The sequence below is a fragment of the Ambystoma mexicanum genome, chromosome 6q (assembly GCF_040938575.1).
Source record: "Ambystoma mexicanum isolate Mex_15411 chromosome 6q, UKY_AmexF1_1, whole genome shotgun sequence".
In the NCBI taxonomy this organism is placed as follows: Eukaryota; Metazoa; Chordata; class Amphibia; order Caudata; family Ambystomatidae; genus Ambystoma; species Ambystoma mexicanum.
In genome coordinates, this window is record NC_090937.1 from 914,914,952 (window position 1) to 914,987,040 (window position 72,089).

Genomic DNA, 72,089 nt, shown 5'->3' on the forward strand with positions numbered 1-72,089 from the left:
GTAGAAAACATCAAATGGGAGAAGAAACAGAGTTTAGAAGTTACTCCCATTAGACTGCTCTCTTCATTAATAAACTCCATGAGTACGAAGGGGAGGGTTTAGTGTGATCACTTTTGGAACACTGTCCAATCACATAGCCTGACCAATCAACATAGAGAAATGATGCTCACCTCTAAAGGGAGTGGTTCAAATCTACAGACGTCCAAACTCTGAGATTCAAGGGGGCTCACTGACAAACTCACACATTCACTCACTAATGGACTGACTGTCAGACTGACTGCAAGAAGGAAATAGAAAAAAAAATGAAAACAGCGGGAAGGAGAGAATACAATAACCTGCTTTTCCTTTGACTCATTTTAGATTACTGGCGGACCACTGTAAGAGAGGCTCATACAGAATTAAATCCAAGGCCTTTCTCAGTGGAAAAAGGAAAAAGACAGGCCTAATACAGAAGGAGAGAATCCAGGCTGTGGAGGAAGCTGAACCATCTTGCTGACTAATGCCCACCCGTTAGCAGAGAGGGAGAATTGAAGCAGTCCTTAAGAGGGAACCCTTCCATTATGTGATAAATCCAAAAGGAATTCCTATGTAAGTATAATACCAAGGGAAATATAATTCTAATGGGGGGTGTATTTGAGGAATAGATTAAATCCCAGACACTCTTATTTGTGAAAGTAATGAGGGTGGTATATAAATTGATTGTACATCCTTGAAACATTTGGAAATACATCAGAAGTGTAAGTGCTTCTGGAAACTTTGGATTTGACATAGTAGGTCCAAATAGTGTGTATATTGGGTGAACCTTGACTCTTTGCTTTGTAATGGCCATCTACAGAATGGGAGCCATATAATAGTTCACTTTTCACATGCCTAGAAAGATAATCTAATTGAGGTAATTCCCTGGCTATATCACAAAGCAGCGTCCTTTCTTAACTCTGAACCACACAGGAAAAAGGGTGAGTTTTTTTACTGCGACTCAACTTTCCCATTTAAATTGACAATTGAAAAATGATAAATGTGCATTTCTACACATTGATGCAATAGAAATACCATTGAAGAGAAACTAGCAAACATACTTGTTAAATAAAGCATGGTGCGGGATTGAGCAGCGTTCAACATGCAAGTCAGTGGATTGAAGGGTGGGTGAGTGCCAAAGGCAGCTCCAGTAGATCCTGCTGGTTCGATGTGGTTGAACAAGCTCGAATCACAGTTTGAATTGGCTCAAAAGCGCAAACACAAGGATCCTGGATGCCTTTGCACTCCGGTTGCTCTGATTCCCAATTCAGGAATTCAAGCATAGGTTTAGTCCTTATTCACTGGCTCTCCCAAACACAGGGGAAGGCTGGCAAGTAACCGCACGTGTCCTTCATCATGGTGAAGTCCTGGGTATCATTGTGGCTGGCAAATAGGCAGATCTTGTTCCAGCAGCAGTTCATCCCAATGTGACCTGAGAATTCAAGAAGGTGTCATAAGAATGCGAATATGTTTGGATACAGCTGATAAGTGAAAATTTAAACCCATTAACCTGAATCAAATGAAGCAGCAGTTATTGAGATATCCCCCCGAAACCCCTGCTTCTCTTGCCTGATATAAAAGGTACAGAGAGTAACAGAGGCCGCAGGGAAACCCTCTGGGGTCAAAAACCCTGGACACTGGATTTCAGTGCGCAGTCTTCTGATCTTCAGCAGATAGAAAACATCATGAAGTCGCTGGCAGAATCCCTGCACCTTGATGGAAGGTGTCTGGAATAGCCTTTAAGTCACTGGTTCACTAAATGATATGGAGACAGTAGATTAGTATAAAGAACTGGGTAGAGGCTGGATAGAGGGAGCTGGGAAAGGTAATCCTAACCTGTATTGATGCTAGTGTCTGCCTTGATATGGTCTACTGGAATTAGTGTCTGTATCACGTTCGGTTCGTGAAAGTGGAGGTTTCTGCAGGAAGTCTGAACGGCGGAGGGAGACAAAAAGTGGATGTCTGTAGCAGCCGTTTGATCTCGCTGAGTAATGGAATTAAGATTCTTCGAAGCGTCAATTGCTGGCGTAGCGATGCACTGCTTCACAGCTCCCCACTGTTGATAAACTGGAAGCGGTGAACATCGAGAACGTACCTCTCTAACAGCTAGCATGCATATAGTACTAGCAAAGGGAGGTAAAGTGTTGGCCATCTTGAGAGGGAAGCTTGGAAGATAGTAAATGTGGTGCATCCTCATACGGCACAACCAAGACCAGCGCCTGTATGGGGTCATGACAGAAGGAGTGGGAGAACCCTTATTTTAAAGGCCAAAGTCCACAGGTGATTGGACTAAAGCTAGCCTGCATTAGGGTTTGCATCTCTGTTATTAGGACAAGTCTACTTTGCCCTCTGTCATCACAGTCAAAGTGCTTTGTGCTACAATAATTCGAGGGACATGTGGCAAAAGATAGAGATAGAGAGAAACAAGATGATGGAACCTTCCTCCAGCTGTAAAGAGCCCCACCTCTCTACAGTAAACCTGCCCCTTCTCAATAGGCTCAAAGGCTCTTTTGCAATGCAGCACTCTGGTGTGAGGCTGCTCCTTTTGTGAATGGGTGTGCCCCTTTGATTCATGTTCCCAGAACAGATTCCTGTGGAGTGTCTGTCTCTCTGGGGAGGGTGTCACCTGCCCTCACAACAGAACCAAGAGAGGTAACCCCAGGGACACCATTTCACCAAAATGCCAGGGGTGGTGAAAGTGACATCACATGGCCCTTGACCTCTGATGACATCACAGGAAGTGATGTCATTTGACCCCACCCTCAAGTGACTTCACAGGAAGTGATGGCCCATGACATTTCACCCCTTGACAAAACAGGAAGTGGCATCACATAGTATTGTTCCCCAGTACACTAAGAAAAATATGGTTACGATATCACTGTAATATGATATATATTTCATACAAGAATGGATCACCATGTATAGCATTAATATCAGTGTGTATAGGCCTATACTACCAGATTACTGTGAATGTAAGCAGATGTACAACACAACAACCTGGACTATTGTACATCACTCGGGCTAAACTGTAAACGTACAGAGAATTTCAGAGAGGCCTAAACCCCAAAGCACAGACATTCCGGGGTTGACAATAGTCTGACCACAGACTGGAAACAGCAATTTACCAACACAAGTCCCATCAGAAAAACGATGGTCTGGAAGGTTGTCCAGAGCTGTGCCTGTGGTTTGGTTATGAATGATTTGAAACCTTCCAGCCATCACCTTTTTGTTTTGCTTATAGGGTAAGTAACCCAGTTTTGTTTTGTTATATGGGAGACAGAAGGGAAGGATGTGCTGCAGGTCACAGTAACGGCCATTTTCTAAACAATTTTTGAAATGTTAATACTACAGCAGCAACAGCTCCATGACATCACCCTCTAAAGAAGCCTGCTGGGCCTACAGTTCTAGGCTACTCCTCACTGATGATGCTCAGTGAGACTGAAACATGCCTGGTGTTGCTTGTGGTCTCATGCAGAAGGGATCGGATCTAGCGGTTCAGGCAGCATTGCCCCTTTTGGGGTGGCCCAAGCTTGATTTGCATATGGTTTTTCCACTCCTGTAGTGGTCTGGCAGGCAGAAAAACGATGTTCTGGAGGGTTGCCCAGAGCTGTGCCAGTGGTTTGGTTATGAATGATTTGAAACATTCCAGCCATCACCTTTTCATTTTGCTTATATGGTAAGTAACCCAGTTTTTTTGTTAGATGGGCAAGAGACAGACGGGAGATGTTCTAGGATGTGTTGCAGGTCACAGTAATTGCAGGATTTTTTGTTTTAAAATGTAAGCATCAGCTCCACGACATCACCCCTAGAAAAGCCTCCTGGGCCTACAAACCGAGGACACTCCTCAATCATGACAGCAAATCAGCCTGGAACATGTCTGGGGATGCTTGTGGTCTCATGCAGAAGGGATGTGATCTAGTGGTTTGGGCTGCACTGCCCCTTTTGGTGTGGGACCAAGCATGATTTGCATATGCGGCCTCATTACAAGTCAGACGGTCCGGAAAGAACGGTGGTGGTAAATCCGCAACCACTGTTCTTTCCGGACCAGCTGATCTCGAGTTCTGCAGGCAGGAGGTGTCACTACCGCCAGGTCTGACCTGGTGGGTTTAACACCACCCCCCTGCAGGCGGACGTGGAAACACCTGCACCATTACAGAATGGTGCCGGTGTTTCCACTTCCCCATTCCCATGGAGTCCCATGGAGTCCTGTCGGACTCCATGGGCATGGGGATTTACCGAATTCTGCTCTCGGAATTACCGGTTCACCAGGGTTGTAATGCCCCAGTGATTCAGGGAATCACAGAGGCGGAATGGTAATACGAGTCCGGCTGTAACCTGACAGTTTTACCGGCTCGGTTACCGCCGGACTTGTAATGAGGCCCATGGTCTTTCCCCTTCTGTCGTGGCTTGGCAGGCTGAAAAACGATGGTCTGGAGTGTTGTCCAGATTTGTGTCAGTGGTTATTAATGATTTGAAACCGTCCAGCCATCACCTTTCTGTTCTGCTTTTTTGGTAAGTAACCCACTGTTTTTTGTTTTGTTAGATGCGAGATAGAGGGGAAGGATGTGTTGCAGCTCACAGTAATTTTATTTTCAAATGTATACTGTAGCAGCAGCTCAATGACAACACCCCTAGAAAAGGCCCATTTTATTATTTTCTTTGGTCCTTTATATCTTGCTTCATGCCAGCCTCCTACAGCTTCTAAGCACTGGAACAGGAACTGAACCCATGTTGCACTGAATCATCTTATTCCTAAAGCAAGTGTGTTGCCCCTGAGCTATCCTTCCAAATACATACCCGTAGACCCCCGTGGACCCCTTGCATTTCTGTTGAATAAAAGCTTAAAGATAGTCTAAATAAAGTGACATACATTATTCTTTCCTGGTCAGCCAAAGACATTTTTCAGGTGGCTGTTTATCAGCATTTCTTGAAAAATGCCTCAAATGTGCCTGAAGGCTCCTAGTGCCAAAAGAGGATCAGGAATATCATGCCACCACCTGATGAGAAATAGCCAAGCATTTTAAACAATAGGAAGGAGAATCTGAAGTTGAAAATCCCTTGAAGGTCTTGAGACCATGGATAGTTCCAATAACCATATTTATACATCCAGCCGAAAGCCCAGTGTCACAGAGGGCATGGGTTTTGAAAAGATCTATGGAAATGTTGAGTAAATTCGACATTCTGGTTCAAAACCCCATTTGAATACACATTAAAAGGAACAACATAATGAAACTTTTCAAACTAAGAGGGAGGTGGGATCCCAAACCTATACATCCAATAAGTTAGCACATGTTTTAGGGTGTTATCTCTCAGCATTCTACTATAAAAAAGACCTTAAATTGCTCAATACAACTAGTAGATGTGATGTGGAGGATGGAGAGAGATGGAAATGGGAGGGCTGTGATGCTGCAAAAGCATTTGAGAGACAGGGCAGCTCTTCATTTTGTTCTTGGTGGACAAAGACCCATGGGATACCCTTAGTGCACCCATGGGTAGGGGAACAACTCTCTACCCGTAGTGCATGTTTTTGGGCACATGTGTGTTGCCCACAGAGCAGGGTAGGTGCTTGTTGCCACTACATGCTGATGTGACAGTGGCTCTAGGTATCGTCCATTTATGGGATACCCAGGCCCTGTCACAGGAATCAATGGATTCCTACAGAAAGGGAAGATGGCCACTGGTGGCTCTTTGGTTACCTTTGACTTGCCCCCTTGTTTCAGGAAGTCCTAAGAAGTAGTGATTATGTCCCCTTTACCTGATTGGTTGTTGGGTGCAAGAACCATATATGGCTCTGGGGCTGTCTACTGCCAGACTGACTGGATATGCGTTCTGTGTTGTGGGTGTCTGGTTTTGGTTGTGTGACACAATGTCTGAGCCAGCCCTGACTGAGTGAATGGGGAGTGTTAAGTATAACATGGGGCCTCACACTCACCTCCTTGTCAGAAGCTGTAACAAGAAACCTGAAGCTGAAGTTATCTTAAGCTTGCATCCTGGAGTTCCGCTGGTGGAAGAGGTGTGCGGCTGCAAATTTTCAAGCAATCCGAAAGCTGCTGTGCTGACTCGATGACTAAACCAGAGAGGACCTGGAAAGACAACCTCTTCCCGAGCTACGAGGGAATATCGAGCAACTGTTGCTCCTCACCGAAAGTGTCCTAGAAGCCAGTCCTCTGTGCCTGCCATCCGGAGAGGTGATCTTCGTGGGTGTAGAAGAGGAGTGTCTGAACATCTTGAAACCAAGAAGTTCATCTGTGTTGCCCAGGGTCGGAGGAGGGTTTGAGATTGTTGGAAGCCAGGTTGCTGACAATTATCCAGAAGTGGGAGTACCCTGGCATAGTGCTGCTTGGCATGCGGAGCAGAAAATGTTCCACTTCTTTGAAGAATCCTTCAATGGGCATCCGTCCCATGACATCTGTACACTTCTCCATGCCAGAGAAGGTCCAGGAATGTCTTCCAGTAGGGTTCCCTCTGCCAAAATCCAAAGAAGACATCCCAGGTGTCCATATTTGGTAGGAGTCTGCAGTCTAATCCAGTGGTCGTGTTCAGTTACCAGACCCCATCCTGAAGTCTGTGTTGTTGTTGCAGCACCAAAGAACCGAAAGGCGGTAAACTGTGAAATCCTGAAACCTGACACCTACTTTCTGCTACTGCGCCTGTCACCACCACAAGTCATCCTAGGATCTTATCTTCTTCAGCCAGGCCTTGATGGGGTCCAGAGAAAGTTTCTCCTTCCTGGGACTTCCACAGCCAGAGTAACGACCCACCAACGAAGACCACCACGAAGACCGAAAGTGCTGCCTTTCTGACACTACATGGTTCCTTTCTTTTTCTCCACATCGCTATCCGAGTGACTTCTTCTTCCATGAGGGGGTCCATCATCAAGGGGTATCAGTGTGTAAAGCCAAGACACTCCACCACTATGCCTGCCAAGGCACCCAGGTACTGTGATGATGAAGAGCATCTTCCAGCCTCAGGAATCATCCAGAGGTCCCGGATTCATCTTGGATCCTGTTTTCTTGTGACTTCCCAGGTACTTTAGGGTACTGGGTACGGTAGAAAAAGAAGCATAGCATTATTGAACATTTTTGACTGGGATGTAATATACAAGATAAACGTACCTTTTCTCTTACAGGTTTCCCAGGTGGGGGGATCCGCACAGAGTATTGCCTATCTACTTTAAAGAAAGCAGTCTGCCAATGTTCCTAATGTACCTGCCTTTTTACAATAATGTCTATGCCATCATCCAATACTTTATGATTCCCATGCTTTTTAATAACTGTCAGCAGTTTGGGCATTCTAAACTGAATCGAGGTTTTGTTGCACCACATACATGTGTATATTTACACTATTATTGGGATGGTGTTGCCTGAGTACAAAGTGTGTTATTTATTAATGTATATATGTATCTGAACCTTATTTTATATAAAACATCTGAGGTAGAATATGAGAAGTATGTGGACATTCCTTTGTTGTGGCTTGCCAATTCAATGTACCTAAGAATCAGCAAGCAATTACCTCCTGAGAGACTCAGCCTGGCTGCTTATCCAATGTTATCAATAGAGAGCCTTGGCTGGGGTACTCTGTGCCTCTACCCCAACTGTATAGGGGGGCAGAAATACAGATACCGCCTCCAGTCTTTACACTGATGGAAGTAGGGGGATCACTGGTCTTAAGACTCAGTGTTTAACCTTTCTAGCACAAAATATCCACACTTTTGGTAATTTATGGTTTAGTGGTTTATATACTAGAAAAACATCACTACAAAAAATGAAACCTATTTCAAATGGTAAATTGACTAGGATGAGCTTAGACCCTCTACATAGTGCTTGTGGTTTCAAGAATTAGACTTTGAGGATAAGTCTAGGCCAGAGTTTATAGCTGCCCTTTTGGATTACCAGACTGATTGTGATTCTCTCGATGAAGTAGGGAGGGATTCCAATAGGGCCCCTGCCTCTGGGGGGATCACTGAATCTGATGCTGGGATTGCCACCTCTCCTGCCACTTCAATTCCAAATCCCAGCATTGTTTCTCATGAGAATACCCTGGACCTGGAACTATTAAGGATGACATTAGCCTTTGAATACAACAAGTTTGAGACTGCATCTGAGTTGAAGATAGAGGAATTGGCACAGCAAGTTATACTCAAAGATAGAGACCTGGAACTCGAAAACAGAGACCTCGAGCTCAAAGATAGAGACACTGAATGTCAAAGAATCAGCTGCAGAAGACTAAGGTTGAAACTTCAGCTAGACCAGTTGAGAGTGTCAGGTCTCCTGCTACCAAGTTTATGAAATATCTGGTTGGTGTGTATGTGGAAGGTTCTGATATTCTTCAATGAATAGAGGCATTTCAGATGGGTTGTGGTATTCATGATGTTGACCATAGGGATTGGCTAAGTGTTTATTGAGAAGAGTACCTCAGACTGAATATGGCTGTTTTCTGAACTGAGTGTTGAGGTAAGAGGCCGGTATGAGGTTATGAAAGCTGCTTTGATTGCCAAGTTTGGCAAGACACCTACCCAGTACCTTAAAAGGTTCAGGCAGCATAAGAGGAGAGTGTGTCTTCAGTCGACTGGGTGAGTTCTGCCCATATGAACATGATGGGGTGGATTGATAACAAGGTGGAAACTTTTGTTGAATTGCCTCACCTCTTGTTTTGTGACCATTTTACTGAAGCTTGTTCACCAGAGCTGCATCAGTACATTGCTGACCAGAACATTTTAGATCCCTTTCAGTGGGCCAAGCTGGATGATAAGTGGGTCTATCACAGGGTGTCCCCTAAGTAGCCCAGTGGGAAATACAAGTACAAAGAAAGGAGGACCTCTCAGAAACCTGAGGAGTCCTAATAGCATCCCGATTCATATAAACCAAATCCTCTCTCCCCTAAATTCCAAGAATCTAGTGGGGATAGGTCTAATTGGGGTAGGAGTAAGAGTAGTGGTCCTACTGCTGTAAAGCAGACTCCCAGTGATCCTAATTCAGTTCCTCAAACTCCTGGCACTTATTATGGATGTGGGGCAGAGGATCACAGGAAGGGTGACTCCAATGGTAATGGTAAGGCACTTGGTGTCCAGGCTGTCAGCCTGACTTGCCCTTACCCTATGCCTGAGAAGGAGGCCACTTCCTCACCTTCTCTCGAGGAATCACCTTTGGTGCTCCTGCAGAGATTTCCTTAGTAGGTCCTGGGATCAGTACTCAGAAGTACTGAATACTATCCCACTGAATACTCAGAGATTTTTTAGAAGTCTCCTCATTAATGGCCAGCCTTCCACTGGTTTGAGAGACACTCGGGCTATCATGACAGTGGTGGACAGGACCTTGCTTAGGCCAGAAGAATTATGTACAAGGCATAAAATAAGCAGTGTTGCATAGCAATTTGCTACACAATTCAGTAGGTTTGCTAATTAAATTGACACTTTTGTAGCAAAACTGGCTATTTAGGTTACCCTGTTCAATGAATGCACAGCTCACCCTGCATTTGTCTCTTGTCCTCAGAGCTCTCTCTGCACCCTTTTTCTTTCATCTCCTCCACTCATACATTTGGGAGTGGTAGGCCAGATTTCCTGTTCTTTTTCTATTTATTGCAAATGAGAAGTAAATTGGGAGGATACGTTTACTAAGCTAACTCTGTCTGGAAAAAAAAGTATACGTTAACTTTATTTCTTTTTAAAAGACAGTCAAGCACTGCATTGTTTCCATGCAACACTCGCCTCCCACAGTCATTATCCCTTGACAGATACCCAACGGACTCTGAGAACACTTCTCCCCCATCCTGAAGAAGGCCACACCAACTACCAGCTTTAAGAAATAGCTACATTTGGCCAAAACACTACAGTGTCAACCTTTCTGTCACAACGTATTGTTCTATTTGGTTTTATATGTTTGTTATGTTTGATATTTCAGAGTTACATCTGGCTCTGGAAAGCACATGCTCGTTTGTTAAAACTGTATCGTGAATGATAGAGAATGTGCACAGTTATGAGTTAATTTCCTCTGCATTCAAGAGGATGGTACACAGCGCTACTACCTCTTTGTCAAAGTGAAAAAGTTGTCGTTTTGTTTTGGGTCTGTCTTGCAAAAAAATGTACAAGAACCAAACTGTTTTGTGGAATTAAACGACCAATGGTAAGAATTTCCTGTTGCACTAATTACAGCTCCATTGGTCAGTCACTCGATATATAAGTGTGTAGTTATACAATCAAGAACTTTATATGTGATCTCTCCCCCTAATTATTTGCATAATACTACGATGTACCCACCTGGGCATATCAGGGCCTAGCCAGGCGCCCTTTTGTTACTTATGTCTCCATGCTTTACAGTAAAGTTTAGGTTAGTGTATCTAAATCTCTGTGTCAACTATGTTTCATTTTGTTGGGGAAGATGCATCTTATTGACAAGTGAAAATGTACATGATCACACAGCCAAATGCCTTTAATAGCAAGCCTAGTTCTGTGACTTGCTGGTTGCATGCATCTGTGCAACTGGTGCTCAACCCATGAGCTGATCCCATACTTCTTGACATTCAATCTAATCACCCTGTTCCTTTATACCAGCTACCCTGAAAGTGAGATGGCCGCAAACTACAATATTCCACCTAGTTTGACCAGTTCCCTGACTGTTACACCATCCAAACTGCTTAGTTCCTTACTTTCTTTCCTCTTACATAATGAATACACAAAGCTAATTAGATATTTACACAAAGTAGTGATTAATAGTTCCATCCAGTCTGTACATCTACAAATCTACTGCAATATACCATGCACTGTAGTAAGCCTCAAGAGCTTAGCTCTGGGATTGTGATTGCATTATATATTAAGACCAGCGGCAGACAGCTGGCCAAGCTGGTTTCAGATCCTTTTTTACAATATCTTTTTATTTGTGTCCATTCATGTAGCTAAACTTTTACATTTTACAGACACTCATCCAGGGCTCACAAAGTCAAGTAGATTTTTGGAAAGGGTACCATTTGGAGAGGATGTTTGAAAAATGTTTTTTAACATTTACTCTGTTTGCATTAAAAGCCAAATAAAAGTACCACTGTGCATGGCTGGCCTCTGGGTGGCAGCAGTGTGCCAAAGATAGTGGGTTTGTGGTGACATGCACCATTTTACAGAAAGTGCATTTACATTGTTGTCATCCGTTGCCATGGGTCGAGTGCATTTCGCTTAGATCGAGTAGGTAAACAAATTTACTCGACCTGCAGGTTTAGCAGAATTTTAAAGAATTTGCAAGGCCTGACTCATTTCACAAATGTCTTACTTCAGTGGTACACAAACATGCTGCATTTTATGTTTTGGGTACAAATAGCTTCTGGTGACATTAAAAATATTAGAACAACATTGCTAATCAAGTGGATTTGTTTGCTAATAAAGAACATTTTAATTAGCAATCTCTGCTAATCAATTTTTTAATACGAATTTGCCTTGATGTAGATGCTCCTCAGAGAACCACCAGGTTAGCTGATGGGCTTCCCAAACTTGCCCATGTAGCCTTAATCCCTGTTCAGATTGATGGCAAGACCGCTAAACTGCCTGTAATTGTGCCTGCCAATATGCTGTTGGCAAATGACCTAGCTGATCTGGAGTTAGTTTCTGATGGGCCACCTCTGGCTGCTGCTGCAGTCACTAGGTCACAGGCTAAACAGGGTCTGACTGATAGTCAGTTACCCATGCCAAAGGGGAACCCCAATGCAAGAAGGCAGAGCAAGAAGGTGGGCCCTTCTCTACCTGCTACTTCAGCAGTGCCCAGTGTGGACCACGCTCCTGTGGGACTGGACCCAGTGGTAAACCCTAGACTCAACTCCTAATAAGGAAAAGCCCAAGGACCCTCTTCAGGTACAGGTACTCAACCTAGAGTATCACCCTGACCTTCAAAGCCTGCTGGCTGATGGTGGGCCCTCTAGAGGGGTTATGTAAGGGTCAAATAGAGTGCCACTCTCTTGAGGGTCTGTGAATACAGGCCCATGTACAAGGTGAAATTCCTAGGTCTTTCAGGATTTATTGGGAGGGTGAGATCCTTTATAGTGAACCTACTGAGCCAGTACCTGATGCAGCTAATAGGTTGGTTGTACCGCGGGTCTACAGGCCCTTTCTTCTGCAGTAAGCACATAAGGGGCCCTTATCTGGTCATCTTGGCACTAGGAAGACTATGCAAATGCTTTCAGCCTGCTTTTACTGGCTCAGGATGGGAGTAGAAGTGGAAAGCCACTGCAGGATCTTCCCCACTTGTCTATTGTCTGGCAATATGGGAGGCAGTGTCATTGCCCCCACTGCAGCCTTTGCCTGTGTTGGCACATCATTTGAGAGGGTAGGCTTTGACATTGTCGGTCCCTTAGACCCTCCTACATCAGGTGGACACAGGCTCATCCTGATACTGGTTGGTCATGCCACCAAATATCCTGAGGTTATACCGGTTTCGGACCATAACTGCCAAGGTGGCTGCCAGGGCACCCCTGGGCATTTTTACCAGAGGGGGTGTCTCTAAAGAAGTAGTCTCTTACAGGGGATCCAACTTCATGTCTAGTTACATGCAAACAATGTGGAAGGAGTGTGGCGTAACTTACACATTATCTCCATCCTACCACCCCCAGACCAATGGTCTTGTTGAGAGATTTAAAAAAACCTCAAATGCAGGTTGGGTGCTTTGGAAGAACCCCTGAGAATGAAATGCGACGTTCTATTGCCATGCCTGTTGTTTGCCTATAGAGAGGTGCCTCAAGAGGGTGTTGGTTTCAGCCCCTTTGAGTTCCTCTTTCGACAGCCAGTGAGAGGGCCCTTTGACTTGGTAAGAGGAGGTTTGGAAGCGCACCTCCAGCTCCTGCCAAGCAAATGGGGGACTATGTGTTAGGCCTCAGAAGGAGGATGGCACCAATGATTGGGCAGGTAACAGCAAATCTCAAGGCTAGCCAAGAACTGAGCAAGTACTTGCATGACCTTAAAGCCTCACAAGTGGGCTGGACTCTAGCCCAAGAGATCCTTGTGTGGAGCCCACCAAGCCTCAAGCTTTTGCAGATAGGTGGAATGGACTCTTCAGAATAATCTCCAAGATGTGTGAAGTCAACTATCTGGTTGACATGGGTATCCCTGGAGTAACCCCTCAGGTCTTCCATTTTAACAGGTTCAAGCCATACCACAGAAGAGAGAAAGTCTCATGACTTTTGCTAGCCTCAGGGCAAGAGTATGAGAGTGAGCCATTTCCAGACTTGCTGCATGGCAACCCTCAGGATGGCTCAGTGGAGGGAGTGTATCTCTCTCCAGATCTGACGCCAGAGCATCAGAGAGCCTGCAGGGCTTTGCTCCAGCAATATGCCCCTCTGTTTTCACTGTCACCCGGCCTCACCCCATGGTGCAGGCATGACATTGACACTGGTGACCGTGTGCCTGTCAAAAGCAGATGCTACAGGATATTCAGACACTGTAAAGAACCACATCTAGGCAGAGGTTACTAGAGTGTAATTGAACCCTGAACCAGTCCATGGTACAGCCCAGTGGTCCGTGTCCCAAAGGCAGGTTCCCAGACAGGTACCAAAGATTGTAGGTTCTGTGTGGACTACATAGGAGTCAATGCAGTCACAAGGATGGTTGCTTACTCATTGCAAGGGCTGATGAGATTGTGGACACCAAAGGTGTTGCCAAGTTTGTAAGCACCTTTGACCTCACATCAGGCTATAGGCAAATAGATCTGACTGATCAGGCCAAGAGGAAGACGGCTTTCTCAACACCTTAGGGGCTCTACCAGTTTAGAATCATGCCTTTTGGGTTGAAGAATGCTCTTGCCACCTTCCAAAGGCTAGTCAATCATGCCCTCAGTGGACTAGAGGTCTTCTGTGTAGCCTATCTAGATGACATTGCTGTCTACATTTCCACCTGGGAAGAGCATTTGACTCATTTGGATAAGGTTTTGCAAGCCATGAAAAGGGTCAACCTCACTATCAGAGCCACTAAGTGCCAGAGAGCCCAGGGGCAAGTCACTTAACCTTGGTCATAAGGTAGGAGGGGGTCTAATTCAACCTCTCCCAAGTAAGGTACAAGATGTACAAGACTGGGAGACTCTCACTACTCAAACCGAGGTGAGAGCTTGTTTGGGCCTCACTGGGTACTACAGAAACATCATGGTAGACAATCGCAACATAGCTGGCCCTCCGACAGCTCTGAAATCACCCAAACAACCTAAGAAGGTTCATTGGACTGAAGACTGTCAGAGGGCCTTTGATGGCTTGAAGGAAACTCTGTGTTGGGCACCTGTGTTGTGTGCTCCGGTATCATGTAATAGAATTGCGGCAAAAATGTTACTGGTAAAAATAATCATGGCAAAAATGCAGTGGTCTGAACCAGTAAAGGTGTGCCCCATTATACCATTTAAGGGGAGCCGGGGTTGTGGGGGTGTCCCCTACTCCCCTCAAATGGTATAATGGGTTGGGGGGTTTCGTGGGTGTCCCCCACATCCTTTACATGATTGTGGCAGCAAAACCATAGCATTTTTGCTGCAATATTTTGTATCCACTGCCATTTTTTTGCCATGATTTTAAGACATGGGACCGTGTGCTCCTGACTTCAACAAACCCTTTATTGTACAAACTGATGCCAGTGACAGCGGAATTGGAGCTGTCTTGTCCCAGTTGGATGACAAAGGGAGAGAGAGCATACCATTATATTCATCAGTAGGCAACTAAAAGATAGAGAACTTAGGTGGGCCACTGTTGAAAAGGAATGTTTTAGTATAGTTTAGAGCTATAGGTGTTTTAGACCTTACCTTACAGGATCTACATTCAAGGTCCAAACTGACCATACGCCCTTAAAGTGGCTTATGCAGATGAAGGGTGAAACCCTCAAACTGCTTAGGCTGTCCATTAGCAAGGGCTAGACTTCACTATTAAGCATAGATCAGAGAAGAGTCATGATAATGCAGATGACCTTCCCAGGAGGTATGTTGACCATCTGGATGATGGTGGCCACCTTGTGGTCCCCCTAACCTCAGCCTGGAGGGGGGTTAACTGTGATGCTAGAAATACATTGGAGGGACAGGGCCTACTTGTCCTTGTCCTCTACCTCCTTAAACTGTGTGTTTTGCTTATTTTCTGCAAAGCAGTCCATATTGAACCCCTTGTAATGCAGCTCTTCATGTTGTTCTTGTTGGCCAAAGATCCATGGGATACCCTTAGGGCTCCCATAGGTAGGAGTACAACGTGTGCCCCTAGTGTATGTGTTTAGGAGCATGGTAGGGGCCAGTGGCAGCTACATGCTGATGTGACAGTGGTTCTAGGTATCCTCCATTTTTGGGATACCCATGCCCTGCCCTAGGAATCAATGGATATGGAATCCTACACAAAGCCAAGATGGCCACTGGTGGCCTCTTGGTTTCCCTTGCCTTACCCCCTTGTTTCTCAGAGTACTAAGAAGCCCTGACTCTGTCCCCTTTCTCTGAATGGTTGTTGGGTGGAAGGACCATATATGGCTCTGGGGATGCCTCCTGACAGACTAGCGTGAGCCTTCCCAGGAGCTGTTTGTTGTGGGTACACCCTTTGGGTGGAGCCTAGCTGAATGGAGTGATAGTCAATATGCATTCTGTGTTGTGGGTGTCTCCTTTTGGTTGTGTGACACAATGCCTGAGCCAACCCTGACTGCAACTGGAATGAATGCAGTGCGGTGCATTGAAAGGCTGGGGAGCAGCCCCCAATCCACATTCTGTGTTTTTCAGGTGTCTGGGTTTTGGTGGATAGCCTGAATGCCTGTAAGCCTGATTGGGTGTGGCCTGCGTGAATGCACTTGTGTGTGGTTGGCTGGCTCAGCCTGGCTCAGCCTGGGTGAATGGGGAGTGTTTAGTACAACAGGGAGCCTGACACTCACCTCCTTGTGAGAAGCTGTAACAAGAAAGCTGAAGTCATCTGAAGCTTGCATCCTGGAGTCCAGCTGAAGGAAGATGTCTTTGGCTGCAAATCCTCAAGCAATTCAAACATTTCTGTGCTGACTCAAGGACGGAACCAGAGGCGACCTCCTCCTGAGCTACAAGGAAACATTTTTGTGGGTCCAGAAGAGGAGTGCCTGAACATCTTGAAGCCAAGAAGTTCATCTGTGTTGCTCAGGGTCCGGAGGAGGGTTTGTGACTGCTGAAAGCCAGGTTCCTAAGTATCGCACAGTGGAGGGGGTACACTGGCATAATGCTGCATGACACATGGAGCTGCAAAAGTTCTAAATATTTGAAGAACCCTTCAAGGGGCACCCGTTCCACGACATATGTCCACTTGTCACTGCCGGAGAAGGTCCAGTGTCGCTGCCTGCAGTGGAGTGTATGCTGGTGGGTTTCCCACCACCAAAATATAAAGAAGCATCCAGAGTGTCCAGACTTGGGGGGAGTCTGCAGTCCAATCCAGGGGCCATGTCGATGTTGCCAGAAGCCATCCTGATATCCATTTTGCAGCTGCAGCACCGAAGAACCGAAAGATGGTAAACCAGAAAATCCCAAAACCTACTTCTGCCACTGTACCCGTTGACACTGCAAGTCATCCAAAGCCACCAAGGGTTTTATCTGCTTCAGCCAGACCTTGCCAGTGTCCGCAGCAAGTCTCACCTTCATGGGACATCCACAGCCGGAGTAACAACCAACCAACAGAAACCACTGTGAAGACCGAAAGTGCTGCCTTTCTGACACTGCTTGGTTCCTTTCTTCTTCTCGACATTGGCATCCCAGCATCTCCTTCTTCCAAGGGGGATCCATCCTCAAGGGCTCTCATCGGGTAAAGCTAAGAAACTCCACCACTTCGCTCACCAAAGCACGCAAGGTACTGTGATGAGGAAGAGCATCTTCCATCCTCAGGAATCATCAAGGAGTCCCAGATTCGTCTTGGACCTTGCTATCCTCTGTTTTCACAGGTACTTTAGGGTAGTAGGTCCTGTATAAAAAGAAGCAGAGCATTATTGAACATATTTGGACTGGGCTGTAATATACAAGATAAAGTACACCATAACTTTTCCTTTACAGATTGCCCAAGTTGGGGGGGATCCTCACACAGTATTGCCTTAAAGAAAGCATCCTGCCAATGTTCCTAAACTAACCTGCCTTTGTACAGTAATATCTATGCCATTATCCAATGCTTTATAATTTCCATGCTTTTTAATAACTGTCAGCAGTTGGTGCATTCTAAATTGAATCTAAAGTATATTGTGGTACCACATAGATGTGTATATATTTACTATTAATAGGATAGTGTTGCCTGAATACAAAGTTTGATTTTTATCAATGTACATATTTATCTGAACCTTATTTTATATACATCATCTGAGGTAGCCATGACATAGTGTGTGGACATTCCTTTGTGGGGGCTGTACTTAAGAACCAGCCTGCATCACCTCCTGGGAGTCTCAGTCTGGCTGCTCGTCCAACATTATGACTTGAGAGCCTTGGCTGGGGTATTCTATGCCTCTACCCCAACTGTATAGAGGACAAATACAGATACCCCCCTCCAGTCTTTACAAGGGACAAGCATGCCATAATATAATGTGCACTCCCTCTTTGATGGAGGGCTGCAAGGGCTTAAGTAGAGAGGGCGTGAAACCCCCAGAGGGCATGGGTGTTCTAATCCCCTTACTGGCATGCACACTGCCTCTTCAATTGACTGCTGCACAGGCGTAGGTAGTGGAGCTGAATTGCTTGGAGGAGTTGGTGGCCTAACTTCAGTGGAGGAGATGGATTGGGTGTTACACCTCCTCCATTGTGGAGAGATGTCACGTGTATGAATCTGAGGAGTTGACAGTTTTCTAATTGCCTCACCGGGGGAGCTGTGATGACTTTGGTGTACCCCCCATCAGCACGTTTTGTCACGTTTCTTGTCAGTCAAAGGCTTCACAGAAGCCATGAATTAATAGGAAATGGCTGTGAAGGGAAAAATCACTGCCTGAATGTCAGTATTACTCGTCAGATACATTTAAAAAAAATCTTCCACAACCCTTTGATGGAAGAGGTTGAAGATCCATAATCCACCTTCACTTTTACTTCTGGCTGTTAGGTGGTGCTAATGAACCTCCTATAAACCGATAATCATTGGAGCACAGTTAGGAGGGAGATGGTATGTGAGAGGGTCACATAGTTTTTCAGTGTTGTTTCGTAATGTATCCACCCATTGACTGCTCATGGCCATGCTATTTCCTATGGATATATCTACTACTATCTGACCTCCCTGCCCATTTCATCCTCCTGTGATCTGTTTAAACAAGCTTTATAGCGGTATGATCCAATGTTGTGATGTAAGTGCCTGATAGTGCTATTTAAAGCAGTCTTTGGCCTAGTGTTAGGGGTTAATTGTAGCTAGAAACGCTGTACTGGTGTAATATAAATCTCTTAACAAAGTGTGCCCTCAGCCACCTGATTTATAAGTAGTTTGTTTATCCTTGCACTGAAGTCCTGTTAAAAACAAGCATTGGCAAAACCACCAGTTTTCGCTTGGGTATACGTGTCCAATAGGCATCTACCAGGCACTGCTTTTATATGCCCTGTTACACACTCAAGTCTTATGGCCAGATAATACCATTAGGGTAGTGCCTGACAAATGCCTATCATATGCCAACACACAAGCCAAAGGTGTTGGCTTTGCAAATACATGTATCCTATTGTCTCAATACAGGGACCCGTGTATCATGCTGGGTATGTTTCTATATCACCAGAATCGAACTATTGGAGCCAGGGTCATCCCCATGCTGCCGAGAGATGGATTCACCTGATGCACATGGACTCAGTTTAGGCCATACTGGGTGATGACCAGCTTTTTCTTCCAGCCAGGAGGGTTCCAGGCGATTTCATGTAAGTTATACCAAGCCAGTACCTGTTTCTAGCCCTTTCCTGACATCAGAGGCTTGTCGTGGAAAATTAATAGATCATCCAAGATACTTAATTTCAGTCAATGGAATTAAGACAACAAAAAAATCTTACCATTAATAAATGCCCAACTCAAAGCATAGATGATCTGTTGGAAATGTTCCTGGGTTTTGAAGATGTCATACCTAATTCATAGAAAATGGTATGTCTAAAATGGAATAACTTGGACAACTTTTGCAGAAGGGTACTTGATAAAATTGAAATATGTATAGACAAATGTGTTAGTGTTTTGATGAGATGTACACGGCAATTGTACATTTGCTGGCATTACAGTTGATCGATATTAGAAGGATACTATTATAACCCTATATCAGAAGAGTCATAACAAGTAAGTAATAGTGGCATGTCCATCTTCCACATTGCACTATGTAGAGAGAAACCAGTATGTGATTTAAAAGAAGAGTGTCACTGCTGTTGACACTCTTCTCCCTGAGGACTACAAAATCCTGTCCCATCCCACGCTCTGCTGGCCTGGTGGTGGAGTGGCTCCAATCCTCCCTGAGTGGGTTCCTCCCTCCATCATCCCCACTCAAACCTACTCATCCTTTGAAAGTCTAGCCTGCAGGTTTATTCTGTCTAACGTACCTTCTCCCTTACTCTCGCTACCATCTGCAGACCCCCTGGAACTACCTCCATCTTCCTCTCTGAATGGGCCGACCTGTCCTCCTCACTTCTTCCTCCCCCGCAAACCTATCTTCAATGGGTACTTTAACCTCCGTCACAACACTCCAGAGGTTGCTACAGTTGTCTTTCGCAACCTCTGTGACACTCTCTCCCTCACTATCCTTCCATCTGGCCCAACCCACTCTGCTGGGCACACCTTGGATGCTCTCATCTCCACAGACATCCCTCTCTCCAACCGTCTCTCCTGTTCTGACCATTCTCTCCTGGTCTGACCATTCTCTCCTCTCCTGCCACCTTGGCCTCCCCTGTTCCCTGATGATTCTTTTGCCCACACAACCAGTCTCCTTCTCTGCCATTCAACCAAGGAAACGTGCTTCAGTTGCTGCATTTGCCTCATCCCCCTCCTTTCACAGGACTTGCCTTCTGACTCTGTTCTTGCAGACCTGCTTCTCTCCATCTCAAACACCCTCGAGATCCTTGCCCTGTCATGAAGATCTGCAAGAAGCTTGCCTCCAAATGCAACTCTTGATATGACACTGACTTGGCAGCTTTGAAACGCAAGTGCAAAGCTGCAGAGCGGAAGTGGCAGGCATCTATATCATCCTCTGACAAGCTGGCCTGCCGCCTACTTCAAAGGCAATATCGTTTCACCAACTGTTCCAAGAAGAGGGCTCATGTCTAAGCCTGCATCGCTGGAGCCACCATTAACACAGATTAACTCTTTAAAATCTGCAAGGAACTTGCAAATCCTACTGCAGTCTCCTCCTCTCCTCCTCCCTCCCAGGCCCTCTGGCCACCCACTTCTGCAAAACTGAGGACCTCCTGACATCTCTGTCCTCTCTGTCATCTACTTCCCCCCCACACCCTCCTCCTCTCGCCTGCCTTGGCCACCCTCTCCCCCATACTCTCCCATTGCAACAGATGAGATCTCCAGAGTTGCCTGCTCTGTGAAAGTCTCCTCTAAACAGGTTCTCCCCTGCTCCTCCACAACCATCAAGGACAACATCACCTCCCTTGCCCCAGCCTTAGCTGACCTCTGCAACTGCTCATTTGCCAATGGCTCCTTTCCTCAACCCCTTAAGCCCTCTCTTGTGCAACCTCTCCTAATAAAAAGCTATCTACTGACCCTTCTTGCCCGGCTTAAAATCACCCCTTTCTTGGGCAAACTCATGAAAAAGCTGGTCATCCCCCAACTGACCCTCCGCAATGAATTGGCACAGATTCTGCTCTTCTGATCACCAGTGAAGACCTACTCTCTAATCTGGACTCAAACACTCCCTCTATTCTGATCCTCCTCGATCTTTCTTCTCCCTTTGACACTGTCAACCACTCTATCCTCATAAACCTTCTCCATGATACCCTAGGCATCACAGACAGGGCACTGGTGTGGCTTAACTCCTTCCTTTTAAACAGACCATCCCAAATAGAAATGGGTTATTTTCTTTCATCCTCCTCACTCTCTACCTGTGGTGACCCTCATGGCTCTGTCCTATCGCCATGGCCTTTCAACACCTACCTGCCCCTCTGGCACACTTGATCTCTAACTTCGCCCCTCAATCCCAGTGTTATGCAGATGACACACAGCTCTCTTTCAAACCGCCATCCTCTCCCTCCTCTGCCTCCTCCCTCATACCTGACTGCCTGACTGCTATTCAGGCATGGTGCTCTGCCAATTATCTCTGCCTTACTGCCAATAAGACAGAGATCCTTCTCATTGGAAAGCCTGCCGCTTGTTTCTCTCCCACTCTCTGGCCAGACTCCTTCGGTGCCATCCCCTCACCCACGTGTGAGGCAAAAAACATTGGGATCATCTTGAACTTCTCTCTCTCCTTCTCTTCACACATCACCAAACTTGCCAAGATGTCCAACTTTCAGCTTCATCTCCTTAGGGACATTCAACCTTTACTCAACTTCCCCCAGAAGCTCGGCGTCTCCAGCGCCCTGATTCTCTCTAGGCTTGACTACTGCAACAGTCTCTTCCTCAATCGGCCTTTTTCCTCCCTTCACCCCTTCAACTAATCCAGAATAGGACTGCAAGACTTATCCTTGGCCTCAAGCCCAGGGACCACACCTCTCCAGCCCTAATATATCTACACTGGCTCCCAGTGACAGCAAGGATCACATTCAAGACCCTCTGCATCATCCACAAGGCTGTCTGGGGCCTGAGACCACTTCACATCCAGTTTTCCCTCCCCAAACACCTCCCAGCCAAAGTCCTAAAGTCCTCTGGCTCCAGATCTCTGCAGGTCAAACGTTTCTCCAAGCAGAGAGTGGGAGGTAGATCCCTTTCCTCGGCTGGCTCCTCCCTCTGGAACATCCTCCCTCCCCCACTCAGACTTGAGCTGGATCCTCTCAAGACTTTCCTTTTCTCCTCTTCCTTCCCTCCTGTGAGAAATTCTCTCTCTGCTGTTGCACCTTTGGCCTGGTCCGTTCAGAGTCATACAGCGGCCAGACCACCCCCAAAACCAGTTCCCCCAACATTCCTTTCAACACTTGTCCTCTAACTCCCCAGCATTCCTTGCCAGCACTTGCCCTCGGGCTCCCTTTCCCGGAACAGCCCAACATGGTCCGCCCTGTAGACTGCGCTCATCCTCTTTTGCTCCTTGTTCCCCCTGGCACTCCTTGGCCCCACCCACCACTTGCCCACCCCTCCCTTGGTGGCTCCCAACACCTCACTTCCCCCTTACCCCCTCTCCACAAGCACTTAACACCGTGTTCTTGCACTTGCATGGTAGGATTGTCACAAGGCCAACATAACCCTGTTTTTGTTTCTCTCTGTTTTTCCACTTTGTGATTCATATGCTCCACCCCCCCCCCTCATCCTCTTGTCTTGTGGGACCTAGAAACACTTGTGTATGGGTGCCATACAAATGTCCAATAAATAAAATAAAATAAAATATAGATATTGAGCAGTTAGTTATAAAAAATTGATTTTCTTATGGTCCAATTACAAAACATGGACTCAAGTTCTATTATCCCAGGGGACATTGGAAGGTCTCTGTTAAATTGTGATTTTTGACATCCAGATTACTGTAGGTGAAAATCACTTTACAATCGAAGGAGTAACAATATTGACGGCCAATCATAGGAGCTCATTTTGCTCCTTTACGTTGATTGCCCAGAGGGAACTGCTTACATTTGCACTTAAGTCCAAACAGGTCCCCTCTGGTCAATGTTACGTCATTTGCCCTGCAGTGTGCAGTGTGCAAATGAGTAGTGTAAAGAGACGTCAGCCTCTTTACATCTCTCTTGGTGCTCTGCATTGCAAATAGAGCAAACACTGTCTACCATGTATCCATGGTAGGCGGCATTTCCAATGATTTTCTATGGAAACCGCCAGCTTTTTGCTGGTGCAAAAACCAGGCAGTTATCGGTTGCATAGCAAATCATTGGTTTTATGCCAATATGTTTGAAGGCAGAGAGTAAACGGGATGCGGAAAGATAACTCCTGTTCTTCCCCTGCCCTCCGACATTAGCACCTCCATTTATACTCGAGGGGGCTCTAAAATGAGCCCCATAGTGTTAAGTGTTCAAGTAACACAGAAAAGTCTCATTAGGGCAATAGCTCCAATATTGGCAAAATTGATGGTAAGTGTGTAACAAAAATCGGATTGGATTGAAAGGTCTGATTATGATGTTACTAGAGAATGTTGTTTGCTTATAGTGACAGTGGATTACCACTCAGTGAAAACTATGCAAATGTGGGCATAATACCACAACAAGAAAGACACTTCAGTTTGTCAAGCAAGTGTTTTGGAAGGAATGTCACATTTGTCAAATTATCATGGTTACTGGGCTAGAAGGGAATGCATTTCCTCAAAGGAGGTTGACCCTATCATCCATATCCAAATGGAAAGGTTGAACGAATCAGATGCCTTCTGCTGAACATTTGAAAATGTTGCTTCTGTGCAAGAAAGTGAGGAGTACACCCTCCCCTGCCAGACTTCTCTCACATTTGCCAGAGCATATGGAGGATGCAGCACCACAGTGGCTGAATGTCTGTGGGTATTGAGGGTGAAGGGCAGAAGGGGTGGAGTGAGATGATTGTCAGTGAAATCAACCTGAAGGCCAGGCAGAATGGGCAGGTAGACGCAGGTGGTGTTTGTGTGTACTAAGGGTCCGGTGTACAAAAAAACAGGTTCTCCCCTGCTCCTCCACAACCATCAAGGACAACATCACCTCCCTTGCCCCAGCCTTAGCTGACCTCTGCAACTGCTCATTTGCCAATGGCTCCTTTCCTCAACCCCTTAAGCCCTCTCTTGTGCAACCTCTCCTAATAAAAAGCTATCTACTGACCCTTCCTGCCCGGCTTAAAATCACCCCTTTCTTGGGCAAACTCATGAAAAAGCTGGTCATCCCCCAACTGACCCTCCGCAATGAATTGGCACAGATTCTGCTCTTCTGATCACCAGTGAAGACCTACTCTCTAATCTGGACTCAAACACTCCCTCTATTCTGATCCTCCTCGATCTTTCTTCTCCCTTTGACACTGTCAACCACTCTATCCTCATAAACCTTCTCCATGATACCCTAGGCATCACAGACAGGGCACTGGTGTGGCTTAACTCCTTCCTTTTAAACAGACCATCCCAAATAGAAATGGGTTGTTTTCTCTCCTCCTCCTCACTCTCTACCTGTGGTGACCCTCATGGCTCTGTCCTATCGCCATGGCCTTTCAACACCTACCTGCCCCTCTGGCACACTTGATCGCTAACTTCGCCCCTCAATCCCAGTGTTATGCAGATGACACACAGCTCTCTTTCAAACCGCCATCCTCTCCCTCCTCTGCCTCCTCCCTCATACCTGACTGCCTGACTGCTATTCAGGCATGGTGCTCTGCCAATTATCTCTGCCTTACTGCCAATAAGACAGAGATCCTTCTCATTTTAAAGCCTGCCGCTTGTTTCTCTCCCACTCTCTGGCCAGACTCCTTCGGTGCCATCCCCTCACCCACGTGTGAGGCAAAAAACATTGGGATCATCTTGAACTTCTCTCTCTCCTTCTCTTGACACATCACCAAACTTGCCAAGATGTCCAACTTTCAGCTTCATCTCCTTAGGGACATTCAACCTTTACTCAACTTCCCCCAGAAGCTCGGCGTCTCCAGCGCCCTGATTCTCTCTAGGCTTGACTACTGCAACAGTCTCTTCCTCAATCTGCCTTTTTCCTCCCTTCACCCCTTCAACTAATCCAGAATAGGACTGCAAGACTTATCCTTGGCCTCAAGCCCAGGGACCACACCTCTCCAGCCCTAATATATCTACACTGGCTCCCAGTGACAGCAAGGATCACATTCAAGACCCTCTGCATCATCCACAAGCCTGTCTGGGGCTGAGACCACTTTACATCCAGTTTTCCCTCCCCAAACACCTCCCAGCCAAAGTCCTACAGTCCTCTGGCTCCAGATCTCTGCAGGTCAAACGTTTCTCCAAGCAGAGAGTGGGAGGTAGATCCCTTTCCTCGGCTGGCTCCTCCCTCTGGAACATCCTCCCTCCCCCACTCAGACTTGAGCTGGATCCTCTCAAGACTTTCCTTTTCTCCTCTTCCTTCCCTCCTGTGAGAAATTCTCTCTCTGCTGTTGCACCTTTGGCCTGGTCCGTTCAGAGTCATACAGCGGCCAGACCACCCCCAAAACCAGTTCCCCCAACATTCCTTTCAACACTTGTCCTCTAACTCCCCAGCATTCCTTGCCAGCACTTGCCCTCGGGCTCCCTTTCCCGGAACAGCCCAACATGGTCCGCCCTGTAGACTGCGCTCATCCTCTTTTGCTCCTTGTTCCCCCTGGCACTCCTTGGCCCCACCCACCACTTGCCCACCCCTCCCTTGGTGGCTCCCAACACCTCACTTCCCCCTTACCCCCTCTCCACAAGCACTTAACACCGTGTTCTTGCACTTGCATGGTAGGATTGTCACAAGGCCAACATAACCCTGTTTTTGTTTCTCTCTGTTTTTCCACTTTGTGATTCATATGCTCCACCCCCCCCCCCTCATCCTCTTGTCTTGTGGGACCTAGAAACACTTATGTATGGGTGCCATACAAATGTCCAATAAATAAAATAAAATAAAATATAGATATTGAGCAGTTAGTTATAAAAAATTGATTTTCTTATGGTCCAATTACAAAACATGGACTCAAGTTCTATTATCCCAGGGGACATTGGAAGGTCTCTGTTAAATTGTGATTTTTGACATCCAGATTACTGTAGGTGAAAATCACTTTACAATCGAAGGAGTAACAATATTGACGGCCAATCATAGGAGCTCATTTTGCTCCTTTACGTTGATTGCCCAGAGGGAACTGCTTACATTTGCACTTAAGTCCAAACAGGTCCCCTCTGGTCAATGTTACGTCATTTGCCCTGCAGTGTGCAGTGTGCAAATGAGTAGTGTAAAGAGACGTCAGCCTCTTTACATCTCTCTTGGTGCTCTGCATTGCAAATAGAGCAAACACTGTCTACCATGTATCCATGGTAGGCGGCATTTCCAATGATTTTCTATGGAAACCGCCAGCTTTTTGCTGGTGCAAAAACCAGGCAGTTATCGGTTGCATAGCAAATCATTGGTTTTATGCCAATATGTTTGAAGGCAGAGAGTAAACGGGATGCGGAAAGATAACTCCTGTTCTTCCCCTGCCCTCCGACATTAGCACCTCCATTTATACTCGAGGGGGCTCTAAAATGAGCCCCATAGTGTTAAGTGTTCAAGTAACACAGAAAAGTCCCATTAGGGCAATAGCTCCAATATTGGCAAAATTGATGGTAAGTGTGTAACAAAAATCGGATTGGATTGAAAGGTCTGATTATGATGTTACTAGAGAATGTTGTTTGCTTATAGTGACAGTGGATTACCACTCAGTGAAAACTATGCAAATGTGGGCATAATACCACAACAAGAAAGACACTTCAGTTTGTCAAGCAAGTGTTTTGGAAGGAATGTCACATTTGTCAAATTATCATGGTTACTGGGCTAGAAGGGAATGCATTTCCTCAAAGGAGGTTGACCCTATCATCCATATCCAAATGGAAAGGTTGAACGAATCAGATGCCTTCTGCTGAACATTTGAAAATGTTGCTTCTGTGCAAGAAAGTGAGGAGTACACCCTCCCCTGCCAGACTTCTCTCACATTTGCCAGAGCATATGGAGGATGCAGCACCACAGTGGCTGAATGTCTGTGGGTATTGAGGGTGAAGGGCAGAAGGGGTGGAGTGAGATGATTGTCAGTGAAATCAACCTGAAGGCCAGGCAGAATGGGCAGGTAGACGCAGGTGGTGTTTGTGTGTACTAAGGGTCCGGTGTACAACCGGCTTGCTGGAGCAGGCACCAAGGATGTGGGTCCCGTGCCTGCTAGACCTAGAGACCCAAGTTACTCCTCACTGATGATGCCCAATGAGGCCAAACATGTCTGGGGATGATTGTGATCTCGTGCAGAAGCGCTGTAACTTAGCAATTCGGACTGGGCTGCCACTTTAGGGGTGGGACTAGGCCTGATTTGCATATGGTCTTTACCTTTTCTGTAACGGCTTGCCAGGCGAAGAACAATATTCTGGAGGGTTGCCCAGAGTAATTGCCAGAGGTTTAAGATTAATTCAAAACCTTCCATCATCACCTCTTTGTTTTTACTAAGGGCACAAATGTAATTCTTTTCTTCCTCTTGATCATATGTACTTCATGCCAACCTCAGCTCTATTAAAGCAGCTGGGTATAAAGTGACCGTTGGCCAATGCACACACACCAATTAAAATTCACTAATTTAGCAGAAATCAGTAGCAAGTTATAGATTCCCTGAGAAATACTGATGAAAATACAGAGAATATGAAATACAACTTTCCACTTGCATCCAAGAAGCATATGTACTTTTCATCATTTTCTGAAGGTCTTGCAGGAGTGATGATTGACTCCCAATAGGCCTAAACAAAAGCCAGCTTTACCCTTTGGATACAACTAGTTAAGTCGATTAAATGAGAATCAAATATGGTTGTATGTGAAAAATTGTAAATGTTACCATGAAAGCACAGACATTGTGTAGTGCGTCCTGAGGTGCTTCCTTTAAAAAAATATGCTGACAAACGTTTACCCACATACCTTAACATAGCTGCCATGCACCATTTGCTCAGACTTTAAGCTGGAATGTATTGCATATGATGTATTTATAATGGTAGTGCATGTTGTGAGGAATTAGACCATCTGCATGGTGGGTGTGCACTGGCCTGGGCTTTTTTGATATTTCTTTAAGAAATTGAATAATGGAGGATCAACCTCAGAAAATGTGTGGGGCTAATCTGCGCACATTTTCCTATGCTCACAGCACAACAAACACATAGATCTGTGTACTCTGGATGGACACAGCCTACATACTCCGCCCCCTCTGTCCCATTTAGTTGGAATGTGACAGCCAGGAGTACAGGAAGGTATCTCAAGAGGAGTATGGTAAAACCTTCCTCTGGCCATGGCCAGCTGAATTAACTATCAATAGATCCATGGATCCGCCCTGCCCATTGTCAGTCCTGATGGTGGCAACGCATACTGATGAGAGTTAATTGAAGCAGGCCTCGGAGAGGCCTGGTTGGAGAGCTAACAAAGGGCAGGAAACCCCAACACATTGTTGATATGCATCTGTGTCAACCTGAAGTCAACTCCCACCTCATAGTATCAAGGGCAGTGAAGTGTTATGTCTGGTACATATGATTACAGTAGGCAACCCCCAGAGAGGGACCCCCATTGAGAGGGTAGGATTATGTGATTTGATGGAGACAGAAAGTCTGTTCTCGCCACAACATCAAGGGAGACCTGCCTTTAATCAGGAACCACAGAGAGAGCTCAATTAACCAGAGAGACCCATTAATCCACAACAGACAGGAAGATGGGTGGGACATAGCAGTACATGTTTTCATCCCTTTACCTTTCCTGTTGCAAAGCACTCTTGTTATGACCTCACACATATCAGAAGATTATTGGTGGGGACCCAGGATATGATCATTAAGGTAGGCTTAGCCTACACCAGTCACTGCCCATTTGGCTTTAAAAGAGGGTTGAGCCCCTCTTTTGGCAGATCATCGAAATACTTTGCAAGGAGTAACAAGAAGTACTCATTTGGACCCTTGCTAAAGGTACAGTCTGCCTTACAGTGTCCTTCAGTGAAGGAAGGCCAGGATTGCCAAGAGGGAAGCAAGATCCCTCCCCTAAACATCTCCCAGGGAACAGAGGAAGATACTGAATCCAGAGGACCCTCTGGCAGCTCCAGAACCAGTACCCAGCCAGCACACAGCATACTCTGCTAGGCTCTGCAAGCAAGCTTATTGGGTGTGGAAGTGCCAGAGAGTCTCTGAACAGAAAGAAGGACAAGACTGTTGCCTGCAGCAGTCTCTTCAGCTTTGGGCCATCCGCCTTAATGGACAACACAAACCCAGAGAAGAAGCTAGGAGGAGTGCACCAACAAGCATCAACCAGCGTCTGCCTTAAGGACATTTTCGAGAAAGTCGAGCAGCAACCGACTGCACCATTGACTGTTGTCACGCCGTAGTCATTCACGCCATCTGAGACGTCTCGATCAGTGTTTCACACCCACCAACCAGCACTGAGACAACGATTCCTGATCCTGAACGCTGTGTAGGCCAGCCTGCAGCCGTCCGTCCAGCCTCGCTCACTGAACTGCCTGCCGCCTGAGATTCACAGCTGTTCCCTATCGCAGAAGCTGCAAAGTGCCCTGAAACCGACTCGACCCTGTCGTGCACCAAGAACTTCTACAAGCACAAGGTACATTGCGGTTCCGCCCACCTGGTCCTTCTCCGAAGGCCCCTAACGATATTTTACAACCCATTGCTCTCTTTGTGCTGAAACCAAGTATCTTTGAACTATTGAGAATAATTACTTTACCGATTACCCTCCTGTCAGTATCCAGAGTGCATCCCCTTTCCTTCTTGAAACTGTCTGCCATCTGTATTCCTTTACAGGGTGGGATGTATTTTGTAGTTTGCTACAACTGTCTGTTGTGATAATGATAAAGTAGATATGTTTATACAATCTTGACTGGACAGTCCCTTTAATCATTGGGTAATAATTGTATTTTCGCTGTATTGCAACTAAACAGCGATCCACGACCTTGCAGGGATAAGTTTGCTGTTCCATCTTCTTTACCAATATTGGACAATGAGGTTTATAATTTGTTAGGCAAAATCCTGTGCAGTTCCCTTAGGGAGCACTACACAAGATTAGGACTACAGGTGAGAGCAATAAATCCCCTTTGGTGTCAGTCTGTACCACAAAGATTTAGTTGGTAGCTGTGGCTGAGCAGTCAGACTTATCTCAAGAGGGAGATGAGCAGTATTTAGAGTTTACACAATAGGCCCACTAGACTATGGAACAAGGAAATACTGACCAAAGCTTTGTATTTAAAAAGTAGATATATATTTATTTTTATACACTTCGAATAAAACACATGTATCACAGTCATCAAGCAAGTTAAATTAAGTCAAAGGAAAAATATACACACTCCCAAGTTAAATTGTAGACCAAGTGAACCAGAGTGAAAACTGAGCAAAACGGCACAGTGACAACTACACATAAGGGATCCTCTAAAAATTCCTCACAAGGCAGAGAAAGCACGAGTTATATAGAAATAGGTTCTTACACACCCTAGCAACACTTCCCATAAGTTTGTGGACCAGTTTAAGCAAGACAGTGCATCAGTATAAGCAATACTTAAATGAAAACTGAGCAAAATGGCATTTCACAAGGTTTAAAAATGGGAAGGAAAGGGTAGTTAAAAGAAATAGGTGCACCACGCAGTTCTAGCTGAGAATCAATCTAAAGAAGGCAGATCTAACAAATGTGACCAGAGTCAGTAGGCCAGTCCCAAAGTCAGTTGGTACAGGGCAAGGGCCCAGGAGCAAAATGTTCTTGGAGCTACAGTCAAGTCTTTGGTTAACGAAGTGGAAAAGGTGGATGCAGACGTTGAAAAGACAATGTTAGGAGAGAGGGGCGGCCAACCCAACAGGTAGGTAAAGGATTTAAAACACCTTTAGTGCTACCGCAAAGAAAGGGCGGCCTGGCGGAACAATGTACCATAAAATGAAGAAGTGGCTCCTGCGGTGGCGGTTGTTCCTGGTAGTTCCTGCAGTTCGGGTGATCCAGCAGAGGAAGAGAGGCTCTCATCATGGAGGAAGGCTCGAGTTACTGCACTAACCAGGGATGAAACCAGCCGCGGTGCTGCCCGACGGATAAAAGGTACGCTCCTTTAAATCGCGGTCCGGGTGGACTGGTGCCTGGCTATCCGGCCTCCAAGTACAGGGTACGGGAGATTCGACCAAGGCAGGTCCGGGAAGGTGATTGGCAAACTGGTTGGCCCCACCAGTTCAAGGGAAGAAGGCTCTTGCGGGTGAAGATCTTCTCTCGTCGTGTGGAGAAAAGTGGTGAGACGCTGCAGCAGGGCTTCACAGGTGGTTCAGTCATTGCAGATGTCTTGGGCTTCTCTCCTCTTTGGCTTCTTAGTTCCAGTGGCGACGTCTTGCTCTTCCAGTCTGCAGGACCCTGCTTTTATGCAAAAAGATCCCCATTCATACAGCCTAGCTGTCACTCACACAGTGGAGTGGTCATCTTGGTGGGAGACCCTCCAGCCTATCAGGATAGAGTGTAAAGTTAATATTAAAATACACCAGCGGTATGTTAGAGGCTGTCAGAAAAAGTTGTAGCCTCGAACAATGGGAAAATCCCATAGGGAAATATTTGCGTTAGAATATTTATGGTAGTAACCACTGCCACCAGCCAGAAACTTTTGAGAGAGGGATGGTACGGTACCCTCTCGAAAATGAACATAGGGGAAAAACTATTAACCCCTTCCAGTACCTCCATAGTAAGATGGGTTGTACTGGTTTAGTTCATAGGATTTGACTAGTAAAGTCAATGGGGACTCTACATGCCCTGGGAGACAGTAGTCAGTCCCAGGGTATGGAGTCTATGTTTGGTGGTCGCTACGACACCCCTGTGTCACTGCACCGAGGGGGCTGTGTAACACATGTGAAAAAAGATGGTTCCTATGGGGTTGAGAAAGATCCCATAGGCATTAAACACAAAAATAGACAGGAACACACATAGCAAAAATGCCTAAGATTGGGAAAAAAGAAGCAAACCCTTCAAATCCAGCAAAGCTGCTGGGGGACTCTATAGGTAAGGGAAATTAGCCATTGAATGAGAATTCTCCCTAACATAATTGACTTGTGTTTCCAATCTATTCAGATGCCTTCTGGTGTACTAGAGGTGTGGGGCTGATTGATGGTTTAGAAACCGATATTCATCCCTTGACCACTGGGGCCCCGGAAGTTGATTCGTCACACATGTCACGTAGCAATGTTGATTATTCTTTTGGGTCAATGTCAGTACAGTTTATGTTACTAAATTGAGTTTTATTTGGATCAATGGCAGTACAGGAACAGTGAGAGAGCCAAACATTGAGGTCTATTTGGTATGGGGAATATGAGGTGAATGTTGCTGATGTGTTGATTATCACCAATATTGCTTAATGGGTTGGTTATCTCGAGTAACTATTGTCATTACACCATGTAGGGTCAAACACTGGCCAGAAACAAGAAATCTTTCAGCCCATTTTTTTAGGGTATTGTACAAGGTTAAAGCAAATCAATTACTTTAAGGCCAAGAATGTGCACATTACTTAATTTGTTTTAAGATGGTCATTCACCAGGACGTGATCGGTTCTTGGGGTACACTCAAAAGTTACTGTCACTCAGGGTAATTGAAAATTGTTCATGGTAAAAGTTCTTCCGTTCTTGTTGAGCCCGGGTCCTGGTTTCAACTTGCATGTGCAGTTGTTCCAAACAAAACATAAAGGATTCCAAAAAAAATGTCTCTTACAATCCTTGTTGAGGCTTCTCAGGTTCTCTCCTGGTAATCTCAGTCTTTCGGAAAAGTCCCACTCTCTGGTATTTATAGTTTTCTTGTTCTCGTGTAGAGTATGGCGAGGATCCCTCCGCTTCCCGGGTCTCAAGTCTGCATTGGAGCCTAATGTTTGCCATGCTGTGGGAGTTATGCTGGAGCTGCCTGGAAACTAAGGTCATAGATGACAGAAGGCTGCCTGAGGTCATTTTAATCTTTTCTGCTAGGACTATTACCACCTCCATTTTGTAGTCTTATTCTATAGCCTCCCTACCCAGTTTCTCTCTCTTCCTTGACACTATGCTACAAGTTCATATCTGGGCCTTCTCTTATTTCTTGCCTCTTGTTCTTTTTGTCCGTGTGCTTCCCCTGAACCTTTTTGACACGTTACCTCAGGTTTGCTCCTCCACTTGCCCAGACTTCCCAGTGTGCTTTCTCTGGCTCTCCTCCTGCTATTCTATCCCTGATCTTCTTTTCCTTCTTCTCTTCTCCCCTACTCATGAGGATTATCTGCTTCTTTTATCCATGATGTGCTCCTTTTCTTTAATTATCTCCTCACTGATCCCCATCTTCTCTTTAGCATCTCCTCAGGCAGCTTTATATTAAGTGCTGTTTTTTTCCTCTCGCTTCCAGGAAAAGTTTTCACCATCTCCACCTTAGCTCCTCTCACACCCTCGACCCTGTAGGCTTATCTTACCAGAACCAATTTCTCAATAACTCTTTTCCAACTTCCTGGGTCCCTCCCTTCCTGGGCCCTTCTTTTCCAAGCCACCAAACTCTAGGGGCTTTCACTCCCCAGATCCCTGGGTCTTTCTTTCCCCAGCCTAATTGGTTTTCCATTCTCCAGCCTCTTGTGTCTTTCTTTTACCAGCCTCCTGGGCCTATTTCATCCCAGTCTCCTGGGTCTTCTACTCCCCAGTCCCGGTGTCTTCCACTCTCTCTTATCATCTGTCCTTCTTTCCGCCCCCTCAGTCTTTCGCTCGCGCGGCCCCAGAGTCTTTCTTCCAGGCTCCTATCTCCTCCTTATCACAGCCTACTGTGTCCTTCCTTTCCTAGGTTTCTGTGACTCTCTAGCCTCTTGTCAGCTGCTCCAGGCCCTTCTGCCATTTTCGCCAGCTGTCTCCAAAATAGCCAATTCGCCTGACTCCTGCAGACTTCTACCTCAGGCCCTTCTTTTTGTGGAACCTCTACTCAGCCTTCCAGGCTCTATCTGAATTTGGCAATTCAGGTTTGTCTCCCTCTGCAGCTGGTCTGGGGATTGGCTAGTGGACCCTGCCTTCAGGATGTCTTACAGTTCTGATATGGGATTTGGGGTTGGCTAGTCGCTCCCAAGTGTTCGTATTCACACTGCTTGAAGCAACCTGGCCTTGCCCCTAGGATGACTGCCTTAGCCTTGGGGGTATATATGTGAAGACCGTGTTTGGCGACTGGTTAATAGCCTCGTTTGGTTTCGGTTACACTGTTTTCTTCTGTAGTTAGCTTATGTCTATGATTTTAGTATATTTCACGGGAAAGCCATTCGTTCAGGCACTGCTGAATCACAGAACCAGCCATTCTTGATTCCCTTAAAGGGACAGGATATTCATCGGTGGTAATGTGACGAACCCTTACCTCCAAGCTTTGCATGGTGGAGGTTACCAGGGGATACTAAATGCGCTAGCCCTGGGCCCAGCCTTTCCTTTGTTGTGACAGCACTTATCCCCCATCATGACCTCACCATCCACAAGTAATGTCAGACAGGGCACTTGGTCACACTACCTTAAGATGACTGTGCCTCATGGAGACCAGAGAATCTGTGACTGATGGAGGTCACTGTGCCTCACAATATTGCCTGATGCGGATGTTGCTGCCCAATGGGGATGACGGTGATGGTCGAGAGAGACTCTCCCTCCTGGACTGCCCTAAAAAGCAAACGGGATATTTTTAGTATTCTTATTAAAATTGCAATTATTATTATTTAAGCACTTGAGAAAGTGACGTTGTGAGAGGAAGCCTAATCTTGTGAATTGGCCATGTTACTCTACTTCAAAGAAACAAGATAACGGGAGGGGAATATCCCCCATACATGCCTTTAAAAAATATATATTTTATTACATTTTCTAACAGCATGGATTCAACAGTACATTCGAATTTTATTTACAGCAAGCATAGCAAAAGCTTAAGTTACCCGTAAGCCTTAGCATACCATGCATTCAAATTACCCATTTCGATCTAAGTTATTGTACAACCATAAGAAAGGGAATGCAAGTGACGAGGGGTGGCAGGAGGGGGGATGAGTTGGGCGGATATGAATTTGGAGCAATCACCCGTTCAATACATGAAAGGGTGACCCCACATCTTATTGCCGTCCTTAAATGCATCTTTTCTGAAAGGGGATCCTTTCCCTCGCACAAAAGCCACTAAACTGTGTAGAGAGCTTTGTGTTACTCTTCCAGTGTCTCAGCATGTTTCCTAGCTACAATAATTGCCTTATAAACCCCGTTTCATGTTCGATTCTTCATGTTGGAAATGATAGTATCAGACTCAATACACAAGCAAGTGGGAGGAGATACAATAGCCCCACATGCATGAGCTCAGAGACATAAAGAGGCACATGCTGCTGGCTAAGAAGTCAGTGCACAATTGTTTGCAGAACATAAAAAGCATGCTGTGATATTGCAAGAAAGGTAGCAGACACCCCTCTCTCGAAAGAACATGGCATGATAATCTGTTCTGTGGTTTTTGCCCACATTGTCTGGAGCTGTTGTGGCCCGCCCCCGGATCACCGGAGTGGGCCACAGCTGATGTCGGGATCACCCAACAGGGACTCATCGAGCTCAGTGAGCTGCATATATGTAGTTCCTCAGACAGCAGGGAGCACCCAGCATACTCCAGATCACTGGAGCGGACCATAACAGTTGGGGGCACCCAGCTCGCACTCGTCTCGGCTCTGGGGGCACCCAGGCCAAGGCTGGTGGACAGGCCATGATCACATGGCAGAACAGCAACAGGAGGACGGCGTTGTCCAGCAGGGGCACCGTCCAAATACTGGGCCACGTGGCTAGGCCGTCGGCATGCTGCGCAGCACCAGCATGGTGCACAGAACAAACGCAGGAGTCAGCACAGTAGAATGATTGAGTGACAAGCCGGAAACAGCTTGTGCTTTTTATTAGTTTGGTCACATGTTTTTCCACCATGTGACCATGATGCAGTTCCTGGGAGCTACCATTCTCCCCAGGAGGGGTGACATGCAACACTCCTCCTTTTACATAACGCCAAAAAAAAAATACAAAACCACAATGCACTGCACACAATAATACTAGGAATACGCATAGCACTAGTCTTCACGCCCTCAGGGTGACAGTCGGGGTTGGTGAATTACTGGTGACACGTTGGAAAAACTCCCCCTGCAAACACACCATTTATTAACCTGGGTGAGGGGACCTGGCCCCACTGACACACCCTCACCGTTCGAACCCGGCACCCCTCACTACAAAACCCACTACGATACGAGCACATCTTCAAGCAATATTTTGGCCGGGCCAGTCTAGGTCTGCGGGCTTCCCGCTTGCTTTGATGTGTACGATCAAAGGGCCGACGGAGAACCAGTCCAACCTCCACTGAGGTGTTTTCAAGGCAGTTCGGAATTCAAGGGCCGGTAAAGCCACACCTGGGAGCACTAGGGGCCACATCGGCTTAGTCCTTAGCTGGTGGGGTAGCTGCCATGGCAGGCTGCTGGGGTCACCCTAACGGGCCAGCTCACAGTTCAGGTTGGGCAATGCTGCGCTTGGGGATGCCAGGGTGCCACCTCTGTCTAGTCTCTGGATGGTGGCAAGAAGACCATGTCAGTCCGCTGGCAATGTGTTGGCATTAGACACATGGGCCACTCCCATAGACTCCCCCTTCCACACTGGGCTGATGCAGGACGCCACTACGATTACCAAGTGCACAAGCACTCCCAAAAACTGCCCCCTCATGATGGTTGCTTGATGTCTCCCAACCGTGTCCACTGCCGGCATGCACCTGGCTTGGCTTAAAGAGTCAATTGTCACTGAGGGCGCACGAACACACCTTATGGAGACGCTGCCCTTCCTGTCTCCCTTTGGTGTAATCGGGAACTGCTGTGAGGGACAAATTAATGAGCTTTTCGGTCATCCTTACACCGATGGGCATTCTCTGCCGATGGAACACCCTGGTGAGGGTCTGGGGAGCGCTGGACACCCGGCCCTCCCCCTTCATGCCATCAGGACCACAGGATACCCTGGCTTCCCTCTTCAGGGTACCCTCGGCTTGCCTGCTCATCTGCTGCACCGCCGCCGGCCCAGGTCATCCTTCTGGAGCCTTCGGGGAGGACTAACCTTGTGACCTCACTTGATGAGAGCAGCGCCTCGTGATGGTGGAAGAGGAGGAAGCACTGTGGGGTTTCATCCTATTGTTGCCCCTCTCCCATTTCCTTGATGTGATGTGATGGGTACCTGCAGCTCCCCTGTGTGGCTTGGGACCTGTGGCTCCCTCCAGGGACTGTGGCCCGATTTCACAGCCATTTTCTTGTTTTTTATTTTATAAGCCATGGCAGGCCCGGGTTGCATGTGGGCCCCACCCACCTTGTTGCGGCTGGGATGTTTGATTTTCGTTTGTGCACCGCCGCAGCCCTTGTGTCACCTTCAAATATTTTTTCTTTTTTTTCGCTCACCTCCTTTGTTCTGAGGCGGGTCTCCATTACATTTCCCCTCTTTTTTTTATGAACGCTCCAGTGCAGAGCACTTTTTCCTTTTCTTTTTTCCTTCTTTTGCGGCCCTGGAGTGGGCCGCCACAAGCATACCCACCACCTCCTCTGCCCCGCTCCCGATGCTTCTTTTGTCACTGGAACGGGCGCGGGAGAGCCTGCCGTGCCTTCATGGCCTCAGCAGATCCCGGCAGACCACGCGCCTCCTCTGCAGCCTTTTGTCGGGGCTGCCTCAGGGCATGAGCCGCTCTGTGCTCCACGGCCGCCTCCTCCTTGATGCGTCGATGCCGGGAGGGACCAGCAATAGGGCGCCCCCCCACACCACTTCCTTGTTGTGGCCGACACAGCAGTTCCCCCATTCTTTGTTGGGCGGCCGCTGCTTCCTCTCGCAGTGGTGATGCGTGGCCACCGATCCAAACGCGGCCAAAGCCACAAGGGCAGGCAAACCTCCTTTAAACAAGAGTACCAACAGCAACCCAATACACGTGTTTCAGCCTTGTTGGGCCTCATCAGTGAGATGGAGTTGTGCCTCTCTGAGCAGAGTGAGCAAGCGGTCCATCTCTGGGTTCCCCCAGGTAACTTGGAGTGGCCTTTTGGTTGGTGCCTCTGCATTTCTATCCGGGGCTACAACCAAAAGACCTGGGGCTATAGCCCCCCTCAGGCTACCCAACCCCTAGCAACGCCTCTGCCTCAGAGGACCCTGCACGTGCATCCCCAGCAAGTGCAGCTGCACCACTTAAGTTCATACTCACACATGCTATGTGCACTTCTCGATTTAAATCAGAGACCCTATAAATCGGAGTGTTTCTGGACATCCCAGCATATGTATCATGCAGATCAGTCGCTTCTCTTGAGTCTACCATGGCTCGGGCTGGTGGGCCATTACCGGCCATGTCCAACTACCCCCTCCCTCCCCCCGGCTGCGACGTGAAAGCCATAATATCTGTTACCTTTGGTCTTTGGCAAGAATACCCTTTAAAAGCTTGTGTGCATCTTCCCCTCCCCAGGCTTTGCCTCGTCCCCCCAGAATGTCAGCATCCCTATCCTTTTCTCTGGATTTAGTTTTGCAAATTGAACCTATGATCTCTGGTCATATTGTATGTTATCTGCCCGCCCAATCTCTCTCCCAGTTGATATCGTTATGTGTTGCCAGTCTTTATAAAGTATTCGTTTTAGAAAAAATACATGTGATGGAAGAGTGGTGTGGACATTTCTTTCCATTGTTTTGAGAGACCTAGGCCTGATGTTCTCATTTTTCAATGATGTTCTCATTTTTCAAGTCTCAGGGAGAATAAAGCAATATTCTGATCACAAAACCCTATGGAAGGCAAAATAATAATAAAATATCACAATTTCTATATAGCGCATCATGCGTATTTATTCATGCTTCTAAGCCTATTCAACAAATATGCATAAGGCTTTTTCCTTCCATCTCATGACTGTATTGCCTTTACTGTAACATGTATTAGCGCCCTGGGTGCTATCAACAAATGCAAAATATAAATAATTAAATAAATGTTATTGTTAATTAATGGATTTTTTACCTAATCTATCAACCTCGGAATTATGAAGGCTTAAATGCCACTGCCCACAAGTGTATATGATGTTTGGCCTACAAACTAGCACTAGAATCTCCAGGCATTCACTATCGGGGATTTAATGAAGTTGAAAAGAGTGTACAACAAAAAGTCTTATCAAAAGATGGGACTTAATCAGCTGCTAGGCAGCCTTTCAAGAGCGATTTTGGGGGGAAAAACACGTCAGGATTGCAATGCTTTATTAACATCTGTGACCGTTGAATGGCTTCTGATGACCTCAAAGGTCATGCTTGTCAAGGTCTTAAAAGAGCGCGGATCGAATGTAAAGGATAGGGTGATGAATCACGTGACAACTGTTCATCTTAAACCCCTGAATGACAGGGGACCGGCTACTTCCAAGGAGTACATTTCTGCTGGTGCCAGCGGCTGATTTACGTGTTTGAACTGAAGAAGGTAGGTTTCTGTATGGCTGCATAAATCACACTTAAGACGTAGTTGTAGTCTTTGAACACAGCTAGTTAGTCAGTAATGAACTTTGCTGAATCCGCGATTATTTTGGATGTTCTAAATGTATATGGAAAAGGCTGGAACAAAGACGGAATATGGAAGACCTTCAATTTTGAAAATGTTGCACCTTTAGAAAAAATCGCCTATCGTTTGTAGATTCTTGGTTCTTACCCACTTTAAAAGGAATTGGGCCTGATCTGTGGCAGATACAGAATCAGTTAATACATTAGAAAGCTGCACTCGGAAAGTCACAGGGCGTCATTCGCTCCCTGATCTTCCCCTTCAAATGTCTTGGACTCCTCAGTTACAGACATGGGATGCGGGCTGAAGCATTGCCGGGGCCTTTGCTAACACACGGGTGGAGGATGCCTGCTCAGAACTTTGGGTAGTCCATAGACAAAGAGAGTTCAGCGCATTCCTTCATTTATGTGAAAATCCCTTCCGTGGCATGATTGTGGGAACGGATTGGCAAACATAGGAGAATACAAGTAGAATGAAGACAACTATGCAAACTTTAGTATTCGGATAAACATAATAGCCAATACTGCAGGGCCATATTTGAGCTGTAAATTTGAGCTTCTATCCAGTGAGTATGGTCGACATTTAGGTTGGCCCGTGTGTCTTTCCAATATTTTTCAGCAACACCTTGTTGCCTGTGGAAAATCATGGAAGCTGTCTTTGTTCTGATGGAAGCCGCACCCCTCCCCCTTCCCAGGAAAAACATCTACATGTCATTGTGATGGAATGACTACTGCTCTCTAGGAGTACAGAGATCGTTAGTGGCTAGACCGCCTACTCATCCACACCCTACTACTAAAATAGCAGGGATCCCAATCATATAGGTGAAACAGGCACAGCCCGAAAGGTATACCTCCTTCCCCTGTGTTGGTAACATGGGCCTAGGGCAGGCTATATCTTCAGGAGGGGTATGAGCTCATAACAGAAGCAACACAAACAACTTAACTACAATGGCTCCAACTTAAAAGAATGCCCAAAAAAGGTTTTATCAAAAGATAGCCTTTTAATTAAAGAATAAATATGCAATCAAATAACTAGAAAACACTAGAAAAACCCACCCCAGTAAATTAAAACACAGAAAATGCAGACATTTGAAAAAGGGAACTCGGTGTAGATAAGCAAGGGTTTTCAGGCTATCAGATTGGGCAACAATGTCAATGCTCAATGATCCTGGAAGTAAAAAGGTAAAGGTAGAGAAGAGGGGCTTTAACGTCACTATGGTCCCAAAAGTGGACCGGGGACAAGGCCTCTTCATAGTATCTTATTCTTTGCTTTGGGGGCTCGACAGCATTGGGCCGGGTTGCTTGGTGCGTTAGCTGCGGTCGAGCCGACGTTGAGATATTTTTAGTCGATGCGGAAACACTGGCGGTCGGCATCATGTTGGCACGATAGTGTAGGCTCCCATAGGTTTGACCATCATTTGAGGCAGCAAGATGGTGTCTTCCAGTGGCTTGGGCAGAGGTCAAGTTGGCATCAAGACGATGGCGTCTGCTGGCTTGAGCTGGCATTCGCAACAGCTAGTTCGATGGTCAGCACTCAAATCAGGTACTCCCACGAAGGTCCAACTTGCAGTGGAGGTTGCACAAGATGGTCTGCAGCATCTGGGTCAAGCTGGCATGTGGATAGATTTTAATGCAGCAAGCAGAGGTTTGCATAGATTTCCAAAAGTAGCATCTTGGGCCCTGTGGTGGCTTGAAGGAGTAGAGTGGGGTTGATACGGTGTTTAGAGGCAGTGAAACGGGATTGCAGCTGCTTCTGGCCTTTTGGGTTACTGGAAGTCCCAATCCATGGGCCGCAGGACAAGGTGAGTTCTTCTGTTATGGAATCCCACTCCAGTGAGCTTGGCTGGCACCTACAGGGGATCCTTAACCTCCAGTGAACAGGAGCCTGGTTTCAGTGCAGCCAGCCGTGATGCCTTTGTCCAAGAACGTTCATCCACACTGTCTCCCTGGAGATGGATAGGGGAAATAGCTTGCCTCAGCCGTGGATGCCTTCTGTAATTACCTCACTGTGGAGAACTTTACAATGGCCTGCACTCCCAACAGAGGTCGAAAGGTATATTGTTCTTCTCTTGATGCTCCAAAGATGAATCAAAGAATGAGGGGTTGCCCCTGTCCATATAAAGGCAAGAAATGTCATGGAGAATTGCTCCATAGCAAACGTGTTGTAAGGGGTGGAATACAAGTTATATTAACAAGTTTCCTTTGCCTTATGACATCACACCCCTCGTACATTGCCTGCAGGAAGTGGAGGGGGCATGAAAAGGAAGAGCATCCTACAGAGCACAAGATGGTGGGAATTGTCTCTCAGGTCACCTCTCCTCTAGGGCTACTTTGACTTTGCCCCTTTCCCAGGCCTGCTGAATTCAAAGGGTCTCTAGTGGCCAGAACCCTGGTGTGAGAATGGAGTTCATGATGTCCATGCTGCTTTTGAAGCACTGATTCCCATGAGAACTCCTGAGGGATGTTTCTGTGCCCTTAGGGTAGGTGTTGCTCTTCGTGCACAGAGATCAAAGGGTAGAATCCTGACCATTGATCCACATAGCAGCTGCAGAGATAGTCAGGCCACACACAATATACATCTGTCCTGTCATAGCTGAGTCTTACTCTGGCACTAGTTGTCATGAGCCACTACCGTCCATGGTCTCTCTGGCACAGGTGGAGGAGAATGGGGATCAGATATATCTGTCACTCATCCAAGATGGCACCAAATTGTTCCCTCTTAGTGTCACGATCCATGCCCCTAACCCCCTAAGGTATAACAGCCACCTGGCAGCAGTGGGGCTACAGCCCTTCAAAGTGGCCCCAAGGGTCTTTAAACTCCATCATAAGAATACATGGAACAGTCCTGGCGCCTTTGGCGCCAGGCTCATTATCAGGAGTAGGACAAGGTTGGGTGTCCTGAGCCACGTTTGAGCTATCATGCTGCAACATTTGGTGCTGTGGGCTTAGAAAATCCAAGATGACCAAAAAGCCCACATGTGCGCCAGAATCCAGGAGAACCACGCAGTTTGTGCGCACACCAAAATGGTTACCTAACTTGCCACCCACCAGTGTAAAGAAAGATCTTTGTTAACAATTGTTAACAAACAATTGTTAACAACTGTTACTGATGTCAAAAAGTTGCTGAAATCGTGGCTCATCGGACCACTTTAAAGATTCAACCCTTTTGTGGGGTTCCACATAACCATTTTACTGTAAGGAGCCCCATCAAAACAATGTTAAGCAAGGATTATTTACTACCATGTAAGAACCATTCCTATTTGGAATGCATTAATCCAAGAAAGATCCTAAAAATGGATGCAGTACCAACAAAATCCTCAAGGCGGCGCTAGCGGTCTAAACTCTGACAGGGAAACTGCATGTCAGGAGTTGCAGGAGAGGCCTTTACATCAAAGGCTGGGAGTTAATTAAAATCTTAACCACATGCTGTTCCCAGAAGACAATCTGATTTAATTAACAGGCCAAAGGCTGGGAAACCTCTCACCTCCAGAGATTCACACCAGGAGTCAGAATCTCACATGACCTCTTGATTGATAGAAGGCAGACTGGCTGGCAGCCTCCTGGAGACCACACAATAGGCTCTTGCACTTGAATAGAATATGTTGATTTTGACTGTTTCCTGTCAACAAAGGCCTGCCTGCAAGCAGAGGCATGGTCACTGACCCACCCAAGTCTTGGAGGCGGACTCCAACACTCTGAGAACTGAATTGAAAGCAACATATATATTTTACAGAAACACTGATAACTCTTTGTAATCAAATGACAGGAATGTATAACTTTGAGAGCCTTAATTTAAAAAATGTACCTTCGATTCAAGCCCAAACTCCAATTTGTGTAATGTTCTGGGGCAAAACCCCGCTATTTATTGACACCACATACTCTGTGTTTAAGCTAGAGATATGGGAATTTACTGAAGTAGGTATGGACAGCCTGTGTATATGTGTATAACTTTTAATGAAGACCCAAGGTTGTATAACCCACTAAAATCGAAAATAAGTTGCCATTTTTGAATGCAAGCCCTCAGGAAGAGCAGAGTTTGAACAGAGTATACCTCATGTGATATGTGATGGGTGCATGTAATTTTAGACAACTGTGTATCTATGCAATATGTATTTGAATCAAATATAGATTTGTGGGCAAACTGACCAGGGGAGGATCCTCTGACCCATAAAACCTACAGCATCACTCTGACTCACATTTCCTTCCCCCAATATTGGGAGAGGGGAGAATTGGGCCAATGACAAGTAGAAAGGGGCAGGCTTAGCTAGGCCCAGGCACACACCCACTTTCAAAACACATAAAAAGAGACTGCTGGGACAGGTAGAGACATTCAATTCCATTTGCTGCGGAGCATGCTGACCGACGACTTCACATCTAGAGATCCAGACTACAAATCCATCAATCTCCAGAACCTGTAGCAGTACCCAGAAAGCAGTGTTACATCCAGAATCCAGAGAGGCTAGACCAGCAGAGCAGAGCTGACCCAGATCACTGTGAAGTGCCGAGACCAGACCCGGAGTCCAGTCCAAAACCTTACCAGATACGTGGCGAGGCCTATTTCAAAAATATATTGTGAGTATCTAGCAGAACTGTGCAGAACCAATCTCTTAGTTAAAATAATCTAATCCAAACTATGTTAATCTAACCAGAACTGCCTCCTAGAAGTTGTCACTTGTTATTTTGCAAAGCTGTCACCTGTCATTTTCTAGCTGCAAGCTGTAACCTGTCGCTTTGAACTTTTAAAATTTCAAATCCGAAAAACAACCTTCACATACTTATACTTTCTCCCCAATTACGATTCACGCATTCACAAATTTTGCCGCGATTTGCGATTTGGCCCGATTTCTTTACTGTAAAAATAAGCAGCTTTTGCCTGAACTGCTCAAATTTCATTTGCCTCTTAAGAACCATCCCTGAATTATTGCTAGAGTGATCCTGAACTCATATTAACTAGATACCACTCACCCTGAACCTCCTGAAGGGAATTAAAGGCATTTTCAGCATATTTCTCACTGCATTGTCACCATATTCAAAGCATTTTGCCTGTGTTTCAAAACTCCTATTGCTGTATAAGCTGCTGAGGGGGAATTGAACTGAATTCTATTTGATTGCATTTCTAGGAACTGTGTGCTCTCCTCTTCATTTCCTTACATTGAATAAGGGAGGGGGGAGTGGATTGCCAGAGAAAAGTGATTACATTGTTTTGTTGAAATCATATTGAGTATTTTCTGTATTGCATTTTCATTCAACATTGCATCCATCTGAAACTAGATAAAGCATTCTCTACCACCTTATTCTTCTGTTCCTATTCCCAAGCGTGCTACCTCATCCTTTATACTACTCCTGGGTAATCAAATCAGTTTATTAGTAGAACATTACCCATTGTTGTTAACTGCTCATGTTCTGAAGTGTGATATTAATTATTAATTTATTATAAAGTGTGATATATATATATTGTTTACATTCTCAAATAAACCTTTTAAACTTGCAAAACAGAACTACTTCTTGGCTCAGTGGAGTCAGGGGGATTCCAAGAGAGGGGTGTTATATAGGGGTAGTCATCCAGAACTCATGAACTGGACATAAAGATATATCAATAAGGGTTTCCATTCCGTATCCCAGACTAGGCATTGACTTAGCTGTAGTGTTGAATTGAATCCTCTTACAAATTGGGGGCTCGAGCCGGACGTCTGGGTTAGATCTATCACTTGTGCAGATTAATACAGTGTGCCAGCTGACCAGATACACATATCCGGTCGGATCACCACGCTGTGTTACTCTGTAAAGCACTCCTCAAAGGAACGCTCTAAGGAAAAGGTCTGTGTTGCAAAAATAAAATACTAACTTCTGTAAGTCAGGAAGGAACTCAAATCTCTAGAATGACGACCTTGGTAGACATGAAAATAGCGAGAGAGCACTTCTTACATAAGCTATTTGTGAGAGGTGAGTGGACTCATCAGGACCAAACAGTCTGCTTGCAGGCAATCGCGCAACAGGTCACTGAAACAGGGTCAGATACATGGGGAGATCAGGGTCCCCTACATGTGGCCCTGAGTGAACTATATATGGCCCTTAAGGCCAAGGATGAGCACCACAAGATTGCCAGGGTAGCGGCATATTTATATTTACATATGGGAGCCATGCAGGACAAATGTGCTGAAGGCCAAGATCTGGCGAGTAGGCAACTGCTGGCATTACAGAAGGTCCAATCTCTTCTGAGCAGAGGCTGCAGAGGAGCCAGGAGGCAGAAAATGATAGTAGGCAGTATATCATTAAAATAAAAGAGGACATGGATATACTGCAACAGGAAAAGGCTGACCAGGATACCAGAATTCTGGCCTTGCAGAAGGAACGCCAAGACAGTTTGGACTCCCTACCGCAGAGCCAGAAAAAGCTGGAGCAACAGATCAATTTCAACAGGGCATGCACAGAGCAGGTAGCCACCCTGCAAATCCAACTAGACAGAGAGAAAGAGGAGAGCAATAAACTGATCCTGAAAGACCTGGATACCCAGGCAGAGTTTGATCAGGAGCGCCAGAAAGCTGGTGCCTTCCAAAGGCAAAGGGACGACCTGACAGTACAGATGCAGACTCTTAGTCAGGAAAGGGACACCTTAGGCCAGGAAGTCTGCCACTTAAAAAGAAAAATGGAAGAAAATCACCTGGCCCACCAGGGACTGGGTGACCTCCAAAAAGAACACCAGGACTTGCTAGAGCACACCAGGAGGGTGGAGGAGGCTCTGGCAAGACAGGAGCAGGCCAGCAGGGATGGGACTCAGGAGGTAACCCTCCTGCAGCAAAGACTGGCCCAGTGCTCCAGGACCAATCAGGAAACGCAGAGAGAGAATGATGCTCTCTGCCAGCACAATGATAGGCTCCAACAACAGGTAGCGATGCAGGAGAGACTGATAGAGTCTAGTAAGGCCTTAACTGAGGAACTGAAGGCGCAGGCTCTTGCATTGCAACAGGGAGCAGGGGCGGATAGAGACCAGGTTCGCTGGGAAAGGGAAACTCCTGAGCATAACCTCAGGAGCCCTAGTACCAGAGGCCTTTATCTCTCTCAGTCCCTGGACTCTGCCACCCCCCTGTCCCCTGGCACACATGAGCACCGGGCCACAGGGATGGCAGATTACTATCCAGCCAGAAGCATGGGGCTCATAGGCCCGTACCTCCCAGGAATGGATGGGCGGGCATCCGGCTATGGCACCCAAGCACAGTGCAATTTAGTGGGGAACCACAGGAGAATAGGCCCATTAAGGGCATCCTGAAAACTTCTGCCCAGTTAGGTCAGTGGGGGTGGGGTACCCATCAAATCCTGGCAGCAAGGAGGAATCTGAAGACTCCTCTGAACGGCGCAGGACACAGGAGACCAGGTCCCCACATTCTGCCAGCCATTCCCAGGCTCGCAGAATCTGGGAAAACCTGGAAGATCAGACAGGAACCTCTGGGAGCAGTGCCTCTGAGTCAGAGGATGAATGGACCAGGGTTACCCGAACCAAAAAGGCCAATAAGGCAAAAAGGGCCTTGCTTAAGGACCCATTGAAGCAAATAAAGGCAATAAGGAGTGTCATCACGCCTTATCACAAGAACGCCAAGTATTCTGTTTGGGAACACTTGGAGCTTTACGAGCAAATGATGGAGACTTTCCATTTGAAGGACAGCCAAAGCTGTATTCAATATGTAAAGTGGACCTTCTCACCAGAATACTCCAGTTTCTTTGCGGGGCTGGAGGACCAAAATCATTCAAGGTGGTCCACCTATAGGGCGGCCATCTTGAAACATTTTTCTGTGCACAGAAATCCCCAAGAGGCTCGCAAGGCAGCCTACAATTTGCAATGTGGGGAGGATCAGGCCCCACAAGAATTCATGCAAGAACTGAAACGTGCTTTTGCGCAGACCACCAGAAGGGTGCGCACAGACAGCAAAGAGTTTGTCAATACATTTTTCCATGCTCTCCCCAAATACATAATGACCCAGCTTGTGAGAGATTTTCATGAGAAAAGATCTTTAGACTGGGTCATTGAACAGGCTACCCGGATCTATGAGGTGCAGAAGCCTATCGAAAATAAAAATAACGCGCCGAAAAACCCCAAAACCAACAGCACCCCTGCTGCTGCCAAGGTGGCAGAGGTAAAGGTCGCCCCCGTTTTAGATTTGGAGATGGGGGGGCCTAAAAACCTGCCTGCACCAAATAATTCACAGCCCAGAAGGCCCTCTGGCCAGTCACAGACAGGGAGTCGAGGAGGTAGTCCCACAAATGGGGTTCCTTGCTCCCCTGACTATGTAAGTCCCTGCTACAAAGGAAACCGACCAATCCTGGGTTATGTGTGGACTCCTCCAGCCCAAGGGGGGATCCAGCCAAGCACCTGACCCGGGGAACTTCCCTCCTAACTTCCCCCAGGAGGGCAGAAATTCTCCAAATCCTGGGCAGAACTTTTTCCCCAGGTATCCACCCAATTTCCAGCCCCAAAATCATCCATCCTTCTTTCCCCAATTCCCTGAGCCCAGACAACCTAATCCGGGAGAGGGGAGGCCAAGGGTGGAGGGGTACCAAAATCTTGCTAACCAGGGGTACTACCAGAGAAGGGATAGCTACCCTTCCCGGGATCAGCCCAGGGGAGAAAATAGATCCCCGTATCAGCCTGAGCGGGTTTCACAACTTGAGCGCCAGGTCCAAAATATGGCACGAGATCTGGGACACATACTGAGGGCTCAACAGAACCCTCAGATGAGCATGCCACCGCAGAATGCCCCAAACTCGGGACCTGGTGCTCCAGAACAATGACGGGGGCAGCACCCCGATAACACACCGGTTCCCATACAGGAGGCACAAGGAGAAGGGGGGTGTAAAGCCTTGGAGGAAGCTTCCTTCCCAACTTGTAAACAGCCCCTGGAAAACCAGGAACCGGAAACAAAATCTCCTGTCCCTGAAAGCCTGCCTTCCAAGGAGCAGAGGGGGGGGGTAGGAGAAACAAAGGACCCAAACAGACCCACTTTGTGGAGGAGGTACAGGTCTTCCAATTTGAGGGAGAGGGATCCTCAGAAGATCCTGGGAAAAGGTTCTTCTCCTTCAGAGATGGGGGAACTCCTCCCAAGGAAAAATGGGTCCCAAGGGATGTCAATTCAGACTGGGGAGATATGGAGACTGAGCTACCGCCGCCCATCATCTCATCCCAGAACCCACAATACCGAAATCCCCTGGTTCAAACCCATCCTGGTGACTGCCTCCAAGAAGGGGGGGGGGCCGGCCCAGAAACGGAACCAGGGGAACCCACAATGGCTCTGATCTCCAGTTGCCAACTTTTTCTTTCAGATTCCCAAGGCTCTCCACAGAATTCTGCCCAAATCTCTTCGCTAGCAATGTCCAAAACCAGAAAGTTAGCCCACCAGTTGTCCAAAAATGTGCATTATCTGTGCCCCCTTGAGGAGAAGGAGGGAAGATACTATGCCCCGGTACAAGTACAGGGGCAGGGTACAATTTTGGCACTGGTGGACACTGGATCCCAAGCTACCCTTCTGTCCAAAAGGGCCTTTGAGGAACTAAATGCAGGAAGGGGGGAGAATTACCGAATTCCTCTCACCTCTCTTCCTGGACAACTGCAGAACTTTGACGGGAAGGAAATTCCTGTTGAGGGGACTGCAGACTTGTACATTAAAATTGGGCGACACAAGGTGAAACACCCGGTCATAGTAGTGACTCCAGAGGGCACCCCTTGTTTACTAGGGAATGACCTCCTGAGAAGGTTGTCACCCCTAATAGATTGTGTAAACAAGGTCCTCTGGACCCAGACTAGCCGACCAATAAAATTAAAACAGAGTGTCAACCATGTTAGTTTAAACGGCACCTGCCACACGGTTGAACAAAAATCTGACCAAGTAGAATTTCACTTCCAGAACAACCAAACCCCAGACGTGACAGTAATAGCAGTAGGACAACTGACTGGTGATGGGGGGTCCTCTCTATTTCTGAAAATCAACCTTCCTTCCAGTTTAAGATGGTATTCCACAATGGAAGGAAACACCCTGAAATTCTTTACTAATCCACAATCAGAAACTCCCACTCCTATAGTCCAGAAAGATGTGAAATCAGCTCAGAGCCTGGCTGATATTCAGCAAATTGGAGAGCAGTTGTTCATCCCTGTTCAGTTAAATGATGGGAAGGACTCTGTTCTCGCTCGAGTGTGTGTGAACAACGGTAAGAGCTTCATCAGCGAAGCCATGTTCCGCCAACTCCCAAAAGATCCAGCCATTCCCACATTCAAACTGATAGACAAATGGGAAATAGACCTGGAAGCACCCAATTCCAAACATCTCCTGCCAAGCAGGTGTATGCTCAAAATCTCCATTGGCAACAAGAGCATAGTCCATAATTGTTGGGTGGTGCGAGACGTCACTGCCGCCTTTTACTTAGGCAGTGACATTCTCAATCGCTTTGCCATTAGTTTGGACCTAATAAACTTCAAAGCTTGGTCCCGATTAGCGGATAATCCCATGGGCTTTGATGATCCAGAAAAAGCATTTAGGTCAGCTCAATTGCTACCTTATGCAGTTGAAATTCAAATCAAAGAGGAAGTCACCATCCCAGAAAGGACCCGACAATTCTCCCTGGAAGTGAAAGTTAAAAGAGGACAAAAATTGCAAAACCCTGATGCTTATATACATCTAAATACTTCTCTCCAACAGCAAGGGTTGGGGGTAAACCCAACACCATTAGTCAACATAGAACATGACACCATTCTAATAGAGGTGGATAACAGCGACTTAAAGAGTATTACTCTAGCCGCAGGCACCATTATTGGAATGGCGATTGATGACCGACATTTTTCCATTGATTTAGGAAATGAACTGTTAGGACCAATCCCCAAGGACTGCTTTGACAGTGACAGTGATGACAATACAACACCAGACAGGATTTGTACCCGGCATGGGGGGAACTTCCTGGTGTACACTTCTTGCCCTTATGGTAAGGAAGATGTGACTTGTGACTTCTGGAGGGATGAGGTGATTTTCCAGGTCCATGAGGGCTGCCTTTCCCACCTGAAGCCTCCAGTCCAAATCAGCACTCTGACCAGGGACTTTTCCACCCAGCTGGAGGAGGCCGCTGAAATAGCCAAACCAGAAGTCTTTCCAGGCTTCAGGCAGATGGTGGAAGAGAGAGTCAACCTAGCTGATGCCTGTGTGACTCTGGAACAAAAGCAAAAGTTGAAACAAGTTTTCTTGGATTTCCAAGATCTCTTTGCGGTAGACCCATATGACTGTGGTCGCACCGACATCCACACAACAACAATCCCCACGGACCCTGGAATGACTCCAGTGTTTGTGAAGCAATATCGCTTGCCTCTCGCATCCATGGAGCCCCTTACTGAAATAATTAAGAACCTTGAGTCCCGGGAAATAATCTGTCCAGTCCACAGCACTTTCAATAATCCGGTGCTGGGAATATTGAAGCCAAACGGCCAGTGGAGACTCTGCGCCGACCTTAGGGAGCTCAACAAACAGGTCCATACTTCCCGATGGCCTCTGCCCTACATTGACCAAGGGCTGGCCCAGATCCAGGGGTCACAGGTATTCACTGCAGTAGACCTGACCAATGGATACTGGACTGTGCCTGTCAGTAGGGAGGACCAACACAAGTTGGCTTTTACCTTTGGGGGCCAGCAGTACACATGGACCCGGACTCCCTTCGGATACCTCAACTCCGGCAATGAATTCAACATTTTCCTACACAAGGCCATGCCCGACCTGGGTGCAAGGGGTAAGCTGGCTTATGTAGATGATGTCCTCATCAAAAGTTCATCTGTGGAGGAACACATAGCAGAGATCTGTTATGTTCTGACCCAGTTGAGGGCCACCGGAGCAAAACTTTCCTTTCAGAAAGCACAGTGGTGTAGAACCCGTGTTAATTTCTTAGGGCATGAGATTACACCTCAGGGTCTCTGTCCCCAGGAAAAGAAAGAGGAAGCACTTCAGAAACTGAAAGACCCCACAACTCTGCGGGAACTAAGGAGCCTCCTTGGACTGACTAATTACAGCAGAAAGTTCATTGAGGGCTACGCAGAGATCACCAGACCCCTGATTCATCTCCTGAAGGGGGGGTCAAGTGGGAATGGGGTCCAGAACAAGCCGAGGCAGTAAGACAACTCAAAAGAAGCCTCTCACAAGTGCCTTGCCTAGCTTACCCTGTCAGAAACAAGGAATTCTTCCTGGAGACGGGGTTCTCGAATACGTGCTTGACGGCAGTATTATACCAAAAGCATGACAAGGTCAATAAAGTAATCTCCTATGCGAGCAAAACTTTATCCTCTGTGGAGGAAAAATTCAACGATTGTGAGAAGGCACTCCTGGCAACGGTGTGGGCATTGAAGAATTACCGCCCGTTTATCCATGGGGAACACATCATAGTGGAGACTCCACACCAGCCTCTGCAATATCTCCAAAGTGACAGAATCCGGGCCGGAAATGTGAGTAATTCCCGAATGACTTCCTGGATTCTGTCAATGCAAGGCTTTCCTGTGGAGGTCAGATATGGCCAAAACAAGAAGAGTCCCCTCGCGCAAGGTCTGGCTGACTTGCATGATTGTGCCAGAGAAAACTATCTCGAGGACGAAAGTCTAAAAATCAAGGACAACACGGAGGCATACCTTAATTCCCCATACAAAGTCTTTCACGAGGACAAGTGTGAGGGAATGCCCACTGTCTATGTGGATGGATGCTCTTACCATGTTGACAACAACGGGGAGAAAGAACTGGTGGCCGGCGTAGGGAATGCATGGGTGAAGGAGTCCCCAGAACCCTCCGCTGGATACAAAATTGGTCCCCGAAGTAGTCAGGTGGCAGAATTGATGGCTGTGCATCAAGCCATCCTCACTGCTGTCCAACATCAACTCCACAAACTGGTCATAATCACAGATTCTGATTATGTACGGAACGGGTTCGTGGAGCATCTGGTTAATTGGAAAACCAGAGGCATGTTATGTGCTAATAACAAACCCTTGAAACATGGGAAGTTGATCCAAAACATTGATGATCTGGTCACCTCGAATGAGATGACCATCTATTGGAAAAAGATCAAGGGTCATTCCAAAGTAGAAGGACCAGACAAAACTGGAAATGACTTAGCTGATCAGCTGGCCAAAACCGGGGCTCCAAGGGGATCCAAGGGGATCTAATTGAGATTGAGTCCCTGTTGGGGGAAATCCAGGTCACTGCTATCACTAGGTCCCAGACAAATGCTCACAATGATCTTTCAATTGCACAATGGAGTAAGGGGACCCCTGATGCTGATTTGATTACCGCTCAGAAGGGGGATCCATAATTGGTAAATTTTACCAACACATTGAGGACCCTGAGAACTTTCCCCTGACGGATACCGATTACAACGGGAAAGAGGACCTTAGAGTATTGATGAAATGTCCAAAAATGTTCCGGGGCCAAGACGGTTTGTTGGTAAGGAAATCTCAAGCTGGCCATGATCAGTGGGTGGTTCCTACCTCCTTCCGAAGCCTGATGTTAAGTCACGCCCATGATGCGGCTACCGCCGGTCATAGGGGGTTTCATACAACACTTGAGATCTTAAGAGAGGTTGCCTACTGGCCACACATGGGCCAGGACCTCAACCAATATTTGAAGGTTGTCTTGTGTGTGCACAATTTCAGCCAACATCCCTCACACACCGGGCGCCTCTCCAAAAGAGGGGAATGACACTCCCATGGTCAGATTTACAAATCGCCTTTGAAGGCCCTGTAATCCGCTCATCTAGAGGAAACAAGTACATGTTGACCGTTACATGCTTGTTTACCAAGTGGGTGGAATGTCTCCCAGCTCCAAATTGCAAGGCAGAAACAGCAGCTGCCCTGATGATTAACCACATCTTTTCCCGTTTTGGTCTACCTCAAAGGATTGAGTCAGACAGGGATAGCCACTTCACCAGTGAAGTAATGACAAAGATGTGGGAGATACTGGGGGTCAAAAGGAAGTTACATATTGCTTACCGGCCAGCTTCTTCTGGAGCAGTAGAGAGATACAACCAAACCATTGTGAGCATATTAAAGAAGTTTGTGGCAGATTCTGGGCCAGGTTGGGATATCCGAATACCTCTGGTCCTAATGGCCATCAGATCTACCCCTTCATCTGCAACCAAAATGTCACCATTTGAGTTGATGACTGGACGCAAGATGGTGCTTCCGCAGCATTTGCTCTACAGGACCCAAGAGCAGACACTAATAAATGCCTCCACAACTCACGAGTATGTGGAGAATTTAAGGAAACACCTTCAACATGCTTTTGCCTATGCTCAGCGGAATCTAGAAAGATCAGCTGAGAGTATGAAGACCCACTATGACCTGAAAACTTCCAGGAAGGAATATCAGGTGGGGGACCGGGTCTATTTATACAACTTCCAAAGAAACCAGGCAAAACAGTGAAAATTCTTGCCTACATGGAAGGGACCCTTTGAGATTATAGACAAGATCTCCCCTGTGGCCTACAAGATCTGCATCCCCAAAGGCGGTTTGGCAGAGGGGGAAGACAAGTGGGTCCACATAAACCAGTTGAAGTGTTGCCATCCCAGGCACACTTTGCAGCAACTGGAGGAGTCCTCTGCTATCCCAGAGGGTACCGCTCCAGAGTAATTCAATTCCAACCCAAAAATATCCTACATATATCCTATCAAATTCTGTGTTTCTCAAGTTTATGTGTTCCTGTCGCTTAATTTAAAAAAATGTGCATGTTCATATCTGTTGAGTTCTAAAATGTATATGCCACCCCACTATATCAATGTTGGAGGAGAAATGTCCATGAATAGGTATTGCCGCTCTTCCTTTGTCGTCCTAGGGGAAAGAAAACCTGGAGACTGGCCAAGGAGGACGATCCGGAGACCGGGAGCAGAGACCCGAGGGGCCCGGGGTACCGCCCAATATTCCCATCAGGACCGGCGAGGAGAACCGATCGATCAGTAGCGGATGGAGAAGAAGATGCTGAACTGTGCCATTTGCAGAATTGGAAGAAGATTATCCTGACATACCAGTGCGTGGGTCAAAACCCTTGTGCACCCGACTCCCCATCGACTCAAATTCAAAGTGCAGTCACTGGGGGGGCTTTGTTGGGTGTCCTGAGCCACGTTTGAGCTATCTTGCTGCAACATTTGGTGCTGTGGGCTTAGAAAATCCAAGATGACCAAAAAGTCCACATGTGCGCCAGAATCCAGGAGAACCACGCAGTTTGTGCGCACACCAAAATGGTTACCTAACTTGCCACCCACCAGTGTAAAGAAAGATCTTTGTTAACAAAATCCACTGTTACTGATGTCAAAAAGTTGCTGAAATCGTGGCTCATCGGACCACTTTAAAGATTCAACCCTTTTGTGGGGTTCCACATAACCATTTTCCTGTAAGGAGCCCCATCAAAACAATGTTAAGCAAGGATTATTTACTACCATGTAAGAACCATTCCTGTTTGGAATGCATTAATCCAAGAAAGATCCCAAAAATGGATGCAGTACCAACAAAATCCTCAAGGCGGCGCCAGCGGTCTAAACTCTGACAGGGAAACTGCATGTCAGGAGTTGCAGGAGAGGCCTTTACATCAAAGGCTGGGAGTTAATTAAAATCTTAACCACATGCTGTTCCCAGAAGACAATCTGATTTAATTAACAGGCCAAAGGCTGGGAAACCTCTCACCTCCAGAGATTCACACCAGGAGTCAGAATCTCACATGACCTCTTGATTGATAGAAGGCAGACTGGCTGGCAGCCTCCAGGAGACCACACAATAGGCTCTTGCACTTGAATAGAATATGTTGATTTTGACTGTTTCCTGTCAACAAAGGCCTGCCTGCCAGCAGAGGCATGGTCACTGACCCACCCAAGTCTTGGAGGCAGACTCCAACACTCTGTGAACTGAATTGAAAGCAAAATATATATTTTACAGAAACACTGATAACTCTTTGTAATCAAATGACAGGAATGTATTACTTTGAGAGCCTTAATTTAAAAAATGTACCTTCGATTCAAGCCCAAACTCCAATTTGTGTGATGTTCTGGGGCAAAACCCCGCTATTTATTGACACCACATACTCTGTGTTTAAGCTAGAGATATGGGAATTTACTGGAGTAGGTATGGACAGCCTGTGTATATGTGTATAACTTTTAATGAAAAACCAAGGTTGCATAACCCACTAAAATCGAAAATAAGTTGCCATGTTTTAATGCAAGCCCTCAGGAAGAGCAGAGTTTGAACAGAGTATACCTCATGTGATATGTGATGGGTGCATGTAATTGTAAACAACTGTGTATCTGTGCAATATGTATTTGAATCAAATATAGATTTGGGGGCAAACTGACCAGGGGAGGATCCTCTGACCCATAAAACCTACAGCATCACTCTGACTCACATTTCCTTCCCCCAATCATGGGAGAGGGGAGAATTGGGCCAATGACAAGTAGAAAGGGGCAGGCTTAGCTAGGCCCAGGCACACACCCACTTTCAAAACACATAAAAAGAGACTGCTGGGACAGGTAGAGACATTCAATTCCATTTGCTGCGGAGCATGCTGACCGACGACTTCACATCCAGAGATCCAGACTTCAAATCCATCAATCTCCAGACCTGTAGCAGTACCCAGAAAGCAGTGTTACATCCAGAATCCAGAGAGGCTAGACCAGCAGAGCAGAGCTGACCCAGATCACTGTGAAGTGCTGAGACCAGAACCGGAGTCCAGTCCAAAACCTGACCAGATCCGTGGCGAGGCCTATTTCAAAAATATATTGTGAGTAGCTAGCAGAACTGTGCAGAACCAATCTCTTAGTTAAAATAATCTAATCCAAACTATTTTAATCTAACCAGAACTGCCTCCTAGAAGTTGTCACTTGTTATTTTGCAAAGCTGTCACCTGTCATTTTCTAGCTGCAAGCTGTAACCTGTCGCTTTGAACTTTTAAAATTTCAAATCCGAAAAACAACCTTCACAAAATCGTTCATAACTCTGTAACCGTTTGGGCTAGGAACTTGGTTTAACTTTCCTCTGAAAGCTTAGAATCTGATCTTTCCAACAAGCCTAGAACTTCCTACTCCTTATAATTTCTCCGCAATCACGATTCACGCATTCGCGAATTTTGCCGCGATTTGCGATTTGGCCCGATTTCTTTACTGTAAAAATCAGCAGCTTTTGCCTGAACTGCTCAAATTTAGTTTGCCTCTTAAGAACCATCCCTGAATCATTGCTAGAGTGAGCCTGAACTCACATTAACTAGATACCACTCACCCTGAACCTTCTGAAGGGAATTAAAAGCATTTTCAGCATATTTCTCACTGCATTGTCACCATATTCAAAGCATTTTGCCTGTGTTTCAAAACTCCTATTGTTGTATAAGCTGCTGAGGGGGAATTGAACTGAATTCTATTTGATTGCATTTCTAAGAACTGTGTGCTCTCCTCTTCATTTCCTTACATTGCATAAGGGGGGGGGAGTGGATTGCCAGAGAAAAGTGATTACATTGTTCTGTTGAAATCATATTGAGTATTTTCTGTATTGCATTTTCATTCAACATTGCATCCATCTGAAACTAGATAAAGCATTCTCTACCACCTTATACTTCTGTTCCTATTCCCAAGCGTGCTACCTCATCCTTTATACTACTCCTGGGTAATCAAATCAGTTTATTAGTAGAACATTATCCATTGTTGTTAACTGCTCATGTTCTGAAGTGTCATATTAATTATTAATTTATTATAAAGTGTGATATATATATATTGTTTACATTCTCAAATAAACCTTTTAAACTTGCAAAACAGAAATACTTCTTGGCTCAGTGGGGTCAGGGGGATTCCAAGAGAGGGGTGTTATATAGGGGTAGTCATCCAGAACTCATGAACTGGACATAAAGATATATCAATAAGGGTTTCCATTCTGTATCCCAGACTAGGCATTGACTTAGCTGTAGTGTTGAATTGAATCCTCTTACAGCAAGTACCAGCTTTGGACCTTAATCCAACATGGAGGTCTGTTACACAGCTCAGTTCCTAGAACTGAGCTATGCAGACCAGTGTTTTGTGTTTGGTCAGGCCTATTTAAGCCACATCCAAACTGGAATACACACTTCGCATTAGTCTGCACTCCTGCAGCATAACCCTCACCGTGTCCAGCTCCTGCTTATCTGCTTCTCTCTGCGGCCCGATCCTGAAGCCATCGACCCAAATTCCATCACTGACCTGGAAGAACAAGAACAGCGTTAACAAGCAAGTACACTTACCTGAGTGAGCAGCAGAGCCTGAATCCATCCTGCGCTTCATTTGCCTCGCCCGTCTCTGGATTTCACCGCAGCCTGCAAAGGTGAAGAAACAAGGACAGCATTAATGACAGCTCTTACCTGGGGAAGCAGCAGATCCTAACGTCACTCCACGCTTTGCTCACTCATCACCCCGGAACATCACCGCAACCTGCAAGGATGAAGAAACATGGACAGCATTAATACAGCACTTACCTGGGCAAGCAGTTCCGCTTCGATCGCTCACCACTCCGGAACATCACCGCAACCTGCACGAAGAAGGCAATAGAATACAGGTTAGCAACTAACTCCAAAATAAACAGCTCCAAGCCATCCGGCGCTGCAAGTTCCAAAATCTCAACCATCCCTGTGGAAACAAAAAGACATTATTAGAGAAATGGCAAGTAGAGAAAAGCAACGCCGAGAAGACGGATAAAATGAAGGGAGGAGAAAGAGACAGAGTGGAGACTGAAAGACACTATAACTCACCTTAACACAACAAGCAGAGTCGGAGTCACAGCGGGCCTGGACCCGACGCAAGGGCACACGGACCAGTGAAGAAACTTGGTCCAACAGAACGCCCGCACCTACCCCGCGCCCCTGCACAGAGACGCAGGACGGTAAGTTCTACGCACAAAAACCTAAGGGGAGAAATAACCCCAAGGGAGGGGATTGGATCAGAGGGAGGTGGGAGTCCACCCATCACGGACCCAATATCTTAACCCTCCATTCTCCTGTTATAGGTGCTAACCACCGTCTGGCACATAACCAAGCAGAGAAGGATCCAGGATAGCGCACGGCCTCCATCCAGTATCGTGTGGCGCCCCCGTGGATACCAGGTGAGAGTAAGACTTAGTGAACTAGCAGTAACATGCTAGTTTTTTTCAAAATGGCCACTAGCATTCTCCTACCCTGACCAGAAACACCCGGCCGGCAATATAAGAGAGACCTCATCAGTCAGCTCGAGGCATTGTTTCTTCCTTGACCCTAACGCTTCTGTGGGTATTCTACTTCCCTTGCTATCCTGGTTATTCTCTCTTATATCCCTTTCTCCCATCCCTCCTCGCTACCAGCTTTCTTCCTCTTTTGTTATTTCACTTGGTCTTTAAATCATTGTGTTCCTCCTTGTCCCTCCGTAGGACATCTGGACTTCTTCCTACCTCGCAGCCGCTAGCGCAACTCGTTCACCGCGGCTGCCGGATTATCGCCTACCAACTCCCAACACGTTCCACATATTTCTTGGAGACAGCGTCCTAATCTTGATGCAAGAAGCCTCGCACCTGCTATGTCTCTCGGAGTGGCAGCGCGGCTTCCTGTTGACTCATCTCTGAGTCCCTGTGTTACTCCAGCTCTCTCGCGTCTCCCAGGATTCCGCATTCTCCATCGTCTTCCTTACGCAGTGCATTGCTGAGGATCCCACATCCCATGCTCTTTGCTGCAGGATTTTGCTACTTTAATATTGCCTCCAGTTATAGGAAATTCCCCATTAAAACAGCATCTCATTTTCCTCTGGGAGTTGTCTTCGGTTGCAGGAACATAAATCTACCTCCTATCTGCTCAGTTTCTCTGATTCTGGTAAATAGTCTGTATTTGTACCTCTTCCTGATTTCTTCATTATTCCTTATTGTATTATTATTAGTGAGACTTTAATTCACAACCAGCCTTCCTGGAATCTACACTACTTCATCTCCACTCTGACTACGGAGCACACCTTCCAAAAAGAGCAGTATCCTGATCTACCATTGGGCTTTATTCCCCAGGAGGGTTTCCCAGACCTCCCGCCAGGCTCTGTTTCCATCTTTCAGGGACCAGTGAGCAGTTTGGAAGGCTTCCCATTTACACCATTGGCAAGCGCCACTACAGAAAGTTAAGAGTCTCTTGTGTTTCTGTGATATTGCACATTGTGGTCAGAACACTAGTGTGAATCAAATTGTTGTGGCTGTATACGTGTGGGCCAGAACTAGGCAGGGCTTACACTTAAAAAGGCATGTGCAACAAGACTGACTAATGCATACAATTATAATGAGTTGAATCAGAGGTGCAGAAGATTTAAAACCACCTATGCCTGCAGGAGCTTTAAGTTCCAGCAGCAGTCAAGAATGCACGTTTGACCTTTAAACCTTCTCTGCGCCAGTGTAGAGCTGAGGATACAGATGTCAGCAGACTGGTTACAGCAAAGGCACATGTGTGCACTTTAATTTTGGCATAGAGTATTTATGAAAGGGGGTCTGATTTGCGGACCTATCTTTCAGAAACAGAATTGCATGCATCATTTTATGAAATAGAAATCAAAAAAACCTTTTGCCATATTCTATCTATTGGACGATGCTCTCGATATATGCATACATTATAGGCTGTCAGTGCCTGAGAGCCTTTTAGGAAACTGAAACCATTGGACGGTAGGCACATGCACCTGTTATATGTAACCACACCAAGATGGCAACCCCATTCACTGGCAGTTAGGGGGACCATAATGCTATTATCTGCGCATGTGCACGATCATACCGGCTGCCAGGTTTCCGAGGCAACCTTTGCGTCTAACCACAGGAGATGCTTCTGATCCTGATCACAAATGACCCAACACCCTCTTATGGTAAGCGACGAGTCTGGGTTTCCCAAATAGGTTAACGGGATACGTTTCTCAATCAGGCGACCTTATTAGGCTGACATATAAATATTTTTCATGTATCTCTGTTATAGTAACACACAGCAACAAGGGTATCCAGCGGGGATCATAGCAGATGCACTAGCCATCACAAGCAGCTGCCAGATCCTTTCCAAGTCCTCCAAGCCCTCGTTTCTTCTAAGCCAGGTAAAGACTATGTACACCATGTTACATAGCTTTTTAGAATCTTACCTAAGGGCGGGTATTTCAACCGCTTGCTCCCCTCTTGTCCCTTTGTCACAGGACAGGATGCACCCCTGGATCTCCGAAGCACGATGTTTCTGTAGACTTCACAGCCAGCCCCGTCATCACGGGAGCATGCCAAGAGAATAGCCCACCACCCTACACCAGGGTTGTTCAATAGAGGTCAGTGGATTACAGGGTCGTATGTGGCCTGGCACATTTTTTCTTACTTCCCTTTCGTTTTGTAATTAGCAATCACACACGTTGAATAACTGCACTGCCAATAATTTAGTGCGTACCTCTTCTACCCTAGGGGCACCCAATCCAGTCCAGAAGAAGGCGGTAGAAGTGGTTGTTCCCTGCTGAAACGTCTCCAGCTAGGGCCAGTATTCTACACTTCTGGCCCACCTTTCTATCCGCAGATACACATTAGCGACATCGACTATAGGACTGGTCACACAGACTAATATAACAGACATTAGATTACAAACATCCTTGTGTTTTTGCTACTTATTGAGCACAGCAGAGGAGAATTAGTACCTCAGCACCAACACATAGACATTTGGTCTAGACTCGGGCTGTACAGACACATCATAGGTGTAGAGGCTAGAATCAATTGTATGCTTCCTAATGCTTTTGATTGTATGTTTTTCAATGGTATTTAATGTTTTTATTTATTTTTGTACCTGTAACTGCACATTGAATTTACTTGTGTCTTTCTCATGTATGTGATTTTTATTCTGTCTAAAAGAAAGATTTGAAAAAAGATGTATGAGGAGTGACAGTTTTTGGGCTCCGATATTTCGAGTTACGATGAAAAACCGATAATAAACAATACAGGCAATGAGAAAAAGCCTGGCCCAACCAACAATGAGTTATGTATTGCATGAGTAATTAATTTCAAATCAACCGGAAGGGAATCAAACTAGGTACACCACGTAAGGGTGATGAAATGATAGAGAACTTGAAGTGTCTCGGAAATGATCTATTAGGACACCCTTTATGTTACAATACCCTCACTATATGGCATTCCGTCACAGTCATACAAATAAGAAAAAACTCAAAATATAGAATTCAATCAATCTCAAGATTACAGTACTTGGAGTCTTTTCTTTCAGAAGGAGTGTTTCCAAAAGTCAAAATAACCAAAAATGATGCCAGTAATCCTGTCTAGTCAGTGTACATGGATCTGTCTGTTTACCACCATAACGTTGCCGACACTACTAAATGCCAGCAATGGTAAGCTGGCAAACTGAAGGCCAATCCGATTTCCCACCTTGCAAAAGGCCAGCATTTCTCTCTGCTGCCACTTCTGTCTTGTCCACCCACTGTTTTCTCCATTTCCCTTCCCGAAAGGACCCTTGTCCATTCCACTCCTCCACTTCCTCTACCCCCAGCATTTAGTGAATAGTGTTCGGTCCACCATTCCACTCTATCCATGCTGGGGCTTGCGGCCCAGCAGCCCTTCAAGTGGCGTTTGTGGGTTTGCAGCATCACAGACACAAGTGACCTCCCCTAGCCTTAGCCCTTCTCCATGCAGGAATCTGCAAGTGAGCATGAAGACCCAGGATGGTGTCAAATCTCAGTGTAGAATTAGCACGCAGGTTGTACAACATTTGGAAATCACCTAATGTGTAAAGTCAATGAAAGAATTAACGGGTAGATATCCTGTTGTCAATACCAAATGTCAGATAGTTCACTTCAGAGATTAAGGTGCAACTAGTATTCACAGCTATGAATCCCGAATCATGCATTTCTTCTTACACGGGCAATAAATTGTGTGCAGCATTTCACTGAAAAGTAATAACAGTAATAATAACAATAGTCATTAGCACATGAAACTCAGTATTGACCCTGTCTAAACTAAACAGAATGCCTGTAATGCAGTCAATAATCCCTGTTTGACTTTGCAGCAGTTTAACAGCTAATACTCCATACATTGCTTGATTTAAAACAAAGTTTTAAAAGCCTTGAAGACCTTGTGGAAGGTCACTAAAGCATCGGATACTGCCCTGCCCCAAATTATTGCTCTTCACTTCATCTGCACAATAACCCTGTCTATGGGGCTTAATTATTGACGCATTTAGTAGAAGTATGAGGAATCAGACCTAACATATGCTACATAAAATCATGGCCCTGTTGTAATTATTATTATGATGTGATCTTGGGCGGATGGCAAAGAGTGCCTCAAAAGAATCAGGGCTTCTTGGAGTGTCTCTAGGTTGCTGTGCACAGGTTCAATATCAGATATGCACTTACTCCTAGCAGTGTGGCTAAGTTGTAGCATTACAGTCATTGGGACTGTGTGAGTATTCCTGCAGGTGTGCTCTTTTCATTTTTCAGCACCCGCTGGTCTGCACAAATTTGCCGACCATTTGAAATAGATTTTTTTTTATTTCATTAACACCGGCCAGTTTGCAGTGTGTTCTCTGGGCTTCCCCAACTCCCACAGTCCTCTTCCTGTTTGTTCCTGTGACCCACCCACCACCTTGCCCGACCCCAACCCCACATTGGTGCCTTGTACCCTATTGTAAATCTCAGATGCTGCTTCCACTCGGTTGGGCTCCACGCAGAATTTTGCAGCGGCCGCTTGGGAACCTGTGAGTATTTCTTCAGGTGCAATCTTTTAGTTTTCAGCACCCGCTGGTCGGCTCACATTTGCTGAACATTTGAAATTGTTTTTTGATTTCATTAACACCGCCCGCTTTGCAACAGGTTCTATGGCCTTCCCCACCTCTCACTGCCTTCCACCTTTTGTCCTTGTGACCCACACGCCTCCATGACCACGCCTGATCCCTGTTTGGGCCGGGTGCCCTATTGGAAATCTCAGAGGCTGCTTCCCCTCGGTTGGGCTCCATGCAGCATTTTGCAGCTGCCACTTGGGACAGTGTGAGCATTCATGCAGGTGCGCTCTTTTATTTTTTCAGCACCCGCTGGTCTGCCTGCATTTTCCAAGCATTTGAAATACTTTTTTTATTTCATTAACAAGGGCCTCTTTGCAGCATGTTCTTTGGGCTCCCCCACCTCCCACAACCCTCTTCCCGTTTGTCCGTGTGACCTGCCCACCACCTTGCCCGCTCCCGACCCCTGATTGGACCTAGTGCACCATCTAAGTCGAGCCTTCAGGGCAGCCCCCACCCGTGCAGCCCCCTCAGCTAAGGGACCAGAGGAAAAGGGCAGCTCCTACAGAAGCAGCTCCCGATTGTGTTTGCCAGTGTTTGCCAGTGGAGCCTGCAGCTCATCCATCAACAAGCAGCGACTTACAAATTAAGCAAGTTGTGGGCAGGCGGAAAAGGCATTACTGCCCCCTATTAAACTGCCCTACCTCTCTTATTACTCCTAGTATCAAAAAGCTTGTAGTCTGTTGCACGTCGCCCACCGCTGTCTGTTGTCCATATCTGGCATTTAGGCCTCTATCCAGGAAACTCGAATCTAGCTGTTTTGCATTTGCTGCTAGGTCTTGAAATGTAGACTTTTTTTCCCTGTATCCAAAAAACCTGAATCTTGGGTTTTGCTTTTGCTGTTGTGTTTGTAATTTAGGCATTCCCCCCTCTATCCAGAAACCTAGATATCATCCCCTCTATCCAGCGCCATGCTCCCAGCTCTAGGTGCTCCACCACCTCTACTGAGTCCAGCCCGAGCTGCACTCTACTGGGACAGCTGTGCTCTGAGTGTAACAACAGCAGAACTAAGTATCTGCATAGTAAGTCTCCTGCGGCTGGTGAAAGAAGGCTAGCAAACGATCAAGTCTCTTAGCCTCTACGCTGAGCTCACCCTCCACCTGCCGCTGGACTCTTTTCACTGGTATGAACTTCCTTTCTTGTGTACCTGATTCGTCTGTGCCTGGCTTGCTGCTAAGCCATCTTTTGAGTTCATTGTGTCTTGTGGAGTTAATCCCTCTCCTTGTCCCCCTCCAACTCTCTGCTCTCTCCCTCCATAGTGCTTTCTATCTCCTCTAATTTCTCTAACTGCTACTCTATCAACTACCCTATCTCTCTTTCAAATCCTGGAAGGAAAAAACTCAAGCAAGATCTTCTAGTCTCCAATACAGGCCGCTGTCATGATGCCTACCCACGGGGACCCAGACCAGATCCAGCAACCCCAGAAGCATGCATCAAGTTATTTTGAGCAAGCCCAAAAACCCCTGCTAGGGGCTGTTTGGGTGCGGCCCTGGCGCATATGGCGCCAGGCTCATATGGAGATTCAGACCGGGCGCGATAGGCGCCAGGTTCATAGAGTAGAACTTACCTGATGCAGACCATGCTGCAAGCTTACCTGATGCAGACAATGCTGCAAGAGCTCCAAGCCAAATGAGGCTTGGAAGGGACTATTTTACCTAGGGACTATTTTTTTACTCGGGTGGGGCTGGGGAGGAATACTTACCTGGGACTACTTTGGAGGCTATTTAAACCACGCCCGAAGAGCAGCACATGCTTCGTGTTATTCTGCATCCAGCAGCGTAACGCTCACCGTGCCTGCAAGTCTGCATCCAGTCTTCTGCCACGCCCGCCTCGAGTTTGGAGCTCCTGGAAAAAGGGAGAAAGCAAGAGAAAAGGTTAGAACAAGACCAATACCTTTTGATCCTTACCTGAATTCCCGATCCATCGCGCCTTAGAGCTGGAAGAAAGAAGTTATTTTATGCGCGTCGCCTCGCCTGCTGCAGCGCCGCACTGAACTCACCAGCCTTCGCAGCATCTTCACATTCCACCGCATCCTCCTGCATGTTCCCGCCGCATTCCGGCACCTAAGGAGTAGACAAGAACAGCAAGGTGAGCCAAGGGAATACACAGAGGAATATTAGTTACCTCCCCATAGACTTACCTAATTTTACCACCGGGGGCACTATTCCTCTTCACGGGTCGGCGCAGTTTCCACTGCTTCTTCGTCGATCCCCGGCCCCTAAGGGGAAACAAAAGGACAGCAAGGTGAAACAAAGGGACTATCAAGGGGAACCCTCCTCACCACAATAGACTTACCTGATTTTACCGCCGGAGGTATTATTCCCCGAGACTTCATACTTTCTCTCAGTGCCTGAATAAGGGAGAAAGTAACAGGTTATATATTGACATTATTTATCGAACTGTGTTGGAAATACAAATCCTTACCCAAATATTACCGGTTTCCACGAGGAACTCTTCACTAGGGTCAAGCTGCAATGTGCAAGGAATCGGACAAGAGTGAAAGTCAGGCAGTTGAACTCTTACGAACTACATACTTTTCGGAGTCAATATTGTTCTGGAACTCACCAATTCCTTCGAGCCAGTGAAGCAACTGGTTATCAAGTGCCCCTGCGCTCAATGCAGGATGGAGAGCTCATCTTTTCAAACCATCAGGTGAGACTATAAGAGGGGACATCAAAGATGATCTGTGGGGAGAACAGCGGGGGTGGGGGGATTTACACTCAACTCCACAGGTGGTTAATTCCCTTTCTCCATTTGCAGAAGAATATTCCTACGGGCCAAGCAAACGAAGCTAGGTGGGCCAGTCCAGTCCGTCATGTCGGCCCTACGCGTCACATTGGTAGAGACCGCAGCTGTCCAGTTCAGATCGACGCCTCTGTGGGAGCCAGGTGAGCGTAACAGCCTGCCCAACGCTGACACCTAGTCAACGCTTCTTCCAGGCAGACTGGCACTGACATACTCTTTGTCGTTCTCTCTCCGAACCTTTGGATTCCCCATATGGTCTCAGTGCTCTCCCCTTTCTCTTCTTTGCCCATTAATGGTGGAACCCAATGGGAAGTACTCTTGGCAGATTTCCCATCCTCTAGGTGCATCATTAATGTCGTACCAGAATGGCACTGTCATGGTCCAGGGCTTCTAGCCCAACCTTCTCCTTCTTGATAGGCATCTTCCATCTCTCATCAACTTCCTCCCTTCTCCTGCCACACCTCCTTCTGCCACACCTCTGCCCCCTGCGCCACCACTGACGAGTGTACCACATTCTTGTACCACTGCTCAGAAGACCTTCAGAAGTGGCAAACAGCTCCACATAGCTACCCTCAACTCTCGCTCTGCCATTAAACACTCCTCTGACATCTACCACCTCCTTGAATCCTTCGTCCTTGATGTCCTCGCTCTTACTGAGACTTGGTTCATGGCCAGCTCTGTCACTGTTGCTGACACACTCCTCCCGGAAGGCTAAAAGATACTCTCTAAGCCCAGACCTAACCGATATGGAGAACAGTGGCCCTGATCTCCCCTGAATGGGTCCCTGCTACTAGCAATGCTCACTAAGTCCTACTCTTCCTTCCAATGGCTTGGTGTCTCTCCAATCTTCTTGCTGACTCTTGACATCATCTACAGGACCCCTGGTCCAGTCTCTCTCTTCCTCTTGGAGAGGCCTGACATCACCTCTTCTCTCCTGGCCTCCAACTCCAAGCTTCTCTTCCTCAGAGACTTCAATATTCACCTTGACTCCCCTGATGTGGCCTCTGGACTCTTCTGCATTCTCTGTGACTCTCATTCCCTCACCATTCTTTCCTCCGGTCTGACATAATCAGCCGGACATACCTTGGATGCTCTCATCTCAACAGACATACCCATCTCCAACCTTCTCACTACACCTCTCTCCTGGACTGATCATGCTCTACTGTCCTCTCGCCTGGATCTCTTGGTTGCTCCGGCTATGCCTCGGCCTGCACTGCCAGTCTCCTTCTCCGTCATTCGACCGATAAAGCAAGTGTCAGTTGCTGCTGTTGCCGCCACTTTCATTCCCTCTCCCACTCTGGCCACAGACTCTCACACTGACACAGCCCATGCTCCCCTTCACCTCCCCATCTCCAACACTCTGGGCATCCTTTCCCCTGTCCTGAGGATCCGCATGAAACCTACCTCCAAGCGCAACACCTGCTATGATTCTGACCTAGCCTCTCTGAAATGCAAGTGCAAAGCTGCTGAGCAGAAGTGGCAGGCTTCGAGCACATCCTCTGACAGACTGGCCTGCAGCCTGCTCCAAAGGCAATACAGACTCTCTAGCCACTCGCAAAACAAGGCCTTTATCCAGCCTGACGTCTCTGGGGCCTCTAACATGGCAGAAATGTTCAAAATCTGCAAGGACCTCCCCAATTCTACTGCAGTCTCCACTTCTCCTCTACACTACATTGGCCTCTCACTTCCTAACCAAAACTCAGGAGATCCTGTCCTCACCCCTCCCTTATCCCTCACCCGCTCTCAGGGCACTCTTGGACCTCCCTCCCCTCCCCTTCTTCTCTCCTCTTTCTCATCCATATCACTGGATGAGGTCTCTAGACAAGTCCTTTCTGTGAAAGTCTCTTCCAAACAGGTGCTCCCCAGCTCCTTCAGAACTGTCAATGACAACATCAGAGGCATTGTCCCTTTCCTCACCTTCCCCCAGGAAATCAATATCTACAGAGCTCTGGTCCTCTTTAGGCTGGACTACAGCAACAACCTCTTCCTCAATGCGCCTAAATCCTTCCTTTGCCCCTTTCAACCAATCCAGAATAGGACTGTGAGACTTCTCCTTGGCCTCTTGTCCAGGCACCACATCTCTACAGCCCATAAATCTCTCCACCGGCTCCCGGTTGCTGCAAGGATCAAGTTCAAGACACTCTGCATCATCCACAAGGCTTTCTATGGCCTGGGACCTGCTACATCCACCTCTCTCCTTAAATACCTCCCTGCTAGAGCCCTTCAGTACTCTAGCTCCAACTCTCTGCAGATCAGACGCTTTTCTGAGCAGAGAATGGGGGGGCTAGATCTCTCTCTTCTGCAGGAGCCTCCGTATGGAATGGCCTTCCTGCCCCTCTCAGACTTGAGCTGGATCTCCTTAAGTTCCAGAAGCTTCTCAAGACCCCTATTTCTTTTCTTCCTTCCCAATCCCCTTCCCCTGATAATGTCCTCCTCTGCCGCATTTTGACGGGCTGCCTCGTTCCTTCTGATTTATACAGGGCACAAGGCCCGCCTCGCCCATTCTACCCCAGCACCTCGGTCTCAACTGACTCGCCCCTAACCTGCACTTGCCCTACCGTGCTCCCTCCCCTGCACTACACGGCTGGGCCGGCACCCCTATTGAGCCCATTCATCCCTGCCCTCGCACTTAGCATGTGAAGCTTTCAACCCCCTGCACTCTCTGCATTCCCCTGTCACTTGTCCACCTTGCCACCCTTCAGCACGTGCCTATCCCAGGGGCCCTCTTCCCCCCTTTCCTCCTACCCCACCAGTACTTGTGTTCTCTCCACTCTGACCTGCACTTCCTTTCCCGCCTTAGAATTAGCGCATTCCGCTCTGACCGGTACTTCCCTTCACCTCCCCATTCCCCTGCACTTCTTGTTACTGCACTTGCACGATCGGAATGACTCAAGGCCTAGTAGGAACATTTTTGTTATTCTTCATCCCTTTCCTCCCACCGCCCGCACTTTTGTCTTGTTGTTCCTTGAAACACCATTTGCTGTATAGGTGCATTATAAATGCCAAAAAAATAAATAAATAAGCACCAGGGAGAATCAATACTTCTTGGTATATGCACAGTGATGTTGTCCCTTTATCAACATTAGCCCATTTTATTGAGCTCCTGGCATGCTCAGAGATATTAATTAATATGCTCTTAAGATTATCCATTTTTAGCATAGTACTATGTGGATGAATATATAATGAGAGCATTAGCAGGTAGTGGTCACTATCATATCTAACAATTATCTCAAAATCCTTCAATAATGCCCATGCCTAGAAATTGAGGAAGATGTAATCAATATGGCTACACCCAATACAACTACCAAAGGTTGCTTTTGCCGGGCGGTCTTCTGTTGCCCTCATATTACTTGCTCTAAGATTTATAAATAACCATATACGCGTCACCTCTAGGACATTCTTTTAATGTTTTTTGGGGGTATACAGTTATTAGATCTGGAATATCCCATGCCAAATCGTTATCGTCTAATAGCCCATTGGTTATTTCTAGGAGGTTCTGGTCACCTTCCACAATAATGTTGACTCATGTGTTCTTTCTTCCACGCTGCTATGCAGGTTTCCGCGAGCAGAATGGTTTTAATCTCATTCTCAGGTGTTTGACTTTTATACAAGTTCATTAGCATGAATACTGTGCCATATAGCTCCTGTAGATCAATGCTACCACTCTACACCACTTACATTGAGACGTTGAAGGATTTGATTTGATATAAGCATAATGTTGAATCGTAATGTTGCATGCAGTGGGTACTGCATTTGGGTGCAGTTGTTACAAGCGTGAAGAACACTGATGTAATGGTACAGTAAAACACCCAGCGAGCGAGATCATATATCAATTATTATATGTAACATTTGCTCGCATAAGCAATGAAAACTATTGAATACATTGTGTAGAACAATCTTCACATGGCAATTCTTCACAAAAACAAGGAAGTGTTATTTAAATGGCAATTTACAACCATATTGTTATATAGAATCAAAATATATCAAAAAGCTGGCACACGGATCCAATACAATTGAACATTAATACATAGTTACACACACATGTGTACACACAATGACAAACACGTATCTTACATAAAACAAGGCTAACATGGTATAAAAAACATATGTCTGTAACATACATCATGCAAAACCCAAATGTAAGTGCAAATAAGCAAATAAAGAGACTGGTGCACACTACAGCTTGACACTACTACATCATAACAAATGTGCCTATCACTTCAACTGGCCCAGCAGCTCAAAGACTTAGCGTCTAGGGCTATGCATTTTAAACAAAGAGGACAAATCAATCAAGATGATTCCAGAATAATGAAGGGCCATCTCGAGTTTCGGTTATGGGGTTTAAGTCATTTACAAGCAACCCAGTATTCTTCAGGGTGGTGATACGTCATTTGACATGGATATGTGAACATCTCTGGAACATGAACCAAATAATTTAAGGGATCAGCTACCTCCTACATGTGTTGGCTGTTATAATTAGCTGTGAACACACCTGAAGAGTTTGTTATTAAACTATGTACACAGGAAAACCACCCGGTCAGCTGGTATAACTAGGTCCTTGTCTGTCCCACACGTCCCATACTGCTGCCAGCAATGTAAACATGTTTTACCATACTCAAATCAAGCCAGCTCAACTTAGACATCCATATAACTGATTGGACAAATTCTTACCCACTATTGTCTGTGCCCGACTTTTACACAGTGGAAAACCGGTGAAGAGGACAGACCTTTCAGTACACTTTCCAAGTGCACGTAGATTCTCATAGAGTCCTCACATGACTACTGCCCTTGCACGGTCAGCGCTCACCTCCAACACATGTTAAACCATCTCCAGCATATCCTTAAACCGAAATGGATATCCCGCCAACCTGGATATCAAACATTCATGCCGACTGCCTACATCGCGCGTGTGTTACTCCTCACTCAAACTGATGTCCACACTAATTTGCCAAAAGTGGAAACGTTATGTAGCACATCAAGTAGTCAGCCATCTTGGAATGGTAAAATGCACATGGTCAGAAACAAGGTAATCCAGCAGCCATATTTGAGCGCCCTACGCTACTGGCCATTCCTACTATTACATGCCACAAAGGATGATTAATGCACCTCACATTGCTCAACTCTTTTGTACTTTACATAAACGTACTGGATGCCTACTGCTTTAAGGAAAAGGGTTGTTCAAAATCCCCTTGCGTGCTGCTATAATGCGTGCAAGCTAGGTATCACAGCCATTGCTATTCGCATATGTGACCAAATCCATGTAACTTGTGGGCCACCTTGAAAGGTAATAATGCCCTAGACACGACCATTAACAACAAAGTAATAGCCTATCTTCTCCAAAATTGATGCATCCAGCGCGTGTCTTGGTATAGTAGATGAAGATATAACCATCCTTTGATGGCACACAAGGTGAACGTTTCACATCTGGTCTACCATTGAATAGTATGCCTTATAATCAACTCATTATGGCTGCCCAATGTAAGTCCTCATTTAACCCTTTCTCATGGGTCCTGAGCTAATAGAGCCAGGTCTGCTCAAGTTTAAACAGACGGGCGGTCAGTGATAAATTGTAAATTGCCATTAAAATAGCGCTTTAATGTTTTTGTGAATAATTTCATTATGACGATTGTTCTACACAATGTATTTAATAGTTTTCATTGCTTATGCGAGCAAATGTTACCTATAATGACTGACACAGGATCTTCCTCGGTGTGTGCTGTGCTTTGATTTCTACTGATCCTATTGTCTCAAATATATGTTGGAAGACCTCGTGTTTGTGTTTTCATAATGATAGAGTAAAGACACAAAATTGGCTGAATAACACATGTTTTAGTTATTTGAGAAATGTGATAAGGGATTTGGCATTCCGAATGTCAGAGGGTAGGGAGTTCGTCAGGCTTGGCACGTCTACTGATCTTGTAACACAGGTTAACAAAGTAGTAGTCAAAAGATTCATATCTTATGAGCGTAATGAGCATGGTGATTAGTATGGTAGAGGTTTTTGTCCAAGATATTGAGGGGAGAAACCATAAAGGTGATAAACTGGATATTTGTAAGCCAGTATAAAGCCTGTTGGGATTCTGAGATTGAATCGTGTTTAGACAGTTTACATATAATTCTTACTGCAGCACTCTAAACTTTCTAAAAATGGTGCAGTAGAACCCATGGCACACCCACATCTAAGGCATTTGCATGGTCAATTCCGGAGTTTATCAGGACACCCACCACCATAGGATGATGGGATGCCAGAAGAAAAGGCAGAGTTTGGCGCAACAGTCTGAGACAGAAGAATTACTATTTGACAGCTCAATTCATCTGATGATCAAGTCCTAATTCAGAGTTCCAGATTGTTTTGCTTCTCGCAGAATGGGGAGGAAATCCCAAATCGCATAGAGGAA